Consider the following 60,948-nt stretch of genomic DNA (forward strand, 5'->3'; position numbering starts at 1 on the left):
CTTAGATTCTAGATAATCTCCAACTTTAGAATTCCCTTCAAGAAAACATTTTATATTGTTATAAGAAACCTCTTTTAAAACAAATAAACTTACCTAATATAATTACTTTAAAATAGTTACTCACATTATAGAAATATGTTTATTTCGTAGAAAAAATGACATTAATTACTTTAGTTTGAAAACAAATATTTAAACTTATCATGAAAATAGTATAGCCTATTGTAAATATAATTCATAATAATAAAATAATTAAAGTAATAATGAATAATCTATTTTGTTTACTTAAAAAATAGGAGAATGTAATAATAATAATAATAATAATAATAATAATAATAATAATAATAATGAATAAATAAAACATCGTTTAGAATTTATATTTCAATAACAACGACTTTTAAATAATTTAAGTAATAACAAAAAACTCCATTTTAATTATTTTAGAAATAAATGTAATAAAATATCATATTCTCATAATAATATAAAGTTGTCAATAATAATATCAATAAACAATTTTACAACATTAGAAAATATATTCAATAAAAATAAAATGTGAAAGTAATTAAATTAGCTTAAATAAATATATTAACATAAATAAATATGAGAAGTGCATATGAATTAAAATAGAAAATAGGAATTTGAAATTGGGTCTACTTACTCTTAATTGGGTCAAATGGGTCACATGACTTTTGAGTTTACTGATTCATTAGTTGGGTTCAAAATAAATCAAAGTTGTCCTTGTTTACAGAGAAAGGAGAAGCAGAGGAGAGGAAGAAAAGGAGGGGGGGTTGCGTGAGTTTGGTTCGTCGGTTGGGCTGGGACAGCGGCAGCACAGAAGGTGGTGCAGAAGGCGAGGAGGGTGGCCGCGGGTTCTGGTGGTGGTGGTTTGCGGGCGGAGCAGCGAAGCAGTCGGCGAGGGACCGACGGAGAGGAGAAAGAGGGAGCAGGGAGTTGGGGGCTGCGAGAGGAGAAGGAAGAAGGAGGAGGACCGGCGAAGGAGCAGGGTGGTGGTGGCTGACGCAGTGGCAGAGCCGCGGTGGTGGGAGGCAGAGGAGGGAGGCAGGGGGATGAAAGATGACGAAGGAGGAAGGCGACGGAGTGTGGCTGGTGTTGGGCGGAGATGCAGGTGGTTCGTGGCGGCGGGTCTTGGTGGTGGTGGTTTCCGGTGGACCGAAGCAAGAAGGGAAGGGGAACGAGAGAGAGTTGCGGGAGAGGGGAGGCAGAGGGAGGAGTGAGCAACGGAAAGAGAAGGAGGAGGGAGGAGGAGTGCGACGGTGGTGGAGGGAGGACGGCGAGCAGGATGGAGGAGCAGGAGGCGGAGCGAGGGCGGCAAGGTGGCTGGATGCGGTGGTTGGCGCGGCGGTGCATCCAGCGGAGGAGAACAACAAGAAGCAGAGAAGAATTAAGGAGATTTTTGGTTTTCTTTTCTTCAATTAAATTAACTGAAACTTTGAGGTAAGTATAACATTGAATTGGTGAATTAATTTGGGTAAGTTCTTACTCTATTTATAGGTGAAATGGTGTGAGAAATCAGATTGAAAATCAATGTTGATTGGATGATTTGGGTGGTGATTCTTGTGGAGGAGAAGGTTGGTGATGGTGTTTGAATTGATGGGTTACACGTAGAAGAAGATGATCAGTGAATTTGCAATTTGCAAGAAGCTTCCATGGATGTATGATGATGAACATGGTGATGATGGTGAAGAAGATGATGATACGTGATGTTTGATGATGGTGGTGTTGAGATTTTTATTTTCCTTTTTCTATTGAGTTTAGAATTTCTGATTTAGGATGCATTTTGATGGGTTTGAATGACTTATTGGTTTGGGCTTGACTAAGCTTAATTGGCCCACTTAATTAATAACAAGTTTTAGAAAAATAATTGCTCGTATAAAACTAACACGAGCTAAGTTTTCAAAATCATAATTTTATAAGTTGTTATAGTTTTAGAAATTAATTAAACTTAAATCGTAATGACTTTGAAATCAATAAATAATATAATTTCTGCTTAAAAAAAATGTTAAATTCACTTTAAAATCATAATTTAATACCTCGATAAATTTAAGGAAATATAATTTATAATCAAAATATTTTAATATCAATTTAAATAACCGAAAGAATAAATATAAACGAAATATACTTCACTCATGTTATAAAAAAGAAATTATAAAAGTTCAAATTAAGATGTTTTAAAAGCTAATAAAGATAATTATTATTAATAAAATATGTTCATAAATACGGGGTATTACAACTAACTGTGGGCATTAGCCTCTTTTTACTAGACTTTTTAGTAACCATTCAGTTTTCAACGACATTGAGGAAAACTAACAAAACCCAGTTATTGGGATACGCAAGTAAAGCAGAACCTCATGCGAACATATTTGACCACAGTGGCCTTAGGTTTCCTTGTTATCCTTGATGGGGAGGTCTCTTAACGTACATCCGGCGGAGTAGAGTGTAATACCTCGTATTTTTATAATATTTATAAATATATTTTATTATATTTATAAAGCATTTTACGATTTATTATCGTTTAAATAATATTTAAATGAATTTTATTTAATGTATTTTAATTAATTAGAATATTTATTATTTTAATTAATTACGAAACGAATTTAATTCTTGAGTCGGGAAATTAAATGAGTTGCAAATGATTTTTAAAGCTTCGGGTTTTAAATGAAAAGTCCAATTCGTTTTATTAAACGAGCCCAATCAAAAGTATTTAATTCAAGTCCTAAGCTAGCCCAATCATTTAATTCCCTAAGCCCAATTCTAATTCCCTAAGCCTAGCCCATTAACAATAAGGAGCCAATAAATAGGACTCCTCAAATGAACCCCTAAAATCTCATAAACCCTTCCTTTGATTTCTTGCCCAACACTCCTCTTTCCCTCTCCTCTTGTCCGGCACGGTCCGCACGCAGCAAGCACGAGCCTTGCTCGCTGCTGCCCTCTCGTTGCTGTGCGTGTGTTGTTGCTGTGTGGTGTTGTCGCTGCTGCCCACACACTCGCACACTCCCTCTCTTCCTCTCTCGTTCCGCGCCCAGCAGTGCTGCACGCTACTGCGTGCCTCGCCTTCCCTCGCTCGCTCTCCAGCGCCAGCGCGCGCTGTGCCCTCGCCTTCCCTCGCGCACAACGCCTATCACCCCTCTCGCTCACTCGCTCTCTCCCTCGCGCTGCGCCCAGCCCGCGCGCGCGACCCTGCTGCGCCCCCCTTCGTCGCTGCGCACGCACGCACACGAGTTGTGCGTTGTGTGTGTGTGTGTTCGTTCTTGTTCAATTTTTGCCCAATCACTCTAATTCGTGGTTGTTCCGTGCTATAGGCCGGATTGGTATAATTCTCTTCTTCCTTACCTATTCTATTTAAATTCCGTATTTAAAATTATTATATTAATATTGTTTTGAGTAATTAAAATGCTGGGAACCGGTTATGAATACCGTGGTTTGAGGATTTGTGTGTTGTGATTCATTAGGGTTGTTTTAATTATCAAAGGATGAATTTTCAGATTTGTTTATTTGAAAAAAGCATTGATTTTTATGATATTAAACTAGTGTTATTGGGATTTTCAAGTTAGGGTATTAACCTAGACCTAATGAGTAAATTGATTAGCATAATTAGGTGATGATTTTAATTATGATAATCAATTATATTTTCAGATTTGAATAAAGGTTTAAAGTGTCGATTTTTATTGATTTTAAAGGCCGAAAAAGTATGTTTTCGTACTAGGGATTGATTTTGCAAATTGAGACGATTTTATTATTGAAAAACGATTGAATTCTAAAGTCTAAAGGAGATTTTAATTTTTATAAAGTTGCTGGAAATTTAATGAACATGGAAATAATTTAAGTTTCATTATTTTGATGATAGGAGGTGATTTCTAGTTGAGTGCTCGTTATTGCAAAGTGGCCCCTACGCTTAGGTATTCAAGGTACGTACAAGTCTAGGGCGACCACACCTTTTGTCAATGACATTACATGATTGTTGATGATGTGAATTACATTATGTAGAATCATGTTTATTTGGTGAACGAGCATGTGTTTGGTGATGTTGGATTTATTGGATTAATTGTTGAACAAGCATGTTGAAATTACTATGAGTATGGATTTCATTGTCAATCATGTTGTTCAATATTTATGCATGTATGGTTTATTTCACATGCAAGGGATGAATTAATTATTTGTATGCTATTGTACGAGATGTCTAGCATACTTTGAGCCATTTATTTGTACCTCGTCGTACTATTTATTTTACCACATGTGAAGGGTTAGCTTACGTAAGCCACCGCACATGTAGGGTTCAGTTGGGAATATTATGTATGAAATGAATTAGGATTTGTCGTGCAAGGGCACAACCCTCATGTTAATATGCATGATGTGGAGTCTCACTTTGGTGAGGAGGAACATGGTAGTAATATCACAAGTGTCTTGCTTGGTTGATCACAAGTCTTAAAGCATTAAAATAAGATTGTTTTGGTTGTTGTTTATTAATTGTATGTATGCATGTTGTCGAGTCTTGAGTTCGCCTTTATTAAAATATTAATAAACGTAAAGTGCAACCGGAACAAGCTTCAAAACTCTTGGAACGTATATACCTTGAGTATGAACAATGTGGGGAGTCTTGCCGGAAAGCTCGTACTCCTACTAATGATACAAGACGTTGTTTCATTTATATTATGCGCAGGAATTCCGTTGGTATGGCCCGACACTCGGTATGGCCTGATTTTATTATTATATATTTGGTGTATGGTTGGCTCCCATCACCTTTTCCCTTTGTGGATTATTCTTTTGGCCCGTTCGAAGCTTATGCTAATTAAATTGTGAGTCAAGAGTCGAGTCAAGAGTCGAGTCTTATGTCTCATGATTGTTTGTTAAGTATTATATGGCTTTTGCATGTTGATTAGTACTTAGTGAGTGATGCATGTTTTAGTTTCATTTACTCTATGCTTGTAAGTACTCAGCTTTTGCTGACTACGTGCTTTGTGTGTTTCTGGTCATGGCCTTTGCCTTAATGACCCTATGATGATCCATCATTTGCACTTGCATTGTTGGGGAGTAGATTAATATAGCAGGTTGGTAGATTAAGTACGATCGAAATCATGTGGCTTGGGATGATTGAGAGAGTTGCATGCTTTCGTTATTTGAAACTATTTTATTTAATATTTTAATTACGTTTGAAATGTTTGAATTATTTATATTTTGGGTTTTGGGCCATTCTGGTTCCAAATTGTAGGAGGCCTCAATATTTCATTAATTATGGTTTTTTTAAAAGTTAGTTGACATTTAATCCCGCTGCGTAATTCTGGTAATAGCCTTAACCGTTATCACGGTGGCGGTAATACTTTAGTAATTCCTTTATTTTAAGTTGGAAAATGATTTTATAAAAGCAAGGAATTATTAGGGTGTTACAAAGTGGTATTTGCAGAGCTCTAGTTTGAGAGCTGCTTTGCATTAATTAATAGTGCAAAGTGGTAAATCCTTAAACTACGATTGCGGAACTTTAGGATTTTCGAAAATTATTTTCCTATAGTCAAAACGTATTATTTTGAGTACTCAATATTTTAAAGGTCAAATATCAATTATTTTGGGTCGTTTGAAATTAGTGGAAAAGTCGGATTATTATTTAATATTAATTAAATTTTTCGAATTTTTTTTATTTTTCCGATTTTTTTTAAATTTTCGAATTAATTTCAAATTTATTTCTTAATTTCGGAAATTATTTTATTTAATCATCTGAATTATTTTAATCATTTATTTATTTATTTATTTTATTCGAATATTATTTCGAATTTATGTTTAAAATTTTCGGATTTCTTTTTTTATTATTTATCCGAAATTTATTTATTTATTTATTTAATTAATCAATAATTCTAATTAATTTTCGATTTTAATTTAAATAATTTCAACAAAGTTAGGAGTTATTTCTTAATTAATTTCGAAAATTAATATTATTTTCAAGTGAGAAATGGGTAGACTAAGAAGGGCATATTAGTCTAAGAATGCATATTATGTGACAATGTGATTATTAAGTGCCATGTATATGTTTTAACCATGTTTTATCTTGCTTCATGTGATTAATTGCATCATATTTCATGTTGAGCATATATTTGTGCATTGAAATTGTATGGCCTCACGAACTATTTATTGTATCCTTTTGGGGTTGGAAATTCTATGGAAACGGGTTAGTAAGACTTTTGAGTTGTGAATTTTCAGGAATTAAGGATGCTACCTTCTAAGTTCACCAGTCTAGGATACTTAGAAAAGATGGATAATGAGACTCCTCGCACGTATGTTCAGAAGATCGTGTTTGCTTGTGACTATTTGGCTTCGACCAAGAATATGCCCCACCTTAGGCACAAAGATATGATGGCTAGTATGATTATACATTGTTTACCCCATAAGAACCCTTACATAGACCTCAAGAATAGGTCCAGTGACATGCATTATGGTGATGGTACCCCTAATTGGTACAAATATGGGACTAGTGGTGGTAGGTGGAAGTATGATTATGAGGTTCTTGCTACTATCCTAGAGGTTGCGGAAATTAGCTATGAGGATGGAAAGTATTCTGCGGGTCTAGGTATGGGCTATGGAGGAATAGAAAGTGATGGTGAGGATGGCATGATCCATGATGAGCAAGCTAGTGATGTTGAGGAGGATAGTGATGATGATGTGGTAGAGATTGAAAATCCTAACCCTATAGTTCCTGAACCAACCATTGAGATATCCAGTGGATCTGAAGATGAGCTTGAAGAGAATAATGTGGTTCATAGTGAGCCACAACAAAATGATGAGGCTATGGATGAAGACTCGGATCCAGAAGAAGACTTGGATGATCCTAATGATCAAGACTTTACTCCAGAGCAATACAAGGAAAGAAAAGATCGTCGTGATGACGTTAGTCTCTAGAGAAATGTAATCCTTAGTTTTATTTTTCGTTGATTAATAAAGTGGCAAAGCTACTATTTATGGTTTTAGTTTATTATAGTTGGAGAATAAATGTTATGGAATTAGTGGATGTAAGACTTATTCATTGGAGTTTTAATAAAAGAATAGAATTTCCTTTTTCGTTATCCTTTAAGTTTAATTCTCAATTTTAAGTCTTGTGGGTATCGCAAAGGGATTATTTGTTATTTCTTCAATGAAATTTTATGTGCAAGGTGGTTTAGTAGCAACCATCTAAATTTACTTGCATCGAATAGTGGGGTGAGAAGGCCCAAGAATGGCGCCAACTCTTCCCCTAGGTTGTGCTTAAATGTGTTCTTGTTGTGAGTAGGTTCGTTGTCGAACCAGTGCCTTAGTGATGTCATGTCCAACCAATGTTAAAGTTAGCCTTTTTATTTATTCAGGAGAAGGGATATGGCTAGCCAAGAGATTTCTGAAGTGGTTAGACAACTAGCTTAGGTAGTTCGTGACCTAGCTCAAACCAGAGCGAACCCAATGCATGACCCGGCTGGGGAAATGTTTCAGAAAATAGCTCAAAGCAAGCCTCCACTCTATAGCGGAGAGATTGAACCAAGTGTGTTGGAGAACTGGTTGAGAGAGTTTGATAAACTCATTGTAGCTGTGAATTGCCCCGAAAACCTTAGGGTGAATAGTGCTGTGTACTACCTGAGAGGTGAAGCTGATTTGTGGTGGCAACGATGTGAAAATACCCTTAGAGCCACACCTAACTTTGGATGGGAAGCATTCAAAACTGCACTAAGGAACAAGTTTTACCCACCTTATCTGAAAAAGCAAAAGGCGCAAGAGTTCATTGAACTCAAAATGGGAGGTATGTCTGTGACGGAATACTATTCTAAGTTTATAGAGCTGTCTAGGTTTGCACCTGAAGTGGTGGCAACGGAAGAGCTCAGGGCTCAAAGATTTGAGAATGGTTTGACCATGGACTTACATCTGTTGTTGTCTGGAGAGACCTTTACCTCATTAGACACCCTGTACGGAAAAGCTGCTCACCTGTATGGGCTATAGAAAAGGAAGAATGGTAGTGCTGAAAAGAGAAAGGATGGTGGAAGCTCGGATCAAGGAAATAACCATCAGAATCAGGGGAATTTTAAGAAGCACAAAGGAAATGGGAATTTCCAGTTTAGGGCTAACAATGGTGGTAATCGCAACAACCAAGGTGGTGGAAATCAGTCTGGAAGGAATGGAGTACGGACCTACGAATGTAGGCGCTGTAACATGAATCACCCTGGAAAAGATTGTGATGGGAATTTGGTGACTTGTAGATTCTGTCAGAAGTTAGGCCATAGGGAGTATGTGAAGGAAATAATGCCCTTGGTCCAAGTATGCATTCAATGTTAAGTCTAATAAATGCGGTTCAGTATTAATTAACAAGTTAATAATTCAGTGAGATCAAGTGAGCTGAATGCCTAGCTAGAGGCCGCTTCAGTTCAAGTGGAATTAATGATATTAATCCACAGCTTAATCTTGACTGAACCCGTAGGGTCACACAAATAGTACGTAAACGGATCAAGTATTTAATGGCATGAAATACTCCATCTATGGATATTCGGAATCGGCGGATCTTGGTTTCAGTGGGAGCTGAGATCGTCACAGGCAAGAAATGAATACTCCGGAAACGATGATATTGCCGGAAACGGAAATATGGATCGTATCGGAAATATAAATATTATCCAAGTCGTAGATGTTGCCGGAAACGGAAACATGGTACGTATCGGAAAATATTATCGGAAATGGAAATATTGCCGGAATCGGAAATATTGCCGGAAACGAAAATATTGTCAGAATCGGAAATATTATCGGAATCGGAAAATAATTCCGGAAACGGAAATATTAAATATTTGTTCGAAACAGAAATTAATTCCGGAATCGGAAATATTAAATATTGTTCGTATCGGAAATAAATTCCGGAATCGGGAATTTAATCGGAAGCGCGTCGTGCGAATTAGCATCGGACGAGACTTGCTAGACGAAGGCCCAGCACGAAGCCAGGCCTACGCTCAGCAAGCCCAAGCGCCCAAAAACACGCTGCAAAGCCACGCCCGGTCCAGCGCAAGGCCAGGCCCAGCAATGGCCTTGGCGCGCGCGCGGGGCTGCGACGAGTGGGCTGGCGCTGTGCGTGGGCCGCAAGGCCTGCGTGCGGTGCTAGCGTATCACTCGAATTGTGTTACTCGAATCCTAAGGCTACCGGGATTTGTCATATGATTAAATCTAATCCTAAAAGATTTAGTTTATTTAAATTAGAGTCCTAGTAGGATTATAATTAAATAAATTAGTATCCTAATAGGATTCCAAATCCTTTTCCATAACTCTATAAATAGGTGCCTAGGGTCACATATTTACAGAGAGTATTCAAGTATTCAAAGTGATTTTTGAGAGCAAAAATTCAGTCATACAATAGCCTATAAGTGCCGAAAATTCTAAGTACCTTAAGGGCGATCCTAGTTGGTCAAGCTTAAGGCGGATCCGGACGTGCTGTGGACTATCTACGGAGGGACGACACTTGGAGTCCTAAAGACTTGTTCTTGTTCGGTTCGGGCGCAGCTAGGGAAGGCACGCAACAAAGAGTATGCATCTAAACTATGCTAAATGATTATGTGTAAATAATATGCTTTCCTGGCTTTATGGTTTTTCCGCATGATTTATGAATTGTCATATGTATCATAACCTAACAGTGGTATCACAAGCCTCTTATTATTTTCATAATCTAAATTGCATGAACATGGTTAAATATTACAAATTTGCAAGAACTAAAAGGGGTGATTAATTTTCGTAATTGTTAATTAATTGCAAATTGCGTTTATTTAATTATACGTACGCAGTGTCTCGGCAGTTTCTTCGTTACTCATCCAAATCGAGTGATTTTTGTGTCAATTCCGCATGTAAAAGGCATTCTAAAATTTTGGCAAAAATAGTTATTTTTCGGCCGAACCCAGAATTCTCAAATTCGAAGCCTAACTATGACTTTTCGAAGGTTTTAGTTTTTCGAATGCAAAATTTCGTAAATTTAAGATGTTAAATTAAATATTTGCGATTCTTGTTGATAAATCTTGAATTTTTGATTGACCTACTGTATATGTTTAACAAGTTTGAATACCTAGCCTTGTTAATTATGCAATCTAATTTGTAATTATGATTAATTTGTTGAAAATTGGAATAATTTGGAATTAATTTGATTTTCATAATTAGTTATAATTTAATTAGATACCTATGATTAAAAACCACCATAAAAATTGTAAATTTATGTTAAATTTTAAATTTTAATGACCTAGACTTGAATCCATGTTAATCGGAAATCAATTGAATAATAAATTTTCGATTTTTCGCCCTAAAATTATGAAATTAATATTAATTATTAATTTGTCATTAATTTTGAATATAAATTTTAAATTTTTATGCGATTCGCTCATATAACTTGCACAATTTTAAATTTTAAATTTTATGCGATTCGCTCATTTTTATGCGATTCGCTCATATAACTTGCACGCACAATTTTAAATTTTAAATTTTAAATTTTATGCGATTCGCTCATTTTTATGCGATTCGCTCATATAACTTGCACGCACAATTTTAAATTTTAATTTGTCGTTACGCAATGGACGCTACGTGTTACCCTTAAGCGGTGTTGTATAGTGCGGGCATGTGACGACGAGCAAGGGAGCTCGTCGCCCATGCGGTACGAATGCAATGAGCAAGGCCATGGTGCACGAGCACAAGGCAGCAGCCCTGCCTTGTGTCGTGGGCTGTGTGCAATGGGAGAATGGGTGAGGGCGAGAGCAAGGCACGAGCAGTCGCGTGTGGGCAGCAAGCGAGCTGCGCCACAGCGCGCACTGCCTCGCGCAAGCGTGCGGAGCCTCGCGCGCAGCGAGCGTAAGCTCGCGTGCTACGAGTGCTGCGCCAAGCATCGATCGCTCGCGCGCAGCGAGCGCTATTGTGCGTGCGACGAGCGCTGCGCCCAGCGATGGCGTGTGAGTGCTTGTTGTGCGTGCGACGAGCGCTGCGCCCAGCGATGGCGTGCGAGTGCTTGTTGTGCGTGCGACGAGCGCTGCGCCCAGCGATGGGCTGCGGCAGTATGCTCATGCGTCGAGAGCTGGCGCGCGCAGCGAGCACCAGCTCGCGTGATGCCTTGCGATGGTGAGTAGCAGCGATGCGAGGCAGCGCATGGGCTGCGCGCACATGGCCAGCATGGCAGTGTGCGTGTGGCCCATGGGCGTGCGATGCGTGGAGTTGTTGCGTTGCGATTAGATCGTTTTGAAATTTTAATTTGAAATTTTCAGTTTACGTAATTTTAATTAATTTTAAAATTAATAATTTAAATTATTTTCTTGGATTTTAATTTTGAATATTGTAATTATAATAAATTTTATTTATTCTAAATTATTTTACTAAAATTAAAATCATGAATTAATTTAAATACGACTGAAATTAAATTAAACTTTTTGGATTCAATTATAAATTTATATGAGCTTTAAATTTTAATTAAATTTGTATGTTTCCGGTTAGACTAGAAATACATTTTTATGTTTAAAATTAGTAAAGCATATGAATTTATTGGTTTAAGTGGGAGCACTTTTAGTCATAAACTCTTGATTAGGTCTACAAATCCTTAAGGTTAAAACAACTTGATTAGAATTAATAAGGACTGAATAATTTGTAGATTATTGGTGCCCTTGATTAATTGCTGCAAATGTTTATGTGATGCATAATGTGTTTTACTAACCAGCTATGTGGGCCATTCATGATAATGAATGGGTGAATGGTATGTATTGTATATGTACTGTTTTGCAAGTTATGAAGTGACTAGTATGGCCCAAATAGAATAGAAAATATGGTCTGCGTACCATTAATTTGAATGTAATTGGTCTAAAGTACCAAAGTTGTTTTTCAATTCAAATATGGTCTACGTACCATCAAATAGTTGTAATTAGTTTTAATTATAGCTTATTCTATTTGAAGAAAATGGTGCCTCCCACGGAGATTTTCAAGACGGACTTTGAAGTTAAAGCTTCAAGATGAAGTCGAGCCATACTAGATCACATTTATCTTATGCATGTTTTAAGTTATTTATTGCTTTTAAATATGTCTTAAAATGCATGAGATCAAAAGCTTGATTATGTTGCATGATTAAGGATTTTAGTTCACTTAAAATCTAACCAACATAGTAAGAGCCTTAAGTTCCAAACTTTAAAATTGAGTTAAAAGGTGCCATGCCAAAATATACACTTGCTTGGATATCCTTTACATCAATCTAGTAATAGTTTTCGCTCAGCGAGGTGTTACTTATTGGTCCTAAAGGGGCAAGGTACACAAATAATTGTGAGTACATGTTAGTTTTGGTGAAACTCAACGATATAAGTAAGGAGTCCTTTTATGTCGTGGCAAAATCGATAGGTTTACCTAATAAGTTCTTAGACGTACCTATCAACCAAGAATAGTTTCTAGACTATTAGCAAAAGGCTTTTGCTTACCTAAGATGTTTTAGGATTAAGTCGACAAACTGTGCTTAGTTCTTCAATGATTTTAGGATCTTGGAATCATTTTATTCACACCTGCCGGAACACATAACTTGAATAAAATGATTAATGAACATTGAATTATGCATGTATGCTAGAATTTTAGTTTATTAAGAGAAACTGTGAATGGTTACTTATTTGTTTATTCTTTTCAATTGTAGTTTTAAATATGGCAAACAACAATCAAAACATCATCATGGGTTCTGAGCTTATGGTCAAGCTGAACCTGGCAAATTTTCTTGAATGGGAAGCTAAGCTAGTTGAAATAGTCAAACTCAATGGACTTGAGTATGTACTATCACATCCCATGCCAAGCTACTATGCCAGAGACATGACCCCTGAGAGATTTTACGCCTGGGATGCGGATCTCAAAAAGGTTATGAGTCTCATGCTGAACAATATCCCTGATGATTGGGCTAGAAGGTTTGTAGCCTATGAACCTTTTACGCTCATCAAGAATCTGAGGGATATCTGTCGTGGAAGCACGGAGGACAGAGACCTGAATGTCCATGAGTTGATTGAATCAATGTCTGGTCTAAAGGTTAGTTCTCCCAACAGGTGTTATAGGATGGAAGTCCAAGAAACACATGTTCAGTTCCTTCGCACTAAACAGAGGGTAGGAGTCCCACTGAGGTTCCATGTGGATCTTATGCGTTCATACTTTGATCGCCTAAGTCTACTAGGAACACCAATAAGCGAAAGGATGGCAGTCTCTATCTTGCTCAATTCACTACACAGTGGGTTTGGTCGCTTCAAGAAACTATACCTAAGTGAACCAAGAGAAGAAACAGTTGCAGAATTTGTTCACCTTGTCAGAAAGGCTGAAATAATACTGGACTGTGAAGCCAAAGATTTACTCAAGGCTAGAAGGAGACCGTTCAAGAAAAGTGGAAAGTCCAAGGGCGATGCTAAATCAAAGAAGGACAAGTCCACATCAAGCTGTCTTTATTGTGATGGAATAGGCCATTACAAAAGAGAATGTCCAAAGCTAAAGGAAGATCAGAAGAACGGAACAGTCGTTCTATCTTCAGGTATTTTCGTTATAGACTGTATACTTGCTAATTCAACTTCTTGGGTATTAGATACAGGTTGTGGCTCACACTTATGTTCCAATCCACAGGGACTAAGAAGAAGTAGAAAGTTAAGCAAGGGTGAAGTCGACCTACGAGTGGGAAATGGAGCACGGATTGCTGCATTAGCTGTAGGAACTTATTATTTGTCGTTGCCCTCCGGACTAGTTTTGGAACTGGAAGAATGTTTCCATGTTCCAAGTCTTACTAAAAACATCATTTCAGTTTCTTGCTTAGATGCTAAGGGATTTTCCTTTTTAATAAAAGACAATAGTTGTTCGTTTTATTTTAAAGAGATGTTTTATGGATCTGCTAGATTAGTCAATGGACTTTATTTATTAGATCACGACAAACAAGTATATAACATAAATACCAAAAAGGCCAAAAAGGATGATTCAGATCTCACCTATCTGTGGCATTGTCGATTAGGCCATATAAACTTGAAACGCTTAAAAAGACTTCAAAAGGAAGGAATTCTAGAACCATTTGACTTAGAGGATTATGGTAAATGCGAATCATGTTTACTTGGCAAAATGACAAAACAACCTTTCTCTAAAGTTGGAGAAAGAGCAAATGAACTATTGGGTTTAATCCATACAGACGTATGTGGACCAATGAGTACAAATGCTAGAGGTGGTTTCAGCTACTTTATCACTTTCACTGATGACTTCAGTAGATATGGTTATGTCTACCTAATGAAGCATAAGTCTGAATCCTTTGACAAATTCAAGGAATTTCAGAGTGAAGTAGAGAATCAATTAGGCAAGAAGATTAAGGCACTGCGGTCTGATAGAGGCGGTGAATATCTGAACTATGAATTTGATGACCATCTGAAAGAATGTGGAATTCGATCAGAATTGACTCCTCCTGGAACACCACAATGGAACGGTGTGTCGGAACGGAGGAACAGAACCTTGCTAGACATGGTCAGGTCAATGATGGGTCAGGCCAAACTTCCATTAGAATTTTGGGGACATGCACTAAATACAGCTGCACTCATTATAAATAGAGCTCCGTCTAAAGCTGTCGAAAAGACTCCATATGAATTATGGTTTGGAAAGCCTCCAAATGTGTCTTTTCAGAAGATTTGGGGATGTGAAGTATACGTCAAACGATTAATTTCAGACAAACTTCATCCAAAATCTGACAAATGTATCCTTGTGGGCTATCCAAAGGAAACAAAGGGGTATTACTTCTACAATACATCTGAGAACAAGGTGTTTGTTGCTCGAGATGGTGTCTTTTTGGAGAAAGATCACATTTCCAAAATGACAAGTGGGAGAAAAGTAGACCTCGAAGAAATTCGAGTCGAACAACAAACTCTAGAGAATACTCAAGATGACATTCAGGATGAAACTCAGAGATCTTTAGAAGAATCTGGTGAGAATCATGGTCAATCTAGAAATGTTACCCCGCGTAGATCGCAAAGATATAGATCTCAACCGGAAAGGTACTTAGGTATTTTGACGAACGAGAGCTATGACGTTCTATTACTTGAAAGTGATGAACCTGCGACTTACAAACAAGCTATGACGAGCCCCAGCTCCAAGCAATGGCAAGAAGCCATGCAATCTGAATTAGACTCCATGTCTGAAAACCAAGTATGGGATTTGGTCGATTTGCCAGATGGCTACCAAGCCATTGGAAGCAAATGGGTTTTCAAACTGAAAAAGGACAAGGATGGGAAACTTGAAGTTTTCAAAGCTAGATTGGTTGCAAAAGGTTACAGGCAAGTCCACGGTGTGGATTACGATGAAACCTTTTAACCAGTTGCAATGCTAAAGTCTATTCGGATAATGTTAGTAATCGCTGCATATTACGATTACGAAATATGGCAGATGGATGTCAAAACAGCTTTCTTAAACGGCGTTTTAACAGAAACTGTGTTTATGACACAGCCTGAAGGTTTTGAGGATCCAGAGAATGCTAAAAAGGTATGCAAGCTAAAGAAGCCAATCTACGGATTGAAGCAGGCATCCAGGAGCTGGAATATACGTTTTGATGAAGCAGTAAGTGACTTTGATTTCATCAAGAACGCAGACGAATCTTGTGTATACAAGAAGGTCAGTGGGAGCAAAATTGCTTTCCTAGTATTATATGTCGACGACATATTACTTATCGGAAATGACATTCCTATGTTGAACTCTGTCAAGATTTGGCTTGGGAAATGTTTTTCGATGAAAGATCTAGGAGAAGCACAGTACATATTGGGCATCAAGATTTACAGAGATAGATCTAAAAAGATGATTGGACTTAGTCAAAGCACTTATATCAATAAGGTGCTTGATAGGTTCAAGATGGCGGACTCCAAGCGAGGCTACCTACCCATGTCTCATGGAATAACTCTAAGGAAGACTCAGTGCCCAAAAACACTTGATGAGCATACACGAATGAATGGGATTCCATATGCATCATTGATTGGTTCAATAATTTATGCTATGATATGTACACGCCCGGATGTTGCGTACGCACTCAGTGCTACGAGCAGATACCAGTCAGACCCAGGAGAGGCGCATTGGACTGCTGCCAAGAATATTCTAAAGTACCTGAAAAGGCACAAAGATGACTTCCTGGTCTATGGTGGAGATGATGAATTAATTGTTAAAGGCTATACGGACGCAAGTTTCCAAACCGACAAAGATGATTTCAGATCACATTCTGGGTTTGTCTTCTGCCTCAACGGGGGTGCAGTAAGCTGGAAAAGTGCTAAGCAAAGCACCATTGCGGATTCTACAACTGAAGCGGAGTACATTGCTGCACATGAAGCAGCAAAGGAAGCTATATGGCTAAGGAAGTTCATAAGTGAACTTGGTGTAGTCCCCTCCATTAAAGGACCAATAGCCCTGTATTGTGATAATAACGGAGCTATTGCACAGGCAAAGGAGCCTAGACACCACCAGAGAGTCAAGCATGTACTTCGTAGATTTCACCTTCTACGAGAGTTCGTTGAAAGAAAAGAAGTCGAGATACACAAGATTGGAACTGATGACAACATATCAGATCCATTAACTAAACCTCTGCCGCAGGCGAAGCACAACTCGCACACTGCAGCTATGGGAATCAAGCATATTGGAGAATGGCTTTGATATCCCTGTTTAATGTTTTAAAGTTTTAGAGTTTAAATCTTTGTAAAACATTATTGGTTAATCATTCACAATAAATGAAAAGAACTCATTTTTCCATTTAATTTGTGGTTTATTAAATGATGAGTCCCTTCAATTTGACGATATATTCAAGATAGACTGTCAGGACCAGTCCTGTGACTAAGAACTGTCTATCAAGTGAACTTGAATGTCAAAGGTTGAAAATGGTCCCTAGTCGGAGTTTTCTATAAAATTGGACGCATAGAAAACGTTAGACGATTAGAATGCAAGATGACTAGTAGTTCTGTTTCTTGAACTATGTGGACATGGCAATGTCATAATCATTTGCATAGATACTTACTTTGGGAAGACTAGTATCGGACAAGACCTATGAAACTTTACTGTAAGAGATAAAATCTGTCATAAGTAAATTTCATTAAAATTATTAGACACTAAATCCTCAATACCTGAGTGATTTGAGATTACTTGTTTGAGAACTGGTTACTTTGACGTTGACCAACCGTCGCACCGTAAAAGGAGGCTATAAAGGCAACGCTCAGGTAATCACCTATCAAACGAAGTCTAATCTCAAGATCGCAAGATTGGGATTGTCCTCCCATAAATCGGGATGAGATGCTTAAAAGTTGTACAAGGCCACTCGGAGGGCTAGAAACTGTGAAATGCATGGCCGTGCTCGGATGAATCATAGGCTATGATTATCTGTTTATTTGATCAGTTGAACTCTGAAACCGAGGAACACCTCTGGACATAATAAGGATGACAACTCTTACCTTATGTTCAAGAGCAAGCATCGAGCGACAAAGGAATTAGGAAATTCACACTTGTCCCTAAGGACAAGTGGGAGACTGAAGGAAATAATGCCCTTGGTCCAAGTATGCATTCAATGTTAAGTCTAATAAATGCGGTTCAGTATTAATTAACAAGTTAATAATTCAGTGAGATCAAGTGAGCTGAATGCCTAGCTAGAGGACGCTTCAGTTCAAGTGGAATTAATGATATTAATCCACAGCTTACTCTTGACTGAACCCGTAGGGTCACACAAATAGTACGTAAACGGATCAAGTATTTAATGGCATTAAATACTCCATCTATGGATATTCGGAATCGACGGATCTTGGTTTCAGTGGGAGCTGAGATCGTCACAGGCAAGAAATGAATACTCCGGAAACGATGATATTGCCGGAAACGGAAATATGGATCGTATCGGAAATATAAATATTATCCAAGTCGTAGATGTTGCCGGAAACGGAAACATGGTACGTATCGGAAAATATTATCGGAAATGGAAATATTGCCGGAATCGGAAATATTGCCGGAAACGGAAATATTGTCAGAATCGGAAATATTATCGGAATCGGAAAATAATTCCGGAAACGGAAATATTAAATATTTGATCGAAACAGAAATTAATTCCGGAATCGGAAATATTAAATATTGTTCGTATCGGAAATAAATTCCGGAATCGGGAATTTAATCGGAAGCGCGTCGTACGAATTAGCATCGGACGAGACTTGCTAGACGAAGGCCCAGCACGAAGCCAGGCCTACGCTCAGCAAGCCCAAGCGCCCAAAAACACGCTGCAAAGCCACGCCCGGTCCAGCGCAAGGCCAGGCCCAGCAATGGCCTTGGCGCGCGCGCGGGGCTGCGACGAGTGGGCTGGCGCTGTGCGTGGGCCGCAAGGCCTGCGTGCGGTGCTAGCGTATCACTCGAAGTGTGTTACTCGAATCCTAAGGCTACCGGGATTTGTCATATGATTAAATCTAATCCTAAAAGATTTAGTTTATTTAAATTAGAGTCCTAGTAGGATTATAATTAAATAAATTAGTATCCTAATAGGATTCCAAATCCTTTTCCATAACTCTATAAATAGGTGCCTAGGGTCACATATTTACAGAGAGTATTCAAGTATTCAAAGTGATTTTTGAGAGCAAAAATTCAGTCATACAATAGCCTATAAGTGCCGAAAATTCTAAGTACCTTAAGGGCGATCCTAGTTGGTCAAGCTTAAGGCGGATCCGGACGTGCTGTGGACTATCTACGGAGGGACGAAACTTGGAGTCCTAAAGACTTGTTCTTGTTCGGTTCGGGCGCAGCTAGGGAAGGCACGCAACAAAGAGTATGCATCTAAACTATGCTAAATGATTATGTGTAAATAATATGCTTTCCTGGCTTTATGGTTTTTCCGCATGATTTATGAATTGTCATATGTATCATAACCTAACAGTATGATTGCTATTCTAAGAATGGAAAGCCTAATCAAGGTAACAACCAAGGCAATAACCGGAATAATCAGAACCGGAATGGGGGAAATGGAGGTGGAAATCAAAGGAACTACCAAAGTGGTAACAATGGCAATAGCAATGACAATCACCAGAACCATGGAAAGCCTGGAGGGAACCAACAGCATAATGAGAATCGAAACAATAATGGGAACACCAATGGAGGTGGCTATAACAAAGGAGTTGCCCAAGGAAAGTTGAATGTGATATCTAGGAAAGAAGCGGAGACTTCCACTGACGTCATAGCGGGTACTTTTTATATTAAATCCGTTTCAGTTAAAGTTCTATTTGACTCTGGTGCGACTTATTCTTTTATATCAGTAGATGCTTTGGGGAAATTAGGGTTGAAAGAGCCTGAATCAATTGAAGTACCTATAGTCATACCTACTGGTAGTATAGTGAAGTGTACCAAAATCCATAGAGATGTGCCTATGACCATAGCCAAGACCGTATTCTTATCTAACCTAATCGAATTCGAGTTAGGAGAGCTAGATGTAATTCTAGGGATGGATTGGTTGGCCAAGTTCAAAGCCAAAATAGATTGTGAGAAGCAGAAGGTTCACTTGAGGTCTAGCCTAGGCAAAGTAGTGTCATATCGTCGTTTTGGTAAACCTAAGAACATAGGAATCATCACGGCAATGGAACTCGTGAAGCTAGTCAGTAAAGGGAACCCAGCCTTCTTATGTAATGTAAGGAACTTAGAGCATGTGATCAAGGATCAGCCTGAAGATATTGCAGTAGAATTCCTTGATGTATTTCCAGAAGAGATCCCGGGGATGCCTCCCAATCGACCTATTGACTTTACCATAGATTTAGTGCCTGGAACCGCCCCTATTTCAAAAGCACCTTATCGAATGGCTCCAGTAGAATGAATGAATTAAAAAGCCAACTAGAGGATCTATTGGAGAAAGGTTATATTAGGCCAAGCGCATCGCCTTGGGGAGCACCAGTGTTGTTTGTGAAGAAAAAGGATGGAAGCATGAGGCTCTGTATAGAGTACAGGGAGCTCAATAAGGTCACAATCAAGAACAAATATCCATTACCTAGGATAGAAGACCTATTTGACCAACTAAAAGGAGCAGGAATCTTTTCAAAGATCTATTTGCGTTCGGGTTATCATCAATTGAGAATCGCTGACCATGACATACCAAAGACTGCATTCAGAACTAGATACGAACATTATGAGTTCACTGTTATGCCTTTTGGGTTAACCAATGTCCCTGCAATATTTATGGACTTAATGAACCGTGTATTCCATGCCTATTTGGACAAGTTTGTAGTGGTTTTCATAGATGACATCCTAGTGTATTCAAAGAGTGAAGAAGATCACGCGGAACACTTGAGATCGGTGTTGAGTACCTTGAGGGATAACCAGTTGTATGCCAAGTTCTCAAAGTGTGAGTTTTGGTTGGAAAGAGTTGCATATTTGGGACATTTTGTGTCAAAAGAAGGAGTGGCAGTTGACCCTGCTAAGATCAAAGCTGTTAGTGAATGGCCTACACCCAAGAGTGTGACTGACATTCGTAGTTTTCTGGGATTAGCTGGCTACTATAGACGATTTGTTCAAGACTTATCTATGATAGCCAAGCCCATGACTACCTTGATGAAGAAGGAAACCAAGTTCGAATGGAGTGACCAGTGTGAGGAAGCATTCCAAGCCTTAAAGACGCGATTGACAACCGCGCCAGTGTTAACCTTACCAGATGAGAGTGGTGCATACGATGTGTATAGTGATGCCTCTAAGAATGGTTTGGGGTGTGTATTGATGCAAAACAGGAAAGGTATTGCGTATGCGTCAAGGAAATTGAAGCCATATGAATCCAATTACCCTACCCATGATTTAGAGTTAGCGGCTATAGTATTCGCATTGAAAATATGGAGACACTATCTGTATGGTGTGAGGTGTAGGATAATTACGGACCACAAGAGTTTGAAGTACATCTTCACACAGAAGGATTTGAATATGCGCCAACGAAGGTGGTTGGAGTTAATTAAGGACTATGATTTGGATATCTAGTACCATGAGGGAAAAGCCAATGTAGTTGCGGATGCTTTGAGTAGGAAATCAAGTCATAGTGTTAATGCGTTTGTAGTTGCTAACGAGCTGTGTAAGGACATGCAGCGTTTGAACCTTGAAATAGTAAGTGGTGAAAGTGTTAGGTTATGATACATATGACAATTCATAAATCATGCGGAAAAACCATAAAGCCAGGAAAACATATTATTTACACATAATCATTTAGCATAGTTTAGATGCATACTCTTTGTTGCGTGCCTTCCCTATCTGCGCCCGAACCGAACAAGAACAAGTCTTTAGGACTCCAAGTGTCGTCCCTCCGTAGATAGTCCACAGCACGTCCGGATCCGCCTTAAGATTGACCAACTAGAATCGCCCTTAAGGTGCTACTTATTTTCGGCTAAATGGGCAAGAGTTATGGCTGATTTTTCTGCTTAAAAATCCTAGTTTTGAATACTTGAAAACTTGTGTATAAATTTATGACCCTAGGCATATATTTATAGAACCTTGGAAAGGATTTCGAATCCTGTTAGAATACTAATTAATTAATTAGAATCCTTTTAGAACTCTAAATAATTAATTTAATCTTTTAGGATTAGGATTTAATCTATGCACGAATTCTGATAGCTTTAGGATTCGTATAGCACGTACACACGCACCGCACGAGCATCGCACGCCCATGCGCAAGCCTTGCGGCCCACGCTGTGCGCACGGCGCACAGGCCCACTGCCCGCAGCCCATTTGTGCACGCGCGCCAGCCTTGGCTGGGACTGGCCTTGCGCTGGGCCTGGTCGAGGCATTGGCGTGTTGTTGGATGCGTGTGGCTTGCTGGGCGATGGCCTGGCTTCGTGCTGGGCCCTCGTCCGGCAGGCCTCGTCCGATGCTTATTCGTACGATACGCTTCCGATTAAATTCCCGGTTCCGGAATTCATTTCCGATACGAACAATATTTAACATTTCCGATTCCGGAATCAATTTCCGTTTCGAACAAATATTTAATATTTCCGTTTCCGGAATTATTTTCCGATTCCGATAATATTTCCGATTCTGACAATATTTTCGTTTCCGGCAATATTTCCGATTCCGGCAATATTTCCATTTCCGATAATATTTTCCGATACGTACCATGTTTCCGTTTCCGGCAACATCTACGACTTGGATAATATTTATATTTCCGATACGATCCATATTTCCGTTTCCGGCAATATCATCGTTTCCGGAGTATTCATTTCTTGCCTATGACGATCTCAGCTCCCACTGAAACCAAGATCCGTCGATTCCGAATATCCATAGATGGAGTATTTAATGCCATTAAATACTTGATCCGTTTACGTACTATTTGTGTGACCCTACGGGTTCAGTCAAGAGTAAGCTGTGGATTAATATCATTAATTCCACTTGAACTGAAGCGGCCTCTAGCTAGGCATTCAGCTCACTTGATCTCACTGAATTATTAACTTGTTAATTAATACTGAACCGCATTTATTAGACTTAACATAGAATGCATACTTGGACCAAGGGCATTATTTCCTTCAGAAAGCCTTGTGGGAATAATGAATGCCTTAACAATCCAACCGTCAATATTTGATGAGATTAGAGAGAATCAAGCGGGTGATGTAAAGTTGGAGCGAATCAAGGAAAAGATTACGCAAGGTAAGGAGTTAGATTTCCGAATCCATGATGATGGAAGTTTGAGGTACAAAGGCAGGTGGTGCGTGCCTCAAAAGTGTGGAGAACTGAAAGACAGATTGATGAAAGAAGGGCATAATACGCCATATTCTGTGCACCCAGGGGGTGACAAGTTGTATAAGGACTTGAAAAAGGTCTATTGGTGGCCAAGGATGAAGAACGAAGTGGCTGAATTTGTGGCTAGATGTTTGACTTGTCAGAAGGTTAAAATTGAGCATAGGAGACCTCAAGGGAAGGTCCAACCTTTAGAGATTCCAAGCTGGAAATGGGACTGTATTTCTATGGACTTTGTCACTTGTTTACCTAAGTCAAAGACTGGGAATGATACAATTTGGGTTGTGGTATATAGGTTGACCAAGTCAGCAGTGTTTATACCAATGAAGGAAACCTGGAAAATGGAACAACTTGCTAAAGCCTACATTAAGAATGTTGTGAGGTTACATGGAGTTCCTAAGGATATCGTATCAGATAGGGATTCAAGGTTTCTTTCGAATTTCTGGAAAAGTGTGCAGAAGAGTTTTGGTACAACATTGAAAATGAGTACAACCTTCCACCCAGCCACGAATGGACAAACTGAAAGGACTATCCGAACCCTGGAGGACATGCTTCGGGCATGCGTTATTGATTTCCAAGGAAGTTGGGAAGATAGCCTAGATCTGATTGAGTTTTCCTATAACAATAGCTATCATGCTAGCATTGGAATGGCAACATTTGAAGCTTTGTATGGACGAAAGTGTAGAAGTCCACTTTGTTGGAACGATATTAGTGAAACCGTAGTGTTGGGACCTCAAATGATAGAGGACACCATGAACCAAATCAGAACCATCCAATCAAAGATTCAAGCGGCGCAGGATCGCCAAAAGAGTTATGCAGACTTGAAACGTAGGGATGAAGAGTTCAACATAGGTGATAAAGTGTTGCTCAAAGTGTCACCAATGAAAGGTGTCATGAGATTTGGGAAGAAAGGGAAGTTAAGCCCTAAGTACATAGGCCCATATAAGATCTTAGAAAGAATCGGAAAGGTAGCTTATAGACTAGCCTTGCCTATGGACTTGCATAGAGTGCATAATGCGTTCCACATATCTCGGTTAAGGAAATATATCCCGGATATATCGCATGTGTTGCAACCGGAGACCATAGAATTAGACCAAAGTCTAACCTTTGAGGAAAGACCTGTCAAAATCCTTGATAGCAAAGTGCGTAGTACGCGTACTAAAGATGTGAAAATTGTCAAAGTGTTGTGGTCTAATCAAGAATCTGAGGAAGCCACTTGGGAAGCGGAGGACGAAATGAGAAAGAAATATCCCGAGCTTTTTCCCGAGGTTAGTTGAGTTACGGGGTCGTAACTCGTGTCTTTTAAGGGGGGTAGAGTGCGGTAGAATTTCGCGCTTTTTACCTTGTTTTTCCCTATTTTATGCTAAATTTAGTGCTTTCTATTGAATTTGCACTTATTATTGTCCTGTTTAATCATGTAAAGAGTACAGCAACTTAAAACTTTTGTAAATGAACGTATTGAAAGTCTCAGAAAGTCTCAAGTTTTGAGTTGAATTTTGATTTCCGAACCCAAGTTTCGGGACGAAACTTCTTTTAAGGAGGGTAGACTGTAATACCTCGTATTTTTATAATATTTATAAATATATTTTATTATATTTATAAAGCATTTTACGATTTATTATCGTTTAAATAATATTTAAATGCATTTTATTTAATGTATTTTAATTAATTAGAATATTTATTATTTTAATTAATTACGAAACGAATTTAATTCTTGAGTCGGGAAATTAAATGAGTTGCAAATGATTTTTAAAGCTTCGGGTTTTAAATGAAAAGTCCAATTCGTTTTATTAAACGAGCCCAATCAAAAGTATTTAATTCAAGTCTTAAGCTAGACCAATCATTTAATTCCCTAAGCCCAATTTTAATTCCCTAAGCCTAGCCCATTAACAATAAGGAGCCTATAAATAGGACTCCCCAAATGAACCCCTAAAATCTCATAAACCCTCCCTTTGATTTCTTGCCCAACACTCCTCTTTCCCTCTCCTCTTGTCCGGCTCGGTCCGCACGCAGCAAGCACGAGCCTTGCTCGCTGCTGCCCTCTCGTTGCTGTGCGTGTGTTGTTGTTGTGTGGTGTTGTCGTTGCTGCCCACACACTCGCACACTCCCTCTCTTCCTCTCTTGTTCCGCGCCTAGCAGTGCTGCACGCTGCTGCGTGCCTCACCTTCCCTCGCTCGCTCTCCAGCGCCAGCGCGCGCTGTGCCCTCGCCTTCCCTCGCGCACAGCGCCCAGCACCCCTCTCGCTCACTCGCTCTCTCCCTCGCACTGCGCCCAGCCAGCGCGCGCGACCCTGCTGCGTCCCCCTTCGTCGCTGCGCACGCACGCACACGAGTTGTGCGTTATGTGTGTGTGTGTTCGTTCTTGTTCAATTTTCGCCCAATCACTCTAATTCGTGGTTGTTCCGTGCTATAGGCCGGATTGGTATAATTCTCTTCTTCCTTACCTATTCTATTTAAATTCCGTATTTTAAATTATTATATTAATATTGTTTTGAGTAATTAAAATGCTGGGAACCGGTTATGAATTCCGTGGTTTGAGGATTTGTGTGTTGTGATTCATTAGGGTTGTTTTAATCATCAAAGGATGAATTTTTAGATTTGTTTATTTAATAAAGCATTGATTTTTATGATATTAAACTAGTGTTATTGGGATTTTCAAGTTAGGGTTTTAACCTAGACCTAATGAGTCAATTGATTAGCATAATTATGTGATGATTTTAATTATGATAATCAATTATATTTTCAGATTTGAATAAAGGTTTAAAGTGTCGATTTTTATTGATTTTAAAGGCGGAAAAAGTATGTTTTCGTACTAGGAATTGATTTTGCAAATTGAGACTATTTTATTATTGAAAAACGATTGAATTCTAAAGTCTAAAGGAGATTTTAATTTTTATAAAGTTGCTGGAAATTTAATGAACATGGAAATAATTTAAGTTTCATTATTTTGATGATAGGAGGTGATTTCTAGTTGAGTGCTCGTTATTGCAAAGTGGCCCCTACGCTTAGGTATTCAAGGTACGTACAAGTCTAGGGCGACCACACCTTTTGTCAATGACATTACATTATTGTTGATGATGTGAATTACATTATGTGGAATCATGTTTATTTGGTGAACGAGCATGTGTTTTGTGATGTTGGATTTATTGGATTAATTGTTGAACAAGCATGTTGAAATTACTATGAGTATGGATTTCATTGTCAATCATGTTGTTCAATATTTATGCATGTATGATTTATTTCACATGCAAGGGATGGATTAATTATTTGTATGCTATTGTACGGGATGTCTAGCATACTTTGAGCCATTTATTTGTACCTCGTCGTACTATTTATTTTACCACATGTGAAGGGTTAGCTCACGTAAGCCACCGCACATGTAGGGTTCAGTTGGGAATATTATGTATGAAATGAATTGGGATTTGTCGTGCAAGGGCACAACCCTCATGTTAATATGCATGATGTGGAGTCTCACTTTGGTGAGGAGGAACATGGTAGTAATATCACAAGTGTCTTGCTTGGTTGATCACAAGTCTTAAAGCATTAAAATAAGATTGTTTTGGTTGTTGTTTATTAATTGTATGTATGCATGTTGTCGAGTCTTGAGTTCGCCTTTATTAAAATATTAATAAACGTAAAGTGCAACCGGAACAAGCTTCAAAACTCTTGGAACGTATATACCTTGAGTATGAACAATGGGGGGAGTCTTGCCGGAAAGCTCGTACTCCTACTAATGATACAAGACGTTGTTTCATTTATATTATGCGCAGGAATTCCGTCGGTATGGCCCGACACTCGGTATGGCCCGATTTTATTATTATATATTTGGTGTATGGTTGGCTCCCATCACCTTTTCCCTTTGTGGATTATTCTTTTGGCCCGTTCGAAGCTTATTCTAATTAAATTGTGAGTCAAGAGTCGAGTCAAGAGTCGAGTCTTATGTCTCATGATTGTTTGTTAAGTATTATATGGCTTTTGCATGTTGATTAGTACTTAGTGAGTGATGCATGTTTTAGTTTCATTTACTCTATGCTTGTAAGTACTCAGCTTTTGCTGACTACGTGCTTTGTGTGTTTCTGGTCATGGCCTTTGCCTTAATGACCCTATGATAATCCATCATTTGCGCTTGCATTGTTGGGGAGTAGATTATTATAGTAGGTTGGTAGATCAAGTACGATCGAAATCATGTGGCTTGGGATGATTGAGAGAGTTGCATGCTTTCGTTCTTTGAAACTATTTTATTTAATATTTTAATTACGTTTGAAATGTTTGAATTATTTATATTTTGGGTTTTGGGCCATTCTGGTTCCAAATTGTAGGAGGCCTCAATATTTCATTAATTATGGTTTTTTAAAAGTTAGTTGACATTTAATTCCGCTGCGTAATTCTGGTAATAGCCTTAACCGTTATCACGGTGGCGGAAATACTTTAGTAATTCCTTTATTTTAAGTTGGAAAATGATTTTATAAAAGCAAGGAATTATTAGGGTGTTACATAGAGATTGAGAGTTCGGGAACGTTTACTAATACGGGGAGTGCCCAACATTAACCCACGCGGCGGTCCTTACTAGTTCATTGCGACAACGAAAGGAATATGTGTTAGACTACATTACTATTAAATTGATTTTAATGCACATATATTAACTAAACGACGTCAAAATAGTGATTTAGATTGATTAACAGTGCTTAACAATAACAGATTTGTCCAGGAATATCTTATTAGGCATGATCAATATAGCAGGTTATGTGAACGGATTTATAATGGTGACGAAAACAATTTAAATGTGGTTTTCAGGTTACTATATAGCTTAGGTTATATTGCGTTTCTCAGCAACACTAACTACTTGTCTTTACTAGATATCCTTTTCTGCTTCGAACTTCCCGGTAATTGACTGACTGTTCTTGATTCCTGGTACGATTCCTTCAAAGTTTCCCCTTATATTTTTTGGTTTAGGCTTATGAATTGACTATAAGTTTGACAGTAATTGGGATGGTTCTGAGTGTTTAGACGGACAGAGTTCTGCTTAACAAGAGTTAATACGGTAGAATGATTACGTATACGGGACAGGTTTAAAGCTTCGGTTAATGCTCAAGCTTAAGGGGTTATTTGGTTGATATTTGGTATCGATTTCCGGAGTTTAGAGGGTTGTATTTATAGTGTAACCGATTGAAATAAGATATACGTTTGAAAAAATTGAGTTTTTATGAAACAGAAACAACTGCGCCAGTTATTTCTAGCACTAGCCTGACTAGCGATGGAAATAAGCAGTGCTTGTCAATTGCTGAGTCGGTGGTAACTCATTCTGGAATTTTATCCTTGTCGTGATTGGGTGAGAAACAAACTATAGCGCCTGAATAAAGGGAAAGTCCAGCGCTGGTAAATACTATATGTCGGCTTTTCTAGACTCTTCCGGTTGGTTCCGAATTCTCTCTTTCACAGTTTTATCTTCTCGATCGATATTGGTTGAAGTGCAACTCTTATCTTTTTCCAAAGATTATTTGCTGTGAAATGTAATCACTTTGAATATTTATCTTGTACGGTTGCTATTTCTAGTAGCCGTTAAGCATACCAGTTACTATAAATGGCAGTTACTAAAAATAAAATATAGGTCCGGGATCACATCAGTCATTCACAGGTCGTTTGTTGCGTACGTAAGAAAGTATTGAAAATCGGTGTTTGATTTTATCATTGAAACTCTCACTACGAGACAAGGTCAAAGGTAGGCGCCTACCCACCATCAGACAATTATTATATATATTTTTTTAAAATGTCTATAAACCTACTAAAAAATAACAAAAATAAGTAAATATAAAAACATCAATGATTTGCAAATGTCACTCGCTTAAGGTCACTAGTTGACAACTTCTTCGGCATCTTAGCCTTTATACTTCTCATTTTAACCACTCTCTTAAATGTTGAACTTTATCAAAATTGGGGCTCAAAACAGGTTGATATTTAGGCAGTAACCGACCCGTTTTAAATCGGACTCCACATGTATTGTATAATGTTCTAGGGCCCATTGGGACTTCACGCCATTGTGGAGTTTTTGTAGTTTGACGATGTACACAGCTTCTTGTTATTGCACCCGTACCCGTATCCGTACCCGTATTGCCTTGATCAATTGATGGGGATGATACTTCTATATTTTGTTCGGTCTCACCAACAGGCCCCCAAGAAATCCGTTTGGTTCTTAAACCTACACCTCTACGTTTCCGGCAAACTTGAGTTACATGACCCTTGATCGTCAAAGAATATGGGTTTTCCGATTGATTAATCTAGAGTTTAAAGAGTAATCATATACCTTGAAAATACTCAAGTAAATCATAAACCATCTCTCCAGCTATGAGATGATACATTAGTTTTTTTCGTTAAAAGTAGAAACACTTTAATGGTCGCCATTAAAACAACAACGAAAGTTTTGTTTTTTATCAAGCCTGAGTTCACATATACATATCGAAGAAAATTACAAAAAATATGTGATGATGTTACCAATGACTCGATGGGATTAAAAATCACTTATGTATTTCAATAGATAGAAACAAATTCAACTCTTATCATATTTGACATTCGACAAATAAAGTCTGACGATATTTAATTTATGGCTTTGTAAAATGGTGAATTTAAACTTATTTTAGACATTTCACTCAATTTTATTCGACATGATATACTATATCTCCTTTGCGGTATCAGAAGAATTGGATATCGATTCTAATCTCGCCTACATCACGATGTAGCTCTCCTTAAGCACCCAAAATCATTGAATTACAAGAGTGATTATTTTCATTTGGACTAACGAGTATGTATAAACGAAAGACATTCCTAATTGTTACAACTGGACATTAGATTTAATGTAGATACTATATGTAGATGTGAAATATCAAGTGCATCTTCTAGAGTTCTAGGGTATAGACATATTATATCACAATACCTAGCTTAAAACTAAATCTAGAAACATGTGTTGTCTGTTTCAAATTTTCAAAAAGTTCCTAAAAAGTTCGTAATCTATGTGGATAGGAAAGAGAAATAATTGAGGGATTTTGGGGAGATGATATATTGTTACTTAAGAGTAAATACGTGATCCGTTTGAATATTTATAGGGGTATAAATGAAATTAATGTTAGACAAATAAGGAATGATTTCAAAATATACTAATTTAGAAGAACAACTCAATAAAAAAAAAAGGGGACTAACATTATATATTTACATTCGTTAAAATGACCATAAGTAAGGGTAATTTTTATATATTCGTAGTACAGGTCAAAGAAGATTTATCTCAAAAAAAAAAAAAACCTACCAAAAAATCAAAATTACTTACTCCCTTTGACCCTTAATATTCACTTTGCTTTCCTTATAAAGTCGTCACTTACTACACGCCTTGTTTCTATAAATGACATAGTTTTACTAATATTATATCATTTTTCTCAGTTAACTATGGGCCCACATATATTTCTTTTAAAAAAAACATTAAAAAATGCACCCCTACCCACCCCCTGCCCCACCCCTTTATTTGACACATTTCTCACTTAGTTTTCTCTATTCTATAAGAGAACACATGAGGTCCCTACTAGAAAAGACTAACTTGCCCCTACTAACCATAAATTATATTAACAATAATTATTAAATACAATAAAAAAGAAAAAAGAAAATTAGTCAATAGCCACAATAAATAACGTCAAAGGGGAAAAGTCGGAAATAAATAAAGAAAACTACAAAAAAAATTAACTTAATCACAGTAAAGATTACGTAGGCCCAACCACAAATTAGGTCACTAATTGAACCTCAAGTAACAACTGGCAAAAAGTCAACATTAAAAAATGAATTGTTTTTTACAAAATAATTATTTACAGCTAACTTAACCCACCAAAATCAGGGCCATAAATTAAAAAATGAATTTTTTTACCAAATACTTATAGGAAACTAACCCACCGTAATGACAAAAAAAATCAATAACATAATCAATAACCCCTTAATTTTGTCCTTCGTAATATATGTTTGTTAATGTTAAATTGCTAATAACTTGGGAAAAAATGACAAAGTCTTTTATTTCTCTCCGTTTTAATTCTTAACCCTTTAATTCTCTCTATTTTAATTCTTTACCCTTTAATAATTCTCTCCATTTTAATTTATATATATTAAAAAAAAACTATGTTGTAGTCCAAATAGTGGAACAACGCGCAATGATGCAGTCAAAAAAATTCATTCAACGACATTCTTTGATGTGCAATGTAACTGAAATAGTTGAAATAAGGTGTCCACCGCAAAATGCTATTAAGACTATAACCTTGATAAATGAAATATTCAAAGTTTTGATATTAAATGATATGAGAGTATATTATCTCTATTCTATAAGGGAAGAGGTGGGGGCATTTCAGTAATCACACTTTTGATGTCCCCTATCTAAAAGACTAAACTAGTAAACTACCCTCCAAACTTTCACAGTTTTATTCAACTCAAAATCCGATATTTCTATGTCGAAAAAATTCCGATTATTTAGTGATTTCCAGTAACAAATCAGAAAGTTATAATTACTCCAGCGTTTCAAAACAAAGAAGGGAGTCACAACCTATATTAGGAAACCCACATATATCACGCATAAATATTCTGGAGAACTCAAACAAAATCTGTCATGGCTTTAAAAACTCAGCAATTCACCCAAAAAACAATCTGTCAAATTACCCTGCAATTCACGCACAAAACAACCTGACAAACTTACAAGCAAAGAAATAATTCAAACTTTAAGACCACATGCATCCTTGACTCTCGGTCAAGTGTAAAACAATTTCTCTCTCATCCTTTTCCTTCTCCCACCTCATTTTCCACTAACTTGACTTACCTCTTACTTTGACATCTTCTTTTTTTTCTACAATCTTGACCTAAGGTCACAAGTCTCTATCACCAACTTTTCATATATATCTCACCTCATATTACCTCTCCTACACAATTAATAATTTTAATAACTATAATTTCTTTATTGAATTACATTAAGTAAATAGAAAAACATTTATTTTTATTAATAAATATATAACCAGTAATTGTAATAAATAAATATTATATTTACATACTAAATATGAATGTAACAATTGATTAAACAAAAAAAATCAGTAAGAAAATTAAACCAGTGCTGTTAGTTTATCTACAACAAAGCTTGTAATTCATTTTTATAATGAAGGAATTGAGTTGCCAAGGGGTCAGATATATTACTCTTGTCAAGTGTAAGATTAACTTGACATGAAACAAAGTTAGACCATCAACATCCTTGACCCTTGGTCAACTTTAGAACAATTTCTCTCTCATCCTTCTCCTTCTAACACCTCATTTTCCACTAACTTGACATATCTCTTATTTTATCCCTTCTTTTTCTTGCACAACCTTGACCCAAGGTTACCACATTCTCTCACCTTTTTTTAATATATATATCCATCCCAACTCTTCTTTCTCTCACCTAATAATAATAATTAAACACTATTATAATACAATATATACTAAAAGTAATTTATAATGAAAAAATAAATTGGGCATATTGTTTTTTAAAGCACAAAAGTCATATCCCACTGTGCTGTTATCTTGTTGCCCAAAGGGTCACATATGTGACCACAGTCAACTTATAAAATAATTTGACAACTCTCATTGCCAACATTGTGGCTTTTTGTATGGGGCAAGCATCACTTGACAGTAGGCATCTGTCAAGGATGTAGATGCTCTTAACATTGTGAAACTTTTGGGAGGGAAAATAGCACTTGACAGCAAGACCATGTCATAGTTGCTGATGCTCTAAGGAAATAAGCCTAGAAATCTCTCATTTTCTCAAAAAAAAAATAAACACAATATATTCACTCAAAACTCCTAAAATCAAAGATAAACAAAGGCCTTAAAAAAACGCCTAAAATCGAAGAGTAGTAAAGGCCTCAATAATTTCACAAATTACAAAACTCCTAAAATCAAAGCGCTTTAAAGGCCTCCAAAATTTCACAACTTAATTCAATTACAAAACGCCTAAAATCAAAGAGCACTAAAACCCAATCATTTTCCCCAAACAATTAACTAATTTGTGAAACTAATACAGAAGAATTCACTGAAAATCTCGAAATAATTGTCATCGTTATGGCCGAGGGATACCATCTCCGCCATTTTCTTCATCTGCTTAATCCTCTTATCTCTCAACACTTCTATATCGTCGCTTTCTATGCGATTTGGGGTTTTAATATCATCTTCGGTCTTATCCTCCATTGCCTTGGCAACTTGTAAAACTTGAATCTCCAAAATCTGCAGAAATTCGATTCAATTGATTTGTAGGTGGTTGGTGGTTGTGCCGGTTTTATTGTTGTTGTTAGTACCGACAAAGAGGGGAGACTCAAGGGGGTGAGTTAGAAAAAGAGTTGAGAGATAGGAAGGAATTACAATCACCATTTTTGCTTTAGATATGAGGAGAGAGCAACAAAATATGTGAGATTGGAGATGATCCTTCCTTGGATTCTTCGTCTTTTAGTGAGATACCAATGCCGTAAAAAAATATTGCGGTTTGTTTAAAAATTGGCTACAAAAGTAAACCTTAGAGCATCTACAATGGTAAGCTAATTTGATAATTAGCTTGTTATGCCACATAAGATTTCAAGCTATTTTATTGTTTAGCTAATTTGTGCTCCAACGGCTAGCAACTAGCTTGTTATTTAAATTTGTCCCACTTGTCAATTAATTATTTGACAATTTTGAGAGCTAGTTGTCAAGCAAATTAGCTTGTTTAAGCTAATTTGCTTGGTCAAGCTAATTTATTAGTTTCACTCCAATGGTCTAGCTATTAGCTTGAAACTTTTATAAATTTCAAGCTAGTCCCTAGCTACAACCATTGGAGATGCTCTTAAATGATATTCTTAAACTACTCCGTATCTATTGACTATATTTAATTTTTAGATTATCAATTACTCATCATTTACTTTTGCAATTTATAAAATATCTAAATTAATCATTTGTTATTTCTTCTTTTTACAGGTTATTGTTTCGACTTTTCATATTTGACAAAAGTGGCAATTTGGGAGTAACCATACTACATGACCTTGCACAACACCTGTTAGACTGCTTAACTACTGAAATAAAATCATTATTTCAACGAGTTTTAATTTAACCTAACTATATAATCTACTAAATTAATTAGCTCATCGTATTTAACATTAAAATATATTGTTTTACATTCATGCAGCCTAATTGGCGCACTCGAGTCATGGAAAAAGTATTCTCAACCTTCAGAAAATAAAGTTTTTTCGTGGTATGTGCTACCTACATCGATTTGAGATTTTAATCCAGGACATTCTTGTAATGTTAGTTATGTGTTGCACATCGATTGAGTGGAGGAGTGCATGTGGTTACTCAAGTACATTTCAGGCGAGAGAAAAAATTGAAACAAACTATTTATATGTTTAATTACTTTACTTTGGTACTAAGATTTTGATTTTTCGTCAGGTAAGGGCTTGAGTATTACACTGTTTCAGTATTTAGATTACAAGTTTGACGTATGACCTCACCATTTTAAATATGAACTTTGTGAATGATTTTTCAGTGCCAAATATTTGTTATGATTAGTTGTAATTACACAATTTTAAGTTTTTATAACATTCCAAGACTAGTAATAAATAAATACTCCACTACCAACTACCACCTAATAAATTAATAAGTCGATTAAATTGCATGTGTTGGTCAAACTGGGGAGAGTATTAAGAGACATAGGGAGTACAATATAAAACTACGTATAACACATTGTGAAGGGGTCGAAAAAAGGGACGAGACACTTTTCCTAAGGAATGGCTCGAATTGATTGTCCTCGTGGATGTGGAAATTAATCATATTAAGTAAAACGGGACTAACTGTGGGCATTAGCCTCTTTTTACTAGACTTTTGAGTCATCATTCAGTTTTCAACGACATTGAGGAAAACTGACAAAACCCGGTTATTGGGATACGCAAGTAAAGACGAAACTCATGCAAACATATTTGACCACAACGGCCTTAGGTTCCCTTGTTATCCCTGATGTGGAGGTCTCTCAACGTACATCCGACGGAGTAGAGATTGAGAGTTCGGGGACGTTTACTAATACGGGGAGTGCCCAACATTAGCCCACGCGACGAACCTTACTAGTTCATTGCGACGACGAAAGGGACATGTGTTAGACTTCATTACTATTGAATTGATTTTAATGCACATATATTAACTAAATGACGTCAAAATAGTGATTTAGATTGATTAGCAGTGCTTAACAATAACAATTTTGTCTAGGAATATGTTATTAGGTGTGATCAATATAGCAGGTTATGTGAACAGATTTATAATGATGACGAAAACAATAAAAAGTATGGTTTTCGGGTTACAATATATCTTAGGCTATATTGCGGTCAGCAACACTAACTACTTGTCTTTACTAGATTTTCTTTTCTGCTTCGAACTTCCCGGTAACTGACTGGTTGTCCTTGATTCCTGGTACGATTCCTACAGAGTTTCTCCTTAGATTCTTCGATTTAGGCTTATGAATTGACTATAAGTTTGGAAGTAATTGGGATGGTTCTGAGTGTTTAGACGGACATAGTTCTGCTTAACAAGAGCTAATACGGTAGAATGATTACGAATACAAGACGGGTTTAAAGCTTCGGTTAATGCTCAAGCGGGGTTATTTGGTTGATATTTGGTATCGATTTTCGGAGTTTAGAGGGTTGTATTTATAGTGTAACTAGAAAGGGCAGTGGGTAATGGATCCGACCCGGATCCGTGGATCCAGATCCTTTTTTAGCTAATCTGGATCCTCAATTTTTGGACCCGACGGATCCGGGTAGGATTTGGATCCTTGGTTTTAAAAACGGATTTGGACCGGGTCCTAAGTCAATAGCCGGATCCGGATCTGTTTACCCATTTTTAAAAAAGAAGTAAAATACAAATTAAAATAAAGAGTAAAATGAAAACCCTAAATCTTTGTTTCTTTTTTTCCTCACAACCGTTACTCTCTGGCTTAAGAATTGTAGCATTATTGAAGTTTGTTGAACTTGTAATATTATTTATGTTTGATTTTAGTGAATGCTTGTATGGACAAATAAAGTTGTTATTGAAGTTTTATTAAACTATGTTTTAAGGTTAAAATGAAAACTAGGGTCGTTTGATGTAAATATAAGTTAAGATCCATTTTGGACTCGGATCCGTAGGATCCGTCGGATCTGGATCTGGATCCTCAATTTCATTACCCTGCGGATCCGGGTAGGATCTGGATCCTTGCTTAAAAAACGGATCTGGATCTGGATCCTAGAGCTAGCACTAGCCTGACTAGCGATGGAAATAAGCCGTGCTTGTCAGGCTGCGTCAGATTTGTCAGTTGCTGAGTCAGTGACAACTCATTCTAGAATTTTACCCATGTCGTGATTGGGTGAGAAACAAACTGTAGCGCCTGAATAAAGTGGCGTTGGTGTTTGTGCGGTAGAAAATAGCGGCGCATGGGTGCCACGCGCTGGAAAATCCAGCGATGGTAAATTCTATCTGCCGGTTTTTCTAGATTCTTCCGCTTGGTTCCAGATTCTATCTCTTTCACGGTTATCTTCTCTACGATATTGGTTGGAGTGCAATTCTTATCTTTTTCAAAGGATTATTTGTAGTGCAATGTTATCGCTTTGAATATCTATCTTGTACGGTTGCTATTTCTGGTAGCCGTTAAGCATACCAGTTACTATAAATGGCAATTACTAAAAATGAAATATAGGTTCCAGAATCACGCCAGTCATTCACATGTCGTTCTTTGTGTACTTAGGAAAGTGTTGACAAGCGATGTTTGGTTCAACTCCCACTACGAGACAAGGTCAAAGCCATCACACAATTATTATATTTTAAAAAAAAAAATTGTCTATAAACCTACTAAAAAATAACAAAAATGAATAAACACAAAAACATCAATGATTTGCAAATGTTATAACTTCTTCGGCACCTTAGCCTTCCTATTTCTCATTTTAACCACTCTTTTATGATAATTTGAATGTTGAACTTTATCAAAATTAGGGCTCGAAACGGGTCGATATTCGGGCAGTAACCGACCCGTTTTGAACCGGACTCCACATGCATTGCATAATGTTCTTGGGCCCATTGGGCCTTCACGCCATTGTGGAGTTTTTGTAGCTTGACAATGTACACAGTTTCTTGTTATTGCACCGGTATCCCTACCCGTATCCATACCCGTGTCGCCTTCAAATGAATTTGAAGGTACTTCTATATTTTGTTCGGTATTACCAGCAGGCCCCCAAGAAATCTTTTTGGTTCTTGAGCTACGTTTCCGGCGAACTTGAGTTACGTGACCGTTGATAGTCGTAAAAGAACAAGTATTTTCCGATTGATTTTCCGACGACCGACTTCTTTTCCTTGGATTCGCTTCGTAATTATTATCAGTAGTAATTTCACTTACTTCCTCTTTAGGTGACGTCATCAGCAACTTTTTAGGTGACGTCATCAGCAACTGTTGTTGTTGTTGTTCCACAGGTGGTTGTTGCCTCAAAAAAGCCTCATTAGGTGACACTAATACTGATGAAGGTGTCATTAACGAATGATAATCATCATTAGGTGACACTAATCCTGATTCATAATCCCGATAAACTTGTACGTTTTCTTCTTGTAAAAGGTATTGCAAAAACATATTTTCGTCTCGAAAACTCGGTAAAACTATGGAATTATAAGGAACATCCATGGGAAATAAATCATCCAAAGAGTCATTTGGAACACATAACGGTTCTTCATAATAAAAATCTTGCTCGTCGTATAGACACATGTCATTAATTCATATGAAGAATTATTGTAAGGGTTTTTGCGATGTTTTATTCGTCTAACTAATGTTTGGTTTTATGTTTAATTAACCACGTTTTTATAGAACAACAACAACAACAAGAAACCTAATATGTTTAGGGTAATCTAATTTAGGTAAACTACAATAAAATCCTTAAAAGGGATAAACTAGGGTTGTCATAAGGACCAATAAAAAAACATAATAACTCCAAAGATTATATTGACGTAATCAAGGATAATAATTATGTTTTTTATCATTTTGTTATACGCGTATACCGTATTTATAGAACCCACAAAAGATATACTTGCCTTTAATAAACATGACTTTTTATTAAATTAACCAAGGAAACCTAAAACATACGTAGTATATACTTTCCTTTAATAAATTGGACTTTTTATTAAATTGACCAAGGAAACCTAGCTAAAAGCCTTAAACATATATACTTTCCTTTAATAAATAGGACTTTTTATTAAATTGACCAAGGAAAACTAAAACATATATACTTTCCTTTAATAATTAGGAATTATTTTAGTATTTTCCTTATTTACTTTTATTTATTTTAGGTTAAATGCAGTAATATTCTAGCCTAACTTTTCGAAGAAACAATATTTCGATTTAGTTGGGAAATGGTTTTTCGAATCAAATTCAAGAATTAGTCAGAGCTTTGCAGTTAAAAATAATAATATGATGGTGAATTTGTTATGGGTTAGTTTTGATCTGTCCTCATCTTTTAGGCATTTTTTTTTTCTAATTTGTGTGAAAAAATTGAAAATGAATGCTTGTTATACGGAATATGTGGTTTTTACTTTTTACGTACTCCCTCCGTTCCCTAATGTTCCTCACTTTTCCATTATGCGCGGTCTCCAATGCACTACTTTAACCGTTGATAATTTTAGTTTCGTATTAGTAAAAATTATAAAAAATTGATATTTAGAAAATTTATATTGAAACGAATCCAATGATATCCCACAAGTTAACATTTATACTCTTAATCATACTATTAATTACGGTCAAAAATTTTACTCTGCATAAAAATAAAAATAAAAATAAATATAAGGTTACATACTGACATACATAATTTGGAGTGATCAGTGAATCTCTTGACGAAGAAAAAATACAATGAAGTAACAATTTTTATTATACAACCGATTGTTCCGTAGTGTGGATGCGCCAACTTACGAAGTTTGCGATGATAGTTGGATTGATTTTGGCCTTCGGGTGTGGTGCGCGCAATAATAGTAAGGGTAAGGCCGTAGAATTCTAAAAATAAAAAATAAAAAATACTTTCCTTTTTTACTTTTCATTGTTTTAGGTTAAACGAAAGTATTTTGCATGTCAATGCTAAGACTTACTCTTCTCCCCTCCTCTCTGCCTTCTCTTTTTTTAGCCGCTATAGGCCGAAAATAGTCTAATATTTTCGAAAATTAGACTATTTCCGAGTTTTCTCTTCATTTAATTAAGTTATTGTCTCCTAAAGTTCAATAAATTTTCACCATATGGACGGAATTCGTCCTTGTTTCTTTAGTCCACCTATGGTGGAGTTAGTTTTAGTATGTTTTATTTGTCTTTCACTGGATCCATGTAAAATTGGTTCGTTGGTAATATTTTCGAGTGCATTCAGATGAATCAAGTAATTTTGATGAATCAATTTTTCGAGTGCATTCAGATGAATCAAGCAATATATGCAATATACGTTCCAGCGTGGTGTATACAGGAGACATGTAGTTTTGATGAAGGAAACCTTTATTTGATTCAATTATCATGTACTCCCTCCGTCTCTTTTTGTTTTTTACGTTTGGTTTTTTTCACGCGTTTTAACGATTAATTAATTTGCATCGAGATTCCTCAATTTTTTTATTTAAACAAGGTAAATTACGTTTATTTATAATGATTTCACTTTTATCAAAATTCTGATATTGGAAAATGAGATAAATTTAATGTTTTAATAGAAAAGTGTGAAAAATTAAATGACCCAATGAATTTAATTGGTTAAAATAATAATTAGACACAAATTTTGATAGAATACTAAGTCATTTATGTGATAATATAAAAGGAAATGTAAAGAACATTTTGAAACACCCAAAAAGGAAAACGTAAAAAACAAAAAGGAAGGTAGAAGAAACAACTACCACTACAAGAAAAGGTACTATTAACGACGGGAAATCCCGTCGCGAAAGGTCAATAATCATTGATTAACGACGGGATTTCCTGTCGCGAACCCGTCATAAAAGGGGGTCGTCGTTAATAGAAATCCCGTCGTAAATTTTTCGTAAATCCGTCGTAAAAGACATTTGCGACGGTTATTCCCGTCATTGTTTGGTTGTTAGCCCCGTCGCAAAAGGCTTTTGCAAAGGGATTTTTGACCCGTCGTAATTAGGTTGTCGTTAAAGATACAAATTCTTGTAGTGTACGTAGTGATTTGTCAGATCAATATTTCTCTTGGTTGTATGGCGCTTTATTAATGAATTAATTTCCTTAATTTTTTTTTTGATAAGACTTACCCTTGTTTGTCAAGGTTGTCTAATGAAGTAGAAACATCATTTGACGTGCATATTGTAGAAGAAACAACTATGTAGTGATTTGTTACTTAAGAATTTCGAAAATACAATAACACCATAAATGTCTATGATATCCATGTAGTGATCAAACTTATTATTAATTTGATCATACAATAACACCATAAAAACCTATGAGGTCCATGTTAGTGATCAAACTTATCATTTGTTACTTAAGAATTTCGATAATACAATAACACCATGCAAACCTATTGTCTCCACGTACTGATCAAACTTATTATCTTCATTTATTTGATCACAAATCAAACCCTAACTTTAATTTCCCAACAAGCATAAAAGCCTTATACACCACATGCTTAATCACGTGTGATCCACCCCATGCATTAATCAACTCCTTCACCACTCTTTCATCCAACAAATCCACACCCTTTTCCTTAGCCATTGCAACAGCTGACCAAGACTTCAACATTGCCAAAAACCCCTCAAACGACACCGTTTTGGGAATGTCCAATTTCATGGGCCTCCCCTCACACCCAAGCCCAACCTCTTCAAAGGGAAATGGTAACGTTTTGTACCCGTCAAACACGTATTGGACCTTCGGATCCCAATACGGTAGGGTCGTGTTATGAAATTGTTTCATTACCGGGTCAAATACAGGACTCACGGTTACGTCGTTATAACACCAGACCGCGATAATTCCTCCCGGTTTTTTTAATAACCGGTTCACTATAGAGTAGAAGTTTGGAAGATCGAACCAGTGGATTGCTTCGGCTACTGTGATTAAATCGACTGAGTTTTCGGGTCCAATTAAGGATATGAGTTCATCGTTAGTGAGACCCGGTGGTGTGTGGAGGTACTTGACCCGAGGATGGTGCACGGCCCGGTTTATTTGAGGCTCACTTATGTCTGTGGCTATCACTTGATTGTAATGCTCAGCAACCTTGGCAAATTGCAAGAGGGAAACAAATTTTTTTGTCAATAACTTTAGCACAACAAAATAACAAATATCAGGTATGTACATTGAATCTATCTTCAGTGTTAAAGTTGCATATTGAGAAACATGTCAAGTTAGAGTGGAACGACTAAAAATATAGATGATGTATTATCTACCGAACTTTTATCTTTATAATGCAATGTTTTGTATTGTTTGGTGTGTGTACAATTGTTTTAATGGTTTGTTCAAATGAGCCCCCTAGCTATGTTTATTTATAGACCTCATGTCCTTGGTCTAGAATCTTCCTAGGCAGGCCCGGCTCTTAACATGTCCAAGTGATATACAAAATAGGGCCCCAAAAACTGTATAAGTCCATTTCGTTGAGCATCATTGAAAAAATTTAGTAGTAGCTTAGTTGGTTGAACTTGATTGTTTTTTAACCCTGAACCCAAGTAAATCATGGGTTCTATTCCCAACAACAACTTTTTTTTAATTCTTTACTAGATTAGATCATCTTAAAAAAATCATTGTTTTAGAAACCGTTTATTTAATTGATACTACCTCCGTTCCTAAATGATCTTTACGCTTATTATTTGCACGGTAATTAAGGAATTTTGGTGAACATGTGATGGTGGGGTAACAAATAGAAATTGAGTGGCTATAAATTGTCCAACAATGTGAGTGGATGAAAACTAATATTAAAGTATTGTGAGTGGGTAAGTTATGGTGGGTCAAATGAGAGTAAAAATGGAAATAAAGTAGAGTGTAAAGAACTTTCAGGAATGGACCAAAACGGAAAGCGTAAAGAACTTTCAGGAACGGAGGTAGTATATTTTTCCTCATAAATCAAATGCATAATTAATATATTTTGAACATACTCATTTAATCATTTAATATGCATTTTCATCCTATACGTAATTACATATTTTATTCTTCATTTAATATGCTATTTTTTCATTTGATATATATATATATAATATATATATATATATATATATATATATATATATATATATATATATATATATATATATATATATATATATATTCCCTCCGTCCCGGAATACTTGACCTGTTTTCCTTATCGGGCCGTCTCTTAATACTTCACCTGTTTCTAAAAATGGAAATATTCTAACAAATATTATATTATTTCTCACTCCACCCCTATTAACCCACCTACCCATACTCCATACAAAAAATAATTAAAAATTCAACCCCTACTCTCCCCCAACCCCACCTCTTAACCCACCTCCCACTAACTACAATAAAATAATACCCCATTATCAACTACTACCTATTAAATTAAATAAGTCAATTCAAGTTCCTTAAACTCTGTGCCGGTCAAAGCGGGTCGAGTATTCCGGGACGGAGGTCAAACGGTTGTTAGAACTTCTCACGCTTCTCACCATAAGAATGCTTCTCACGTGAGCCTATATATATATATATATATATATATATATATATATATATATATATATATATATATATATATATATATACACATTTGACTAAAATATTACCAAAATCATTTTAAGTGAATTATTATTAAGTGGTATCTATTTATTTTCATGTTTTATATTCCAATATTTTTGCCATATATAAAAAAGGATAGAAAATAAAAAAGAAATAAAGTTGGTACAATTTTAGAAAATGTTTTTGGCGGGAAAATTGTGTACCAGTGAATGACATATGTCACTCCTGGTGTTTATTTTAGTATAATGTAATGTAAAGATTTTTATATTATTCTCTTTTCTTAGGACCTAAACCACACTACGTACTACCGTACTACCACCTTTTAGATGCTACCAATTGATGTTGGCATGAGTGGTTAAGGAGGGTCTCTTGCTCCTTAACCAAGGTCTCGGGTTCGAGCCTTGGGAATGGAAAAAATCTCAACTGGGAGGGATGCTGCCCATCGAGGTACCCATGCAAACTCCCGCGGGAGATTAGTCCACTCGCCGAAGGCGGTGGGAACTCCTCGTAGTAGAACCAAAAAAAAAAAAAAAACCTTTTAGATGCTTCTTTCTTTTCTTCTTCTTACATACTACCTCTGTTTTACAATAGATGCACCGTTTCTCATTTGGTCACTACTCATTAACAAACTTTGATATATTCTTTCATACTCCGTATTATGTAAGAATAAGCATAGTCAAGTGAAATCTTGTTAAATTCGTATCAATGCGAGGATTCCCAATATCAAACTTTTATAATTACACGCAATTAGAGATATTGATGTTCAAAAAAGCGAGTTGAAATACATAAAAAAGAAATGATGCAAGTATTGTGAAATGAAAGTAGTAACATCTATAATTCTTAGATCAATAATGTGCCTTCAAAATTGTAGGAAAAAAATAAAAATTGATAGGGATCTTTTTTTTTAAAAAAAAAAGTAGCACAGTTCCTCCATATCATTTTTTTATTAGCACATTAATATGCAACATTTCCTCCATTTTTTTATAAGGATAGAAATGTCATTTCATGTAAGTAAACTTACTAAAAAAGGAAATGGTGCAATTAATATACAACTTCCGAAAAAGAAAAACGGTGCAATAATAAAAAAAATGGAGGAATTTGTATCTCCCTGTAACTCATCTGGACCCAAAAAAAAAAGGGGGACAACTAGAGGGAAAGAGAGAGAGAAATTACAGCAATGGCAGCTTGGCCGTTGCCGGTACCGACATCCCAAGCTATGGAGTGTTTAGGGGTTCGATCAGCCAACCAAGAAAACCATTCTTTTGGGTAATCTGGCCTTCCTTCCACATATAAATCTGCCTGCTTATCAAATAACCCCGCCATTTCTTATCTCTTAATCCTATTATTAACAAACTAATATAGTTTTGTTCTTGATTATTGATGCCAACATTTTACTTACAACTTTGTAGAAATGATAATGCAATTGTGTTTTTGGGATGTTTTTCCACATATAAAGGGGAATACTAAGTTCACACGTTTATACTACTCCTTTTGCTTCTTGGTCTTGAATTTTTCCATATTTAGATTTCTACTTTGTCTTCAATTAGAAATAAATACAATCATAACATAAAGTAATTAGAAATAAATACAATCATAACATAAAGTATAGATGAGAGTGATGGATAGCTCAGTTGGTTATAGCTTTTATCCCGGTTCCAGGTGATTCTGGGATCGATTCTCATCCCCGCCCTTGTGGCTCATTCGCACCAAAAAAAATATATATATATATATATATAGGTTTCTTCCAGTGATACTTTGACACGTATAGCAGTTCGAGTACTAATATCGATTTTAGAAATTTCAACTCAATCGATTTACAGTAGATAGTTTTGCATAGGGGTGACTTTATGTAACGTTTCAAGACCACTCCCTTTGCTTGTTGGTCTTGAATTTTTCCTTGTTTAGAATTTCTACTTTGTGTAGAAATAGAAATATATTATAATCATACGTTAACTTTAGATTTCTTCCTGTGATACTATGACACGTACTATAGTTCTATTGATTTTAGATATTTCACCTCAATCAAATACACTAGGGCTTTGTTTGGTTTGGTGTGAAAAATTTTTAGTGAAAAACAATTTCCATGGAAAATCTTTTTCAAGGAATTTTTTATTAGTTTTCCTTTGGTTGGTTCCTTGCCAGAAAATTAATATAAAAGGAAAATAAGAGAAGATGGAGGTAAGGAGGAAAGACGGAAAATTGATTTATCTTCCTTTCAAATGGAAAATGTTTTTCCATCTTAGAGGGAGTTATGAAGAATTTGTATTCCATGGCTTGTCAAACCAAACAATGTAAAATGATTGAAAAGGGAAAAATTGTTTGTCATGAAAATATTTTACACCTTGCCAAACAGAGCTTAGATGCAAGTTATGCAAATGAATGACTTTTATGGTAACATTTTAAGAATTTGTCATCTTTTCATGAAAATGCATTAGAGAATGAGATAACATTTCCTCAAGTTGAAGACTACAAACATACGAAGGCCTCTTCTAGGAAGAAACGCATTAGAGTCATCACAACGTGGTCTAGCTTCGAAATGTTTGCAATTATGCCATCAACCTCGGACTTCAACATGATTTCAAGTACAATCACACTTACTTTTTAATTAAAGACATGCCATGGGGGGTTTTAGCCTAGAGATGGGTGAAGAATCCGCTGAAAAATGATTCCATATGGTTATGATTCCATATGGTTTGACGGAAAACATTTCATTAAAAATTACTTCCTCCGTTTTTCTTTTTTTACTTGCACCATTCGGTATGGGCACAAAGATTAAGAAAAATTGTAAACATCAAAATTACTCATAACAAACAAAAGAGAGGAAAAATGTTACAGAGTAGTTAATAATGATAAATGTTAAATGTGAGTAAGGGTCAAGTAAGTATTTAGTGTGTGAACACATAAAAAACCATGTGAAATGAAATAGTGCAAGTAATATGCAACTTCAATAAAATGAAAATAATGCAATTAAAAAAAACGGAGGAAGTATTTTTCATGAATATTTTTTTAAGGGAAAATACAATTAAAATTACTTTTAGTTTATTTGTGTTCCTTATAAGAAAATTTTTTGAGAACAAAGAAATGATAGCGATGGACGAGGGACTGAAGATTTGAAAAGTGATTTTTTATCCTTTCAAATGAAAAGCGATTTCTTTTCATTTCAAATGAAAAAAAAAAAAAAATTCACCCTTGCTAAAATAAATAATGAAAAATGATCTACCCTTGCTAAAACAAATAATGAAAAATGATAGAAAAAGGAAAAATAATTTCCAAAATAAAATATTTACACCAAATCAAATATTCACTTAGGGCTCTATTCTTTTCACCTTGTTTCCACTTCTTTCATGAAAATTAAGTTTAGTTAAGTTTAGATAAAATAAATTCAGGAAAAATAAGGGTTACACATACAATTTTTAACTACTGCGTAAAATTAGTTAAGTTTTAATAAGTTCATATACATTCATAAAATATAAATTCAGAATAAATAAGTGAAAGTTAGGTGAATAAAACGCACCCTTGGGCCATTTTTTGTTTAACATATTTTCAATTGTTTCAGGAAAATTAAGTTTAATAAGTCAAGATGACAAGATAAGTTAAGATAAGTTCTTATTGATTCAGAATAAATAAAAATCAGGTGAATAGAACGCACCTTTAATATATATCTTAATTTCAAGGTCATGAGAAGCTTATTATACATGCATTTCACATTAACGGGACATAAGACTCCTTTTCAAAAAGTCTTGCACTGTGTACAATAAATTTATTGTACATCTAGTAATTTACCCAGTTTTTGATAACTTTTAACATCTTTAAATTAGCTTTTATATCATAAAAAAAAATTGATGGGTAAACATTTTAAAGGATATATGGTTACTTTTATACATTATTAGTAATTTTATAGGGATAATAATTATTAAAGTGAAATTTTTTATCACCAAAAGATAGATAACTTTACATTATACCGGAATAACTTTTAAACATTTTAAGCAACTTTTATTTAGGCGTATAATATATATTGTACACCAACTTTAAATAAAAAAAATCTAATTCCTTTCTTGTTGTTTATGGGTTCGTAGGTTAATCAACTTTCTAATTGTGGTGCTTGTTCATAGAATTGTAGTGTGATTTATGAGTCTGATTAACAGAAAACGAAAAGCAATCACATTATTTTGTTTAAAATGACATACATTTCCTACTTGATTATTCATTCTCCAACACAATTCTGAAGTGTCAGAATCTAGATTGAGTTCAAACATTAATTTGAACGTCTTGTCCCCTTTGAAACTCGTTCTTAGTAATACAAATTATAAATGGAAACGGAGAGATTCAAACCCGAGAATTATCGTACACATACTCTCAGTCTTAACCAGTAGGTTAAGACCTCACTGGTACAAATACGTACTACGTAAGTAGAGCACCTAGTATTTCCAATCTTTAAATAATAACCACTCGGAATAAACCTAGTAAAAATTGACGTGATACACAACACCAAGTCACAAAAAATGTAAAGAAACAAACCCACCTAAATTACCTTGTGCAATTATATGCAATAACAAAATATATACCCTCATCGAAAAATAGACTCCGTCTCTGGTATATGATCTGAATATCTATTACGGAGTACAAATCTAATACAAACAGGAATTTAGATCTATATTAAGCATAAGTTACGATCAACTTATAAATCTTCTATACAATAATACAAATTTTATAGGTTCCGAGTCAAAATTTCCTGTTCTTGCCACCCCTCAATGGTTCCAAATTCAACGATGTTCATCTTTTTTGTATAGATGACAGCAAATTTCCATCTCTGCTTTGACTAAAAAATATTGCCAACTCAGAAAATGAGATTATTATACTGTCATCTTCCCTCAGAAACAATGTATGTGGGTCTTTCTTTAGCCTCTAATTGGATCTGCAACCAACTTGATCTGATTTACCAGATAACAATAACATGATCTGTCATTCTACCTGCTCTGAATCAAGAGGCCATACACAATTTCAGAGGCATTTCACTCTCATCACAGCTCGATGAAGATGATGATGATGACGATGATGATGACAACGACTTAGGGCTTTCTTGGTTTCCAACGGCACCACCACCACCATCGTCATCCTCGCCTAATACCACTACCCCTCCAAAATGAACCCGTCTTGGACTTCCTGGCTGTAATCTAACCCCAGACGCTCTGTTTCCGTTCTCATTCTCGTTTCCATTCTCGTTCCCGTTCAGATTTTCCAAATCACCAATAACGGGATTCCCGCCATCAACGACACCGTTATTAGTGCCTATACTAGCATTATTAACAGCACTAACACCAGAAGGAATAACTTCATCAGGGTGATCAACACCAGAGGTACCAAAACAAGACATTCTAAACCCACAAGCACGTGAAACAATCCGGTAAAGCAATGTGAGGAACCAGAAGAACCATGGGAAGCAAACTAGAGCACCACCGATAACAGGGTACCAAGAATGGGTTATGGATGTAGGTTGGATCATGTACAGAACTAAGAAGATGGCACCTGAGACTGTGAAGATGAAAAGAAGGAAAGAGATGATCCCTATATACCAACCCCCAGCCTCTGAATCCTCTGGTACCGCCATTAACTAGAGATTTCGGAGGGAGAAGTTAAACAATTAAGATTTATGAAACAATGGAAGTTAAATTTCTGGGTATTCCACCCCCCATCTGTTCATCATCAATGTTGTTCTTGCACAGGAAATGAAACAGAGAAAGGAGAAGGGGGGAGAGAGATGGAGAGAGAAAGAGAGGGAAAGAATGATTAATTTAGTGGCCTAGAGGTTGATGGGTTGATAGGGTACATGGGAACACGATATGGGCAGAAAATGGTGTGATGAATTAAGAAGATTAGCAAATCAATCAAACCAAGGTTTGTTGACTTGCCTTGATTAAAACATCAGTATTTGAGTTTTTGCCAACTAATTAATTAGTCATCATGGGTCAGCAGTCTCAGCAGTTTCCTATTTTTTTATAACTTCAAATTCAGCCACATGCCCAAAACAAATATAAGCCCCGTGAACGATATCTGCGTTAAGCCCACCAGCCTTACCAGGCCCAGGCCCATCCACACAGCTTTGTTTGGTACAACATTAGTAAAGGAAAAGAAAGGAAGAGAAAGGAAAAGAAAGGAAGGGAAGAGAAAGGAAAAGAAGGGAAAGGAAACTTAATTTATTTTCCATTGTTTGGTTTGATGGAAGGAAGTGAGGGGAAAAGAAAGGAAAATAATTTGACAGCTTTTAATTTTCTCTTTTCTTCCGAATTCCCCCATTTTTGGGAGGAAAGGAAAGTGAAGATTTATTAATGATTTTTTCCTTCCATTCTTTTCCTTTCTCACCAAATCCAAGTTAATTTTTCTTCTCCTTTCTCTTCCTTTCCTTCCAATTCCTTTCTACCAAACAAAGCCAAAAAAAAAACATAGAAAAACAAATAAGCACGAATTTAAGTTTCAATAATATGAAAGAGGAAGCCTTAAAAGTTAAAACACTTCAGAAGAATAAAAAATCTGGAAGGAATAATTCGTATTTACAATCACATTGTCAAAGAGGATAGACATGCTAAATTATCTATGTATATTGTATAAGCCCTTCAGCTTTAAAGCAACATATCATGCTAGTATCACAACTAATTTGAATCACAAAATTGGCAATCACACAACTAACTCAGGGTTTGAAGTTTAGATACATCACCTTTTTCTGAGATTTAACTTCTCTTCTTACTTGCTGATGTTGCTGTATTTACTCTGGTCTGAGCAAGTTACTTTTGTGAAATGAAGGCCCAAAAAGTCTCCATCATGGAGCGCAGGATCTCCAACGGTCCAAAAAGCAACAATAAGAATAGTTTATCGTGACCCAAACCATATGAAGCACTGTGTCGTCGGTTTCTGCCCGCATGATATGAACCACTGGTTACAATTTTGACATGTGGGTCCACATACTAAGAGCTGATTGCCTCTGCCACTGGAGATTCCAACACTTCCTTCTCAGGCTCGACCAAGACAGACGACAACATTTGGCGTCTGTTCTGTTCTTGGGCTTGCCTTCGGTTAGATTCCAGGATGATCAGGAGAGCAGTAATATCAGCAGGGCTTACCCCACCAACTCTGCTTGCTTGGCCAATGGTCTGGGGCCTTACCTGCAACAAAATGAAGCTACATTTCAGACACATGCCTCAAATTTAGAGGATTACAAGATATGGTGCTGAATGAAGGATTGTATCATAGCCCCCCTGCATGAAGAACTAGAGAGGAAGATATAACGTACACGAGAATCACATTCAACCTCAATGTTTGATGGTTTGGCAACCCCATTTTAAGCTCTGAAGAACTAGATAAGAAGATATAATGAACACAAGAATCACATTAAACCTCAATGTTTGATGGTTTGGCACTTTGGAACCCCATTTTAAGCCCATTGCTTGCAATCAAATCCACTGGCCTGAGAGTGCCAAGACCTCAGGAAAGAGAAGGGGTACCCATTTTTACCATTTCAATGGATGGACACCATGCAACATAACCCCCCACCCCCCCCCCCCCCCCCCCCCCCACCCCACCACCGCCACCACACACACACACACACGGAAGGAACAAGAAGACAGAACAACACACAATTGAAGTACCTAGAAAATATTCCATGGACAGCGATAAAGAAAAGGTGATTGCAAATGGGGAACGAGATATAAAAATGGGAAGTCCAATATTACTTTTAAATAAAGGGGGTGGATTGATCCATTTCGGAAAATATTAAAATGCCTTGAAAAAATTCCATGTACAAGCTTGGATTATCTGTTTCCTTAAAACTTTATAAGTGTTATAGCATCCCATGATCAAATTCTGAGCATATAAGCTTCGTTTCTTTTAGGAAGATTGATTATTGAGGTTAGAATCCGGGCAAATAGTGTATGTACAAACCCTAACCCCATACTATTGGTCTGTGTCTTCAGCCCATTATTAAAGACTATCTATAATGGGAAAAGCTTCAAAAAACTCAAATAATCTCACTAGTAGCACAGCAAAAAGGGTATTCTATAACCTAAAAGTTCCTGCAACAAGAAACTGAGCATATGATTTTCACCGTAACACCTTGTCGTTGGGGTTCAGCCTTATAAAGAATTTAACAATAAAGAGGCCCCTGATCTTATGCCAACATCTACTGGCATGGTAATAACTTGATCTACAAAAATAAGCTATTTGTGTGTCTAATGGAGCCTTAAAATCTAGTAATTCAGACTTTCTGAACACTGAAAGCCATAAATAACATTTTAAAATATTAGAAATAAAAACCTTGATATACCTCTATCTAAATTACATCAGGGATCGGGACTTCACACCTTTACCCCAAAAAAATTGTTGAGAAGTAAAGCAAAATACAACAGACTGCAGATAAAAACATCTGCTGAATATTGCCTTTGGGGTGAGAGAAGCAGCCTGAGGGAAAGGAGATTGCATTGGTGATGATATATAACTAACTATTCACGGCGTCAGTTACTTTGATGGGATCAGGTAATTCACGTTATAATTATATAATTATTTGAACGAAGCCCGTCAGTCAAGGAAATTCAATAGCAAGTGAACTTGAAACGATGAACATTTCATGTCATAGCCTACTCTATTGCAAACTACAAGCTCAATATTCATGCGAGAGGGGTGCAATGTTGTAAAAAACAACAAAATATTGGATTTCCCAGGTTCGGTACTTCTATGTCCATGAGATAAGTTTGGTACTACATACAAGAGCCATAAAGAACAGCATCTCCAGGGGTTTGAATACTTCACATAATCATCAAGATGAGAATTTTTAAAAAAATATGAAACTGCTCCCTCTCAAATGCTGCAGATTTTAATACAAGAGAGTTAGAGAGTCTACCTTGGAGAGCTTCTCCCGAGCCTCATGAGACAAAGTTGTCATTGCGTAATAATCTAGATTCTCTGGAAGTGGTTTGTGTTGTTGATGAACCATCTATAAATAGAGAAAAGATAAAATTAAGGGAAAATCTGAAAAGGACTTCAACAGTCGAGGACATGTAAGCAAGATATTTTTTGAAGACACAGTTTGAATAAGACACTCATGCTTAGAGCACCCAATAACTAACCTGTTGCAGCTGCCGTTGCTGTCTTCGAATAAAACCCTCATATTTGATATCAACTTCAACACATTCTTTCTCCATTTTGGATAAGCACGGATTTCCAAAGCCGTGCTTGTCCAGAGTTTTATAGTCTACATGTGGCTTTTTCAGAAGGCTCTCCAAGGTTGATGAATCCTTCACTGGTTGGCTAGATAAGAGGGTAACATCAGCAGCCAGATCACCACCTACAAATAATAGAAAAAAGAGAATAAAAATCTTAAATATACCCAGGAAAGCAGCAGCTTTACTTCTATTTTTATTACGAAATTCGACATTTTAAATCAAAATAGAAACCTGTAAGAGAAAGTTACTCAAAGAGTAGATTGTATTTGGAACAGACAAGAAAAACAACCACAGAAAATGAGGACAAATTAGTCATTGTTGCAACAAAAAAATAGGAAGGCTATATTAATTCAAAATGTGGTAGCCTGTTATAATATCTCCCGCAGAGTATTCCTTTCCTGAGTTTTCTCATAGCATATCAGACTGTTAAGAGGATCACAACTCCTTTCAGAAACTGCAATGCAGCATGACTGAACTCATAATTTCCACAATAACTTCAAGAGAATCACAATAAACTCTTGCTATGATGATGCCCCTCTCTAACCCACAACTTCTTGGCCTTGAGAAAGTGAAAAAAATAGAAGAAAGGACTTACCAGATATCCTGACAGTTTTCAGCCGTTCCTTTTCTTCTGCAATTCGCGATTGCTTATCTTGGTATAGTTTCCAGCGTCTATCATCAATCAAACCAATTTCATAGCCCAGAGGCGTAAGACGGCTATCAGCATTATCAGCACGGAGAAGCAATCGGTGTTCTGAGCGACTAACAAGAGCATAAAAGACAAAAATCAATCGGAGAAAGCAAGGATAATTTCCCATCACTTTGTTGGTACTTCTACGGGGAAAAAAATGTGTACTAATCCCATAAAGTCTAGACTGCTAGTACCTTGTCAACACTCGATAAGGTTCTCGAAGATCTTTGGTAACCAAGTCATCAATCAAAGTGCCAATATAGCTGCTTTCTCTCTCAAGAACAATCAGAGCTTTTCCATCTGCATGCCTTGCAGCATTAACTCCAGAAATTATGCCCTAGAGGAAAGGCAAACAAGATGCAGCTTAGTTTTAGGGGGATTTGGAATTATCCAACTAACCAGATTGGTGGTCTGTGAGCATAAAGATGGCAGCGGGTCCAGGACCCTACCCTAAAATTAGGGTATGGGTCTTATTTTTTTAGACCCTATAAGGTAAGGGTAGGGTATGGGTATATGATGTATCGGATAGGGTATGGGTATATGATGTATCGGATAGGGTAGGGTAAGGGTCCAATTTTTTCAGACCTTGACCCTACCCAGACCCTACCCATAGACCCTTAAGACCCATACTCTACCCAGATCCTAAACTAAACCCGCTCAAATTTCATTAAAAAAATATAAAAGTAACACAAAACCTTAAGACAATCCACAAAATCACATCTACTCCTCTAACAATCATCCAACACTACCACTCACTAAGTCAAAAAAAACCTCTAACATTGATATTGTGTAATTGAGAACCTGAGATTTTTTTAATTTGACATTTTAAACACAAATAAATCCTAGTGACCCAAAAATATACAGCTTTTTCCTTTATTTTTTATCAGAATTTAATGAAATAGAAAAGTTTTCTTAGCTTCTTAGTCTCTTTTCTGACATGTTTAAGGACTTTAGATTGATGGATATTGATGTACTCTCACATAAATACAACCCTTCTTTGATGTAGTAACCCCTAAAAAAATATATAGGAGCAGGGGGGAGGTTAAACCTGTGCAGCAGCTTCCTCGTAACCAGTTGTTCCGTTTATCTGGCCAGAGAAGAAAAGACCTTGAATCTTCTTGGTCATCAGAGATCTAGAGCACTGATGAGCAGGCAAGTAATCATATTCCACAGCATAAGCTGGCCTCAGCATCGTACAGTTTTCAAGTCCAGGTAACGTTCGCAGCAGCGGTAGCTGGAGTCTCTCGGGTAAACCAGTTGAGAATCCCTGAAAACACATGTTTATTTGAAGTTGTGCTATCAAGGGAGAAGTGTGGGGTTATTAATAATTAAACAAAGAAAAGGCTGTACAAAAAACAAAAATGGAAATAAAATCTAATTAAAAAGAACAGTAGACTGGGAATATGCAATAAAGTTAGCACTTCGTATGAGGGGGGGAAATAAGAGACCATCAAGGATTACTTCTGAGTTCTGACAGCTAAGGAACCAATCAACTAAGCAAATGATGTTGGGGGTTTAGGTACCTGCAGAATATATGCGGAATACCTAAGCATAAAGCAAGAAAAACAAAAGCAAGAACGTAACTCCAGAATACCTGTACATAAAGCTCAGGCACAGTTCGGCCCTCTGGTTCGAGAAAAATTTGATGAGACTCCTTGTCTTGAAATCTAACAATCTGAAGCAACAAAAAGGGTAAGATACAACGAAATTTCCGAGAGACTAAAATTATAAAGTGAAGTCTTCATAGAAACAGTACTGAACAAGAAACAGAGAAGACAAAATATGATAAATAGCCTCTCTGCAGCTCTGCAGGGTTAGACTGTGTTCATCCATACACACATTTCCCCGCCATAAACTAAAGAGTAAAGACTAGCAAGAGGCGCTGGGTATATGCAATATGGAGTGGGCCCGAGTGGGTCTTCAGATATCCTACTATCCAGTAAATCAAAGATAATGGAGCACAAGAGTGCCAAACTGCCAATTCATATTTGGTTCTTGTGAGTTGTGAGATCCTCCCTTTACAGCCACCATACCCTTTCTACGTTAAGGGGATTCCCTTTCAGAGAAAAAACTTGGGCCGAGAAAGACCTTGAAGGCGTCTCCATTTCTCTGGCATTCACTGACAATTTTGTTTCGGTAATCTCTTCCTCCCAGCACTTTAGGGCTCAACTATTAACCCAGGTCAACACCGGCATACTACCTAATCACTATCTAAATTCTAGCACTCAGCGAAACTAATCATCATCTGCAACCTTACCCACCCTTACCTACAGCTTAAGATATTATAAAGTTTTAACTAAATATACAAAGAAATAAAATTACGAAGAAGACGACGAGTTTCATGTGGCCATTTACATTAGTGATTATGGATTAAGAGAATGAGCCTATATGCTAACTGAAACATGTTCTTATTGAGCTCACTTACAGGCTCCTGAGAAATTCCATATCTGAGAAAACCTGGTTTACTTGATAGCTCTTTTCTAAGGAGGGATTGGAATAAGAAGTGCAGCCTGCACTAAAATGTTAATTTGTAAAATTACCTTATCTTCAATTGAAGGGCAATATCTAGGTCCTTTAGCTTCAACCCACCCACCATATGTTGGAGTTTCATGCAAGTTTTCCTTGATCATCGTGTGCGTGCTCTTTGTCGTACGTGTCAGATAACAGCACATCTGTTCCCTTTCAATATGAAGCTCTGGGTCAAAGGTAAACCAACTGACCTGCTCAATCACCATAATGGAATTAGTACAAATTTATTATGCACCAACTACCAAGTGAACCAATACCATAGAAGCACACTTTGCCAATACTTCCAAGTACACAATGCCACGCAAAATTACAATAACTATCAGAACTTCCACAAAGATTTTGATCAAATTTCCACTCATAAACTAAAATGGATAAACGTACACATAAGATTTAACGACAGAACCTCTTCATCTCCGGGTTGGGCTTCCAATTTGGAGAAGTCTACAGTACGGGAGTCCACACGTGCAGGAGTCCCTGTTTTCAACCTATCAGTTTCAAATCCTAGTTGTTGAAGATTTTCAGTGAGTCCATGGGAGGCGGACTCGCCCGCTCTTCCTGCATCCATAGAGGTTCTTCCAACCCATATCTTGCCACTCATGAATGTCCCAGTGGTAAGAACAACAGAAGGTGCATAAAAATTCATTCCGAAGAAAGTCCGTACGCCTTCAACATTATCATTCTGCCCAACAATGATGTCTGTCACCATTGCCTCTCTAATTGAGAGGTTGTCTGTGCTGTGTAAGTAAATCAAGTACAGGAATTAGCATATGGAACAATACAACTAAAAGGGACAAAGCATGGAAAAATTGTCCATGTTCATATGAAATTTACATATTTTCCATAAACTAAAGAATATCTTCTGCTGGTTTACTAGATAACATTTAAAAACCATTACTACATCTGTCTCGTTTTACTTGATACATACTCCTTTCCTGGATATCTCAAATTACTTGCTACATACCCTTTTGGCAAGCTTTTTCTTTCTACTGTATCTCTAAAGTGAGGCCCCATACAAATCTGTTTTCCTTCTCAACTTCTTCACTTACATTAAAATTTGTGTCAAGAGCAAATGTAAAAAACAGATGGAGGGAGAGTCCATAAAGAATAGCTTAGTGACAGAAGCATACTTTTCGACAACGGTCCTCATCTGCATAGCATATTCCCTCTTATCAGTTTGTGCACGCAATGCTCGAACAGCCGGGCCTCTGGATGTGTTAAGCACGCGCTTTTGCAGATAGCACCTAAAATTTAACAAAGAAAAGGTGTAAAACTATTCGTAGGGCAAAAGCTGCAAAACTTCATATAACATAATTGTATAGGTAATAACTTGTATAGAACTATAGATAATTTCCCTTAGAAATCAAAAGCACATATATAGCATCAGAATTCAGATTATATCTGATTCCTCAAAAAGCTAAATGAGATAGCAGAACAGGCTCTCCAAAATCAAGCTGAGGCAGTGTATCATCTTTCTAATACAAAGGCATCATTTGTATACTTTCCAGTAACTGTTCTTCATGAGTTTTACTACAAATCACAAAAGTATGTGGTGTCTCCCCCTTGCCAGACCTTCAGGAAAAAAGAAAAAAACATTACCTGTCTGCAATTTTTCCTATCTCACCACCAAGTGCATCCACTTCGTGTACGAGTTGTGATTTTGCAGGCCCACCAACTGCTGGGTTGCATGGCTGCATGCAAATTCTGAGTTAACTTTACTGCCGACCAAATAAGACAAAGAATAGTGAACAGAGAGTAGACTATAAGACACTAAGGTGGAAATCTCAGCCTTAGAAAAAATTGATAAAACAAATACGCAGTAGAAGTTAATGGTAGGTTATGAAACTAACCATAAACACTAGTCCGAAGAAGAAAGACCGAAATATCTTTAAGACACACTTGTTCAAATAATTAAAGGCATAGCAATATGGCATATTGGAATACTCATCTTCGTCATCCATATGTTTCTCTTTAACTATATGAGAAGAAAAAATCTACATATTAATGCATTGAGTAGCATAAGTACACTTGTGAGTAGCATGCGCACCTAAACTCTTTCCTTAGTTCATTTTGCATCAAAATGTTCAGTTAACTAAGTTAAGTACACTTAATGCTTTCCTTAACTGGACATGCTATGCAAAAAGGACGAAAAAGTAATAAATTTAGTAACTTAGAATAACATGTGTCTATAAGTCCATTCCAATATCCTACAACTGGTTTAAAGTCATGCAATGATGCAACTTCAAAAAATTTACTACTTCCAATTTTAATGATGGATCATGATTAAAAAACGAAGCTTGGTTGACATTGAAAATGGACCCAAAAAAATATTTCTTCATACCTTCCTTATTCTCTGTAGAAGAGAAGTTGAATGACACCAATATGTAAGAGATATATCACACATATGTTAAAAAAAAAAAAGTTACCTGCCATGCAATTCGGTCAATATTAAGAGTGAGAAGTAGAGTTTTTGCCCCTATACGAGCAGCGGCAAGAGCAGCTTCACATCCAGCATGTCCACCTCCAACCACAATAACGTCATATGTTTCATCCGCTGCTTCACAGAAAAGCTCCAGTAAGAAAATCAGGGTAAATATGGTAACACAGCAGTGACCAATCATTGTTTACCCCAATTATTTAGAGTCATGAAGGGGTTTTAGTTATACAAGGTCAAGACAAACTTGAACAATGTATTATTTTGATGACAGTCTCCCTATGATCAGAAGTCGCCTAACATCCTAATGTATGTGATCTTCTGATCTAGACATCTAGTCCCCTAACCATAGCAATTAGTCCTTGGCTACAAGCCTACAAGGAACATAACCAAATCATCTGAGTCTAAGTCTCCTGAAGCTACAAACATGTTTTCGAAAGCAAAGGTCAATCCAACACTGTCACTAAAGATTGGTATGCACACAATTCAAAACTATTGGACAAAATTACATAGTAGGTGCACGAAATATAATGAATTCGGTGCAAATTCAACCAATTCCCTCGAATTTACTTCATGACTAGCGAAAATAACATTGGGCAGGCAACATATATCTTATGATGTTGGTTTGTACTCCACAGTAATCGTGCAGATTGTACAAGGGGCGTGTAATTTTGCACAGAAAACCCTCTCAACAAACCCAACACGATCCTCCGACTAAGTTAGGAAACACTAAATTTTGCTACCTATTTTCATGGTCATGTAAGATTGAAAGTTCCAAATTTGAGTCCAAGATACTAATTACATAAACCAGCTTCCTAAAAGTTCCAAGAATAATGATTGAATTCCAACATAAGTTCGACATTTAAAATCATATATTTAACTCACTAGTTAGTAATTACTAAACCATTTCGTCAATCCTACTGCGTGAACTCAAACCATTAGTGAAACTGCCCAAATAGAAACAAAAAGGTAAGAATTTAAAAACCATCATGAACACCAGGTGTTTGTGGAAATGCCCCACTGAAAACACAAACAAAAATGAAGCAATTCCAACATTCAGAAATCCCAATAAAGAAGACATGATATACGATAACTCACCGACATAAGTAGATGCAGAAACAGTGAATTTTCTGGTGGGGTTGAAGGACAAAAGGGGGCGATGGTGGAGAGGTTTGGGGCGAAAAGAGAGGTGGCGAGGTTTGAGGAGTGTAGAGGATATGAATGAGGTGGGAATGGAAGATACGAAGGGTAAATGGCGCGTAATCCGAGTGAATTGAATGATAGCTGTTGCCGCCATTGAAGAGTGTGATGAAGCTTTTTTTGGTTCTATAGAGTTTTCATGACTATAGTCGTGGGAAAGATAAGCCAACACGAGGAGTCGAGGAAAGACTTTTTTTTTTCTTTGGAGATGAGTTCGCTAATAGGGACCACGACTCTTACAGCAACTTCAATAGTTACAAAATGGACCCGCTTACAAAAAAAATTAGCATGTAGTTCACCATGTTCATTGGTACAACAATGACATAATCAGCTGTTAAAACTTGTAGCTATTTTGTGCTACGTAGCTCAAAAAAATATAGCTCAAATAAATAAATTATTTAAATTAAAAATTATAGAGAGCTACAAAGTATTGTAGCCCACCAATGTGATAATTTGTAGTTTTAATCAATTGTAGTTAGAAATTTGATGTGGCAAACTTAGCCACAACATCTTGTAACTCACCATTGGAGTTTCTCTAAGTACTCCGTAGTTTTTTACTTGGCTGCGACTTGCGAGTGAAGCATTAATTTTGATCAATTTTTTTTACAAAATACTGAATATCCCCTGACTATTATATACTACATCCGTTCCTAATTCCTATATATAGTATTCTTTATGGTTAATGTTTTCACATGAATTAAGGTAAAGGCAAAGATAAGTAAGTGGGGTAGTTATTTGTAAGTGGGTGAAAGTGACATCTTTTTTAAGGATGAAAGTAGATGAATAAAAAAATCAGAATAGAAGGTATAATTATGCAAGTGGACCAATAAATGTTGCAAGTGAATGAATAAAAAAAACTAAAATAGAAGGTATAATTGTAAACCTTGTATTCCAAAAATAGAATAAAACATAAGTGTACAGAATTTTCAGGAACGGAATTAAACGAAAAGCGTAAAGAACTTTCAGGAATGGATGTAGTAATTATTAAATTTTGAACATATTCATTTAATTTATTTATCTAATATGCATATTTTATAAATGTAATATGCGAATTTGACCAAAATATTTGGTTAATATACTTTCCATTATTATGTACGTACCAATTTGACTAAAATATTACCAAAAATTATTTAGCAAACTTATTATTGTGTGGTATCTATTATTACTATAATGTATAAACTAATATTTTTTCACATACATAGATTGTTTATAAAAGAGGATAGAGAATAAAAATAACATAAAACAGATACGCTTTTTAGGGAAATGGATTTTGGCGAGAAAATTGTGCACCAGGAAGTGACATGTGTCATTCATGTGTCTGTTTTTTTTAGTATAAAGGATACTCCCTCCAAATCTAAATGTTTTTCCCATTTCCTTTTTAAGTGTCCCAAAATGATATTCTCATTTGTTTTCTTTCTTTTTTAACTTTGTAATGTTATTGGTTTATTAATATGAAATCATGCAATCTCATTGGTTAGCTTTAAGTATTGATAGATTGATGAGTTGACATTTTGATTCCTTAAATTCTATTGACTCTCACAAGTAAACACATTAAAAGTTGTTTTGTTTTCTTGTGAAAAAAATCGGCAAAGACAACAACTCCCCGTAAAATACAACAATAAATGCATATCAACTCTCAATGTTGCTTTGTTTTCTTTTTCTTTAATTACCGCGTAAAATAGCAAATGAGAAAAACATTTAGATTCGGAGGGAGTAATATATAGATATGTTTGAAAAGGTTAACCATCTTGTTGGAGATAATTAAAAGCCAATGACAAAGTAACATATACTCCGTACTTCTTTTAGTATTATCGACAAGTGGATTATTATATTACTTGATCCTTGAATTGACAGGTAATAAAAACCTACATTGTTACCTACATGATAATATATTTGAGGATCGAGTGAGAATGGATAATAAGGTCGAAAAGTTGGGCGATTATGGGTGTTTAAGTAGTTGAAATTTTTCGAGGAGATGGAGAGTTTTGATTTTCTAAATTTGTGTTGAAAGTTTTTTTTTTGACATGCTTTCAAAGAAAGAAAGAACTACAAATTGTTAGAAAAAGAAATAAGAGAGGTTGCCGGTGAAGTAGCAAGGTTGTGTGCTAGATGAACTGCTTCTCTGTTGACATAAGTGACACAACATCATTAAATACCCATGCCCGTTGTCCGTATTTCATATGGTTCGTATATTTCCTATGGTCTATTTTAATTCCACGTCGTGCCTTTCTTTGTCCCTAAGTAAGAGTACCAGTTCCTGCGAGTCAGACATAATATTGATCGCTTGGATTCCCTGTTGGGACGCCACATAAGGCTGTGGTGGAAAACCATGGCTTCCGCTTAAAAAGTTGAGGCGGATGTACCAAACGTAGCTCCTCCATATGTTCTCCCTGTCCGACGATGTTCCTCTTCTGTAATCCACCCCATTCCAACAACGTGGGTGTCCTTCTTCCATGCTCCATCGATGAGAAGTGTGTGGGTTTGCATAATAG

General features: G+C 36.4%; 3 protein-coding genes across 3 annotated transcripts; all 3 read right to left on the reverse strand.

Annotated features, from left to right (window-relative positions):
* Positions 1 to 40,052: 40,052 nt before the first annotated feature.
* LOC110801025 (uncharacterized) lies at positions 40,053 to 43,859 on the reverse strand. The gene is made up of 2 exons (XM_022006337.2): positions 43,570 to 43,859; positions 40,053 to 40,929 (listed from the first exon to the last, which is right to left on the reverse strand). The coding sequence occupies exons 1-2, from the start codon at positions 43,717 to 43,719 to the stop codon at positions 40,285 to 40,287; spliced, it is 795 nt and encodes a 264-aa protein (XP_021862029.2). The 5' UTR covers positions 43,720 to 43,859; the 3' UTR covers positions 40,053 to 40,284.
* A 3,518-nt stretch (positions 43,860 to 47,377) lies between these two features.
* On the reverse strand, positions 47,378 to 48,004 carry LOC110801017 (uncharacterized). Its single transcript, XM_022006329.1, has one exon. The coding sequence runs from the start codon at positions 48,002 to 48,004 to the stop codon at positions 47,378 to 47,380; it is 627 nt and encodes a 208-aa protein (XP_021862021.1).
* An 886-nt stretch (positions 48,005 to 48,890) lies between these two features.
* On the reverse strand, positions 48,891 to 58,661 carry LOC110801000 (uncharacterized). Its single transcript, XM_022006313.2, has 13 exons — positions 58,355 to 58,661; positions 57,249 to 57,376; positions 56,422 to 56,513; positions 55,953 to 56,066; positions 55,229 to 55,559; positions 54,837 to 55,016; positions 53,891 to 53,971; positions 53,345 to 53,563; positions 52,491 to 52,633; positions 52,201 to 52,367; positions 51,510 to 51,727; positions 51,284 to 51,376; positions 48,891 to 49,553 (listed from the first exon to the last, which is right to left on the reverse strand). The coding sequence occupies exons 1-13, from the start codon at positions 58,551 to 58,553 to the stop codon at positions 49,356 to 49,358; spliced, it is 2,163 nt and encodes a 720-aa protein (XP_021862005.2). The 5' UTR covers positions 58,554 to 58,661; the 3' UTR covers positions 48,891 to 49,355.
* Between the last annotated feature and the right edge of the window lie 2,287 nt (positions 58,662 to 60,948).

This window comes from Spinacia oleracea, chromosome 4, assembly GCF_020520425.1.
Source record: "Spinacia oleracea cultivar Varoflay chromosome 4, BTI_SOV_V1, whole genome shotgun sequence".
Lineage (NCBI taxonomy): Eukaryota > Viridiplantae > Streptophyta > Magnoliopsida > Caryophyllales > Amaranthaceae > Spinacia > Spinacia oleracea.

Coding starts and splice junctions, on each gene's coding strand:
- LOC110801000 (XM_022006313.2), bottom strand. CDS start 58,553: ATGGCGGCAACAGCTATCATTCAATTCACTCGGATTACGCGCCATTTA. Junction 57,377..58,354: donor TTCTGCATCTACTTATGTCG/GTGAGTTATCGT, acceptor TCTGTGAAGCAG/CGGATGAAACATATGACGTT. Junction 53,564..53,890: donor TGCCTGAGCTTTATGTACAG/GTATTCTGGAGT, acceptor ATGTGTTTTCAG/GGATTCTCAACTGGTTTACC.
- LOC110801017 (XM_022006329.1), bottom strand. CDS start 48,004: ATGGCGGTACCAGAGGATTCAGAGGCTGGGGGTTGGTATATAGGGATC.
- LOC110801025 (XM_022006337.2), bottom strand. CDS start 43,719: ATGGCGGGGTTATTTGATAAGCAGGCAGATTTATATGTGGAAGGAAGG. Junction 40,930..43,569: donor ACGGCCAAGCTGCCATTGCT/GTAATTTCTCTC, acceptor CAATTTGCCAAG/GTTGCTGAGCATTACAATCA.